The 64400-nt window shown below is 40.6% G+C and overlaps 6 protein-coding genes across 14 annotated transcripts in view; 1 reads left to right on the top strand and 5 right to left on the bottom strand.

The window, feature by feature from the left end:
* LOC108240276 (protein mono-ADP-ribosyltransferase PARP6) overlaps positions 1-1813 on the bottom strand; it is a 17356-nt gene extending 15543 nt beyond the window's left edge. For 3 of the 8 annotated variants that reach the window (XR_005234090.1, XR_005234092.1, XR_005234093.1), the window contains exon 1: positions 23-384. The gene's annotated coding sequence lies outside the window, so the exon portion shown is untranslated. Of the gene's footprint in view, positions 1-22; positions 385-1489 lie in introns of those variants that run through there. The other 5 variants (XR_003039439.2, XM_017423639.3, XM_017423641.3 and 2 more) reach the window with 3 other exon arrangements.
* Positions 1814-4225: 2412 nt separating this feature from the next.
* pkma (pyruvate kinase M1/2a) lies at positions 4226-20339 on the top strand. Of its 2 annotated transcripts, none has more exons than XM_017423624.2 (11): positions 4226-4372; positions 9774-9958; positions 10370-10461; positions 12557-12688; positions 12802-12988; positions 13073-13343; positions 13583-13733; positions 13908-14060; positions 16497-16663; positions 18767-18948; positions 19060-20339. In XM_017423624.2, exons 2-11 carry the CDS (start codon positions 9802-9804, stop codon positions 19164-19166), a joined length of 1599 nt encoding a protein of 532 aa, XP_017279113.1. In that variant the 5' UTR covers positions 4226-4372; positions 9774-9801; the 3' UTR covers positions 19167-20339. The 2 variants fall into 2 exon arrangements, with proteins under 2 accessions (XP_017279113.1, XP_017279112.1); XM_017423623.2 differs by lacking the exon at positions 16497-16663 and adding an exon at positions 15719-15885.
* Positions 20340-20556: 217 nt separating this feature from the next.
* Positions 20557-23565, bottom strand: LOC108240258 (trans-1,2-dihydrobenzene-1,2-diol dehydrogenase). Its single transcript, XM_017423605.3, has 7 exons — positions 23424-23565; positions 22339-22450; positions 21951-22114; positions 21603-21855; positions 21157-21281; positions 20927-21077; positions 20557-20755 (listed from the first exon to the last, which is right to left on the bottom strand). Exons 1-7 carry the CDS (start codon positions 23520-23522, stop codon positions 20646-20648), a joined length of 1014 nt encoding a protein of 337 aa, XP_017279094.2. The 5' UTR covers positions 23523-23565; the 3' UTR covers positions 20557-20645.
* Positions 23566-25719: 2154 nt separating this feature from the next.
* On the bottom strand, positions 25720-29428 carry LOC108240245 (trans-1,2-dihydrobenzene-1,2-diol dehydrogenase). Its single transcript, XM_017423585.3, has 7 exons — positions 29273-29428; positions 28509-28620; positions 28121-28284; positions 27773-28025; positions 26705-26829; positions 26441-26591; positions 25720-26229 (listed from the first exon to the last, which is right to left on the bottom strand). The coding sequence occupies exons 1-7, from the start codon at positions 29360-29362 to the stop codon at positions 26120-26122; spliced, it is 1005 nt and encodes a 334-aa protein (XP_017279074.1). The 5' UTR covers positions 29363-29428; the 3' UTR covers positions 25720-26119.
* A 1854-nt stretch (positions 29429-31282) lies between these two features.
* On the bottom strand, positions 31283-34956 carry LOC108240257 (trans-1,2-dihydrobenzene-1,2-diol dehydrogenase-like). Its single transcript, XM_017423603.3, has 7 exons — positions 34735-34956; positions 34528-34639; positions 34272-34435; positions 33330-33582; positions 32512-32636; positions 32211-32361; positions 31283-31795 (listed from the first exon to the last, which is right to left on the bottom strand). The coding sequence occupies exons 1-7, from the start codon at positions 34822-34824 to the stop codon at positions 31686-31688; spliced, it is 1005 nt and encodes a 334-aa protein (XP_017279092.1). The 5' UTR covers positions 34825-34956; the 3' UTR covers positions 31283-31685.
* Positions 34957-54272: 19316 nt separating this feature from the next.
* The window catches only part of hcn4 (hyperpolarization activated cyclic nucleotide-gated potassium channel 4), a 67707-nt gene continuing 57579 nt past the window's right edge, over positions 54273-64400 (bottom strand). Inside the window, exons 7-8 of the mRNA XM_017423595.3 lie at positions 61015-61179; positions 54273-59057 (exon numbers count right to left, since the gene is read on the bottom strand). Of these exons, the coding sequence (XP_017279084.1) occupies positions 56782-59057; positions 61015-61179 (2441 nt within the window). The 3' untranslated portion in view covers positions 54273-56781. The remainder of the gene's footprint in view (positions 59058-61014; positions 61180-64400) is intronic.

Here is a 64400-nt window from a genome sequence, read left to right as displayed (position 1 = left end):
CGCCACATCCATCCACACTTACCTCCAGAGAGGATGGAGACTGGGATGCTGTCCTTGCCTCAGCTGCTGCTCCCCCCTCTTAAAGGGCGCACCTGCCTCTCTCTCTCGCGCGCGCGCTCTCTCTCTCTCTTTCTGTCGCTCGCTTTCAGTGGTCGTTTTCCACTGAAATGATAGATGACAATAAGCTCATTAAAACACAAAACGTGAAGAAAACCAGAGCGCAGCCGTCCCAATTCTGGAGCGTCTTTCTATTGATGCTTGCGGTGAGCGTGTGCGTCTGTGTGTGTGTGTGGGTGCAAGCGTGCCAGCTGGTGTGTGTGAGTCTGAGTGTTTATCTATTGCAGATCTCAGCTCTTACTGCTCCCTTATATTTTGCCTGACAACACTGAGGGGTCTGGGCATGCTCAGTGAGACTAGGCAAGCCAGTCATGTGACTCGCAGCTGACTGCACTGCTGCTGAGAAATCAGAGGGAGAAATGTCTCTGATCTGTACGTGCTTTTGACTGTGTGTGTGTGTGTGTAATGTGTGTGTCTGTGAGAGAGAGAGTGTGGTTGCATAAGTCACTATTCATTAATGTGTCACAGTGCTCTGGAGGCAGATTCTATATTTAAGTACTTTCATGTTTTTTGTCTAAATTCATTTGATCAGAAGAAAAGAACTGCACTATAAACTACATATTAAACTAAAACAGTTTAGCTGCACTGCATGCTGCAGACTGAATGCTCACAGGTAATGGTGTAATGTTTGGATCACACTTAAAAAGAGTGAGATCGTTTCCTTTAAAACCAAATGCAATGTTTTAAAATGTATTTGTTTTATAATATTTATAAAACATTGTGTTTCTGTGTGAGCTGATGATCATTGGGCCTGGGAACTAATCAGTCTTTACCCTCATTGTCTCAAGGTGTGTATTTAAGAGCTCACAGATTATTAAGCAGCTATCAGGCCGACTGTCCCTTCAGTGTGTGGCTGTAGCCGAAACACAATTTATATATTTAAGGACTTTTGTTTGAATCATAATATTGTAAACTACAGGAACATACTCTTGACAGCACAAACTAAAAATGTGGGGAAAGGCGTTTAGCAGCTCTGCCATGTAAGAATGATTCCGCAAACACAAATTTTGACATACAGTCAATTTATTTTTCAGATGGCTGTTTTTCGACAAGGAAATCCCACAGTGTTCCAAGTTAAGCACATTTATTTATTAAAGTTGCAACATATGTATTTGTTTGTAGAGAAACAAAGAATTCGGAGCTTTTGCTTATAATCTGCTAATTTAATTCTTTTTGGCCCTGTTCTACTTTTATCATTTTATCATGTTTACAGGCATTAGGAGCCATAACTGCTCATCTGAGATTTATCTGAGCACACTCCCAGTGTCTTACTGCACCCTTGTGGCCCAGGGGTCAGCAGGAATTACTGGTGATTGACAGCCAGGAGCGTCGCCCACGGACACACAGACCGGGACGCTGATTTGTTCCTCACCTGGACAGGTGTGTTCATTGGCTGTGGAGGCCGGAGTGGTGTGGACACAGGCAGAGGCTCTCAGCAGCCATTCAGGTTGCAACATGGGCAGTGGGAGTAGCGGAGCTAACACAACAACTGGGAGCAGGTGAGAACTGAAACAAATAGATGGAAGGGAATGAACTTTGTCAGTCTAAAACAAAAATACTGTTTCATCTGCATAAGGCTAAAACAGATCTTTGATGGGTATCTAGAAGAGTTTCAATATTTAAATCTCATCATTATTATGACTGAGTTGAGGATTTACTCTCATGCCACCTCCTTGGCAGAGCTGATTATGATAACCAGATAATTATTGAACCTGGGAAATATTTGCAGCATAGTGTCATAATAGACACTTTTTAAAAATTGAAAAAAAAAACAGAACAGTACTAGTAGTAATGTTTACTAATGTGCTGAATCAACTGAATTTTTCACATGTGACAGGCCTTTTGAACCTACTTTAGTTTGGACAATGTAATTTGCTACCCAACCAAATCTAAAATTACTGAACCTGCCTAAACGCTATGAAATGTCACAACATTTATTTACATTAAGTGGCATTATTTTTCTTTTTATTGTTCTTTTATGGCTTATCAGGCATACCATATAGAGGAGATGGCTGCCTACATGTGCCAGAACAGATTTGCTCCACAATAAGGATATCTCCAGATGAGAATCCTGACTGTATGATTTACTTTACTGAATCAAGACTGAATCTGACCTACTCCGGTTTCCTCCCACAGACCAAAAACATGAATGTTAGGTTCATTGGTAACTCTTAAATTGTCCCTAGGTGTGAGTGAGAGCGTGAATGGTTGTTTGTCTCGTTTGTTTCTATGTGGCCCTGTGATTGACTTGCGACCTGTCCAGGGTGTCCCCCATCTCTCGCACAGTGACTGCTGGGGATAGGCACCAGCTCCCCGCAACCCAGAATGAAGAAGCGGGTAAAGAAAATGGATGGATGGATGGATGGATGGATGGATGGATGGATGGATGAAACATGAATTCAGCATTAGAGTAGGCAGGGCACATATTTTTCTTCGAGACTTTGTACTGATGATGAGAGCGTTTGACTGCTATGTAGTCGTTTCCTGATTTTCAGTCTTTTTAAAGCAGCTTATGCAGAATAAAATATGCTTCTGTTCTGAGCCTCTCTTTCACAAAATGAGTCTGACTAATTTAATCCCTGGCACTGACATCACGCATGAGATGAGTCCAGGAGATGAGTGTTTATGAACAGGCAGTGTAATTATCCATCACTGCATGATTCAAGGCCCTGTGATGGACTAGCGACCTGTATGGGGCGGGCCCCGCCTCTCGCGCGACGACCACTGGAGTAAGGCACCAGCTCACCTGCACAAAAATTGGGAAAAGAAAATGGATGGCTTAATGGATGCATGATACAAACATTCTTAAACGTTTTGAGTTAGTGGAAGGCCTGGATGTCGTCATATCAACACAGATGCTGTTTTATAACTGTGTGCTGATAACATGTTAAATGATACACTGTGATTTTGGAACAGAAGTCATTGGATCATTTTTGTGTAGCTTGTTTATGTACTTTAGGTTTTTATGCATTATTTGTATGATGCCATAAACAATTAATCATTCACTTAATTTATGTTTTTTAAGTGTTTTTGAGTGGTGATTTCTGCTACAGAATTAAGTTTTTTATTTATTTATTTGATGCAGAGCTGCCCTTAAATCTCAAACAGCATTTTTTTTCTTAATTTTCCCAAATCTAATATACCATAGATGATGAGCAATTGTATCATAATATAAATGCTAGTCTTCCTGTATAGTTGCCAACACTAGCTTAGAGTTGAACTCTTGGTCACCTTTACTTGGGAAAGACACTTTTAGAGTTTTTATACACACTTTGCTGCTTTTGTGATCAAAATAAGCACTTATACTCTTGGATTTTATTTCCATTAAATAACTTAGTGTAGTTTAATTTGTAGCAAGCTTTTTAAAAGTGATATTGCCATCTTAACTAAAGCAAAAGACAAGAGTTGCCCTCTAATGGGGATTCAGCAGCTTTTTTTCAGCTGTAGTTCAGCACAAAAGCACCTCAGTCCAGTCACTGTAATGCTGTTTCATTATACATCGGTAGATGGAAGTATTGTGTCGCATTCTGCACGCTTAGTAATTTACTCTTCTGCACATTGCTGACTGAATGTAAACCTCAATCAAGTTGGGGTTTATAACCAGCATTTATGTCAAAACGCTGTACCATAAATACAGACGCAAACAAGTTTTGTTGTTTGTTTTTACAGCAGCTTCTTGTTGCTGCTCCCTATTATCAATAGTTTGACAAACCCGTGATTTGCTTACCCGCAAGATGGCAAAACCAATACTGAACATTATTTATGGCGTTCTTCACTGGCCAAATAATGTTTAAGGCACTTACAGTAACCAAACGACAACACGTTTTTTTTTTCAGGAAACAAGTCTCCATCACGCAGTCACATGTCGCACTTCATGCGCTCCTGTTGCATTCGCGCAACCTGATTGGCTGCTTACTTAAACCTAGCACTTCTATCACGTAATAGCATATCCTTCCGCGTCGTTCTTCTTTTGTTCGTTTTTTTTTTTTTTTTTTACAAATTCCCGGCTTAAAAACAAAAGCAGTACCAAAATAAAAGAAGTGCTGGGTCGTTTTCGCGGTCACTGTGGTTGAGACTGTCGGGCAAAGTCAGCAAATACTCTTTTTACCTGCCTATATCCTGTCGGATGGATATGCATCAGCATCCCTAGAAAGTAGTTCCACAGAGTGAGGAAGAGGAACTGGAGAGATCACCTTGAGCCGTTCTCAGTCTGCCAGCAGTCGCATCGGCCTCAGCATTGCTAATTTGATCCGAGGTGGGTATCATGAACAGGGCCTTCAGTTTGCATATTTAACGATAGTTCAAAATGTCGTGTCTTTTTACAGATATCGTCTTGTATTTGTTCCTCAGTTAATTTGTTCACGAGTTCGTAAATGTAACAATTGTCCAGTGATTGATATCCGGTGGGGGTTATTTTTACATACGTTTTTACTACATCTAGTCTGTAAATGTGCTAATATATCTGGAGGATTGAAATAAATAAACTGGATATTAGTTTTTCGCTCAGTTAGGCTTGCTAAAACGATGAGTTGAAGATGGAGTAAATGAACGGGTGGGGTGAAAACGAGCCATTTTCTTATTTTCTGCTACTGAGCAGTGTTTTTTTTATTCGGGTACGAGAATCTACCTTTAACACAAATCGCCTATGTGCAGTGGTTTTGTATCAAATATGTCTAAAATGCGAATTTCACTGTGATGTGAACCGACGTAGAAACGCTTCCTGGTGTGGGTGTGGCTTTTCCGCTCTCTCGTCCTCCTATTGGTCAATCGCTTCGAAGGCTTTGGATCAGAAAAAATGTGACGCAGGATGTGAGAACGTGACCTTTACCGCATCGTCTGAAATTTGACTTAAGCTGTGTTAAAATGCACGATCTAGACGGATATTAGTTGGCGACACAAATGAGCTAAAGCTTAATCAGTCATTATTTAGTAAAAGTCGTGTGCTATGGTATGCAGTAGTCCCTTTTTTATCTTGTATTAATGTTACAAAATATAATCATCCCATTCTGCGGTGTGTTGTTCGTTAATTCAAGCATCTTGACTTGGAAAATGCCTGAACAAGCTCGAACCGTGAATCGTGTAGGAGAAACACGTGTGGTTTGAAACGTGTCCTTAGCCTGAGCCTCTCTGCAGCAGCATGCTGCAGTGAGTGAATATGGGACTTATTCACACTGAATACAAAAAGTGTGGGCAGGTCTCACCCAGCCTGTCTAGACCTGGACTGCAATGTTTGGTATGTGATTTCACTCCAATCTCCTGACATGTCTCCTTATTCCAAAAACGGCTCAAATCGATTGACAAAAATGGTTTGTTTAATTTTGACGTTGTAATTCGACGCCCCTAGAACAGCATCAACAGTCACGGTGACCGAGCCTGCAGCAGCAGAGCTTGTTTACGGTTTGTAATGTCACAAGAAACAATTTGTTTGGTGCAACAACACAATTTTGGAGGCTCTGTCATGGTTTTTCCTGTTTAGTCTGTTGACAAAATGTAGGTCTTTACCCTCAGGGGGTCAGGAAGGTGACAGTGATGAAGAACCTTTGAGTTATTCAACACTTGGATATCTCAAAGGCCTTTAAAATGTACTTTCAAAAAAAGCCTTGGATTCACACAAAAAACGGCGTGGTACTTTAGGAAACCAGGTTCCAGAGTGGAAACTTCTTCTTGAAACACCACCCTAGAAGTTTCATGTGGGGGGGGCAGTCACAGTCCCACCTCTGATCTAACCTACGACTCCAAGTGTGACAAACGTAATGGTAATCTTGACAGATTACATGCTTGCGTTTGTGTTGCAGGTGCCAGCTGATCATCGACAACAAAACCTTAATTTACTGTCGAACTTTACTAAGCAGACAACACTGGTGACAGCCTACAGAAAAAAGATTCGGTTTTGGTCTTGCATTTGCCATCCTCATGGTTTTTCTCCTTGTGTTTACAATTTGGAGCTGCTCCAATTCCGCTCCATATCTTCTTTCCTGCTTCTGGTGTATCTTTGTGGCAGCGTCACAGCCCCGCCTACAGGCCTGGTGTAGGTACTACAGCGTGTTGGGTCGTTTTCTGTGTTTCCATGTGGATGAAAACATTTCTAGGAACGTTAGTGTGTTTATGAGGATGTTTTTTTTTTTTTTTTTTCTTTAGAAACGACAAATAAAAAGGCTGTTTTGAAAAGAGGGCACTTCTGTTTCTACAAGGCTTGAGATCCTTGAAACTCAAACAACAAGGTTGACTGTCAGTGAGGGAGGCTTGGCCTGTCGAAGATGATACCGATCCCATGCAGTTTCACCCCATCTGTAGGGACATATCCGGTCTTCAGTGACATTTTAACCTGTCACTACAGTTTAGTTTTAGTACTACAATTTTTGGGTAATCCTTTGCCACTGCTGACTCACTTGGAGTCACGTCCTTACTGTATGCACCCATTTATGCAGATTATTTGCTTACAAACACCATAGCTTAAGTACCACTGTACATTCCAAGTATCAGATTTCTACAAACCAACCTTCCACTCTGTGTGTTATAATTAGTACAGCTTCTATATTTAGTCTTGAGCCCGTATGACTTTAGCTAGTGGTAACATTGGTGTGACACTGTTATGGTGGAAGTCTCATGCGTGTCCAGTGGATCAGGTCATGGCGACTGTCCGGTTACAGCAGACGCTCTTCGTGCCCTTTATCCTCACTGAATGGATTTACACTTGAGCTCTTGAAAGAGTCGCACGTATGCGTACGCTCTTCAGCGATCGCTTCTTCCGTTGCCAGGAGTATCTCATTCACTGGCACTAGAAGCTCCAGCACGCTGGGCTGGCTCTGGAGGTCTTTGTTAGTAAAGGACTTGGTCGTCCCCAGGAGGAAGCAAAGGATCTACTGTGGGTATGTAGGGAAATGTAGTTGTGACTCCATTGAGTGAGTACGAGTGATTGAAGGCCTCTGCTAACTTGGATTAGCCCAGTGTGACGTCACACCCTTAGCAGGTGATGGTGGATGTTGCTACTAAAAACTGCTCGGGTTATTTCCAAAACAAGTAACAATAGTTAAATTTAGTTATTTTTCTTTTTTTCTAACCAAACAGAAAAAGATGGTGATAGCATTTTACAAAGGTGGATTGGTTGAAGAGGGATTGGAGAGGATTATTAGGAAGCCAGCTCCATCTGTGTCAGTGTTAACATTGTTACTGCTGGCCTGTTGTACCTGCTCACAAGTGTCGTGAGGTCAGATATGACGTTAAACACTGCCTGCTTTTGTTTGTTTGTGTGTTTTTAATTGATTATTAAAGAAAGGTTATATGAGGAGAATGGGTCCTAAACCCTTGTTCTTTAAAAAAATACCATCTGATCCTGATATTTTACTGTAATTGAAGTTGTCACAGAATGTTTAAAGGGCTTTAATTTGATGCTTGGTTATTCCTTAGTTAGCGTTGTCTGAAATGGATGGGCGTATTAAGAGAATCAAGATTTTGCTAAATTAGTAAAATTTATAAAGGCAGCCTGTTTTGGATATTGTATCTGGTTTGTAGTATACCAAGTGAGTGGGATGGTTTAAAAATATGCAATTGATCGCTCATTTTATAACCTTGAGTACTTTGTCATCCCCTCCATCAACAATATAGTCCACGTTAAACTGATGCTTTTCTTCCTTAACCAAATATTTCACCCTCACTTTCCACCTACACCCACCCTGCAGTCTTTCCTCGGGGTTCAGCCCAGTGTGTGTCATAGCAGCGAGATGTCTGCACTCACGTACGATCTTGGTCTGGCCCATTTATGGAAATGTTACATCATCGGTGTGTAGCTGCAGTTGGTTTAGCGGCTCTGCCTGGAATCCCCTCCTCTGATGTGTTTGTATTAAGGATGTGGTGAGTAAGAGGTAGTTAGAGCACTAGTGTTGCTCATGGAGGCCAACATGTGCCTTCAGTAATTTTGCACCACTGTAAAACTTCGATTTATTTATTTTTGTTCATCAAGAAAATGAAAATTTCTGTATGTACTGCTCAGTTTCATTACAGTTACTTGCTCTGTCTTATACAGAACATTTGCCTTTGACTAAATAGTGCCAAATGATGAAGGTTTTTTTTCCCCTAAACGTGTCTTTTTGTTGCTCACCCAGTGTGAGTGCTCTGCCATGTATAATTGAAGCGGATGGAAACTCAATCTTTCCACTTTGTGGTTTAGACTGTGGGGTGAGTTGGCACCTGGCACCAGTGTCTTTATGCTACGCATTGTAACCAATGGCAGTGGTTATGATGATGATAAAAATAGTAATAAAAGTCTGCATATTGCTGAAATGTTATTTAAAAAAGGTCAAATTTCCAGCACCTTAATTGACCAAAAATTAACCTTTTTGGTTGTTTTGCTATTTTGATCTTTTCTTATTATTATTCTACTGAAGTTTATTTTTCTGACTTCAAGTATTTTTAATTAAAAATCACATTTTTCCTGTTCTGAAAGAGCTCCATTTAACATCGCTGTATCCATGCAAAGTGTTATTTTATATGCTACATCGTCACATGGCTACATTTGCACACAATTTTACTGAAGCCACGTTTTAACCAGAGAAGTGTTCATCAGTGTGAGTGAAATGTTTTTTGTCGTTGATTTGACTCAAGGTTTCGCTCATGTTGTAATCAAAGTGTGAAACTCAGCATTGAGTCTTTTACTTATATTTAAAAAAAAGGATTTTTACACATTTTTTCCCCCCTCTGTCCTGCCATGTGGCGTGTATGTCATAATGAAATCCAAGACATTCCACCGTTGTCACATTATGACTGTCTCGTTGCCATGGGTGACTCAACTAGGAGTGGGTGGGTGGGGGGGGGTCTGCAAAATGTAGAAAATGGTGTAGAAACCCATTTTACTCATTTCAGAACAGATTGTGGAATCATTTTGGTATACTAGTATTGGGTTTGCGGATAAAGATCTTTATCAATTAAATCAAATCACAAAGAGCCTAGAGCTGTCCTTAAAAGCCTGAATGTGATTTGCATTAGTTTACTCTTTAGTGATTGTGCAACCTGAAAATCAAGAGTAAAACAAACAAACGACAGACTTGCGGAAAGACTTGCTCACAGTAGACTATTGTTCACATGGCACTGGTTACATTTCATAATTCTAATCTTAAATTGACAGATTTTTTTTTCTTTAACTTTTCACAGCTGAGATTATGCAGAAATTGATAACTTAAATGTTCCCTTTCAGAGTTTATGACCTTGCTTAGTTCTATGGATCAGTTTCCTGAGGTCTTAAGCCTGATGACAGTTTAAAGTCACAACAATAAATTTAAATTGTTCTGACTTACTGGTCAAAGTAAAACCCACATTAACAAACGTAGTCGCTACCGCCTTTGTCCATGAAAGGTGAAGAATCGGTGCTTAAACACTGCCGATGTGCTGCAGACATGACCCAGTGAAGTTGGACCAGGCCCAGATTGAAGGTGTTGCATGAAAAGAGTCACTAAGTTTAAACATAAGTGGGTGTCAGCTTTACTTGGTACTTTCTCATATCTGTAAACTAGGAATTTGCTCAGTAGACACTTTCTGTTCACTTATTTTGTCAAAATTGCAAAATGAATTCCTTTTTGCAACTTGTAACAGTGACTTTGCACAGTGATGTAAGTTGTTCTTTTTTTCCTGTTCTTTCATCCTTTTTTTTTCACCCTGTGCAGAACATCTACTGTTGTACCGGTGAACACCATGCCTCATCCCAAATCTGTCGACATGGGCTCTGCCTTCATCCAGACGCAGCAGCTCAACGCTGCCATGGCTGGCACCTTCCTGGAACATATGTGCCTGCTGGACATCGACTCCGAACCCACCACTGCCCGCAACACTGGCATCATTTGCACCATTGGTTAGTCAGGGCTCTTTTTTTTCCCAAGCAGAGGGCGTGTCTTACGGGGTGTAGTGCTGTCGAAGTCTCCTTACTAAACAACAGATTGAAGTAAAATTAGGCTCCACTACCCTCTTTTTTTCTTTTAAAAATATAGAATTAAGTTATCATTATTGTCACTTTCAGTACTGTTAGTTTTTTAAGGTATTTAAGTTCCTGCTTAGTAATTGTGAAATCTGAACTAATAATAAATCAGCTAAAAGTGTTGCATGATAGTGGTTGTAACTCTGTCACAGTGTTCAGCTTCATACAGACAAGTGTTTATAAGCTTTTACGTTTGGAGCTCAGTTATTCCAACATAAATCTTGTCACTCAGCTAATGCAGACCCAGTAAGTGTTGCATTGTTTGCTGAATTCCTATCATCCGTACAGGGCCAGCCTCCCGTTCTGTGGATATGCTGAAGGAGATGATCAAGTCTGGAATGAACATCGCTCGCTTGAACTTCTCCCATGGCACTCATGAGGTAAGATTTAATTAATTTTTTTAGCTATAATGTTCTTTTGTACAAAAATGTTGTGCACAAACAGCTATCTGTTCGAGTAGTGACAACACAATTGAATTTTGCTGAACATTCTCAGCAAACATGCGTGCGTGCTTTATCGCAGCAGCAGTTGGTTTGTTGAGCTGTGTTACAATTTTTGCCGTCTCTCGTCCCTCAAGCTGCTGTGAAAGTAGATTGTCAACACAGCGAATAGCACGCAATGCATTATAAAGTGTAATCAGCTGGCTGCTTTAAGAAAGAATAACTGCTATAAATGGAAACAATAGTCGTGGTTACTTAAGGTACAGTTTTGGCTGAATAGCCACATTCAGTTAATAAATTATGACCTTTTTTTTAATGAAATGGCTGCAGACAGAGTGGTGTTCTTCCTATTCACACATCCAACTTTATTACTAAAAATATATATATATATATATATATATATATATATATATATATATATATATATATATATATATAATCATTTTATTCATTAAAAAAGGAACAAAGAAGTATCAAATCAACCTTGTGTTGCAAAAGGAAAAATTATAACCAACAACATAATTGATGCAAGCTGAGGCAGATTATATGGTGGGCTGTTATGTTAAGAAACAAACTGATAACATAAACCATCCTCATGAGGAAGCACTTTACTGAGCAACTGTCCAGTCCTTTTGAAATCACCTCTATTTTATTTCTTTACACACACCAAAATAATCACTTTATTTTATTTTGTTATAGCCTGTATACATACCTGTTAAAACAAGGTGATTGTGTAATTTCCTATTGCCTTCCTATTGTATCTCAAGTTAACCACTATAAATATTTTGAGCAATATTTTACGAAGTCCTAAAAGTCAGCTTTTAATAAATGATGCCTTTTCACATTTTTATGAAAGCCAGCCATATAAATTTGTGAATTTTAAAAGCATTATCCCAACAAGCAGCAGATACGGGTTCCAGCTGCTTAGTGTTCTCAGAGTTGTTAGAATCTGTGCAGAGAAAGCTAAAAATGGCTCTTGGAAAGTTCAGGGTGCCCTGAAGTAGCACTCTTTGGTGTTTTTTTTCTTTTCATATATATTTCAATAACAAAGAGTGGTAAAAGGAACGGGAAGCAGAGGTTTGGAGGACCTAAGAGAAAGCAGTAAATGAGATCACTTGCCAGTTAATTTGTCACTGGTTTTCCAGGTGGGGCGCAGACTGCTGCCTTCAAAGCCATAAACACTGCACCAACTGATAATTAGCTTCTATAAAGGGGCATGAAAACAGAAACTAAACTGATTGTTTTTTTTCCAGCGTTCTCACAGCAGGACTAAGAGGCACTCTAATAGTAATTGTAAAAGCCAAAAAAAAACTATGGATGGAGAGAACAAACTTTGACCATTTGTTCTATGAAACCTGATATGAACAAAACACTACATCAGTTTGGTTTTTATACACTATTTGCAGGCTTTTAAAAACTCTAATTTAGCTTTATTTCTGCTCTTTCTTTTTTCCCATAATCAGTACAAATTTCACGCCGACATGGCTTCTGGAGAAACTCTGCACTTCTTCTGACTGACTTTAAACAAACACCTGTTACCAGTGCTTCATCCTGAAACTGATAATTGTGTCATAATTTTCAAGTGTGCTTGAGGCCACCTGCTGATGACATCACTCTACGTGAGACTGATTAAGTTTATTACTGCCAACTGCTTTAAAAGCAAATGCATATGCTTTACAAATGCGATCTCCTTGACCTTGTATGCATTTAATGATGCTTTTTATCTTTATGGTTTAAAAGATTTTTGACACAAAGCCTTTCTCGTTATGACTCTCCTCCACACCTAAATGACATGGTGAAAAGCAACTGTGTGACTCGTGGTCGTTCTGACTTACTTTATGATTGTGCAAGTCGTCAGACACGCCTTGTCAAGTTGCACCTGTCCTCATTTTCATGTCTGAGTAAAATGATAACCAGTAAGAGTATGTGAGAAAAGCAGTACAGAATAAATGTAAGACTACAGGTCTTACTGGAAAACTACCTTTTTTGTAAATTCTCTGGAAAGTTTTAACATGAAAAATCTTCCTTTCTGTAGTACCACAAAGATACCATCAAGAATGTACGTGAGGCCTGTGAGAGCTTCGAGCCTGGCAGTATCCATTACAGGCCTATTGGTATTGCCCTGGACACCAAGGGTCCAGAGATCCGGACTGGCCTCATCAAGGGAGTGAGTTCAGCATTGATTTCATTTATTTCTGGCCTCTCACACCAAAACATTATTATGAAACAAACAAAAACAGCAGCTTGAAAGTAATATGATACATGTTAATGATGTAACAGAGTGGCACTGCTGAGGTGGAGCTGAAGAAAGGCAACACGATCAAGGTTACCTTAGATGACGCTTATCAGGACAACTGCAGCGACGAGATCCTCTGGCTCGACTACAAGAACATTACTAAAGTGGTGGAAATTGGCAGCAAGGTCTACATCGATGATGGACTCATGTCTCTGCAGGTCAAAGAAATTGGTGAGTGGAAAAGTGGCAAATGTGCAACTTTTAACCTGTGTAGTCTGTGATACTTAAACCTACAACCCCTTTATTTTCTTCTAGGCTCTGATTACCTTATGTGTGAGATTGAGAATGGTGGCACTCTGGGCAGCAAGAAGGGAGTGAATCTCCCTGGCGCTGCTGTAGACCTGCCTGCCGTTTCGGATAAGGACGTCCAGGACCTGCAGTTTGGTGTCGAGCAGGGAGTCGACATGGTCTTTGCCTCCTTCATTCGTAAAGCAGCAGATGTACACGCTGTCAGAAATGTGCTGGGAGAGCGCGGCAAAAACATCAAGATCATCAGCAAACTGGAGAACCATGAGGGTGTCCGCAGGTGTGTATGAGGATGACATGGTTTGTGTGGATGAGGCCAGGTCATTTACAACCTTTTATTATTTAATGTATTTATTTGTTTGATTTTGATATTGCTGAGGAACACAGCAGAATAATACCAGTTCATGTTTTTTAATTCATGCAAACATGAACCCAAAGTTTGGGCTGTGAAGAATCCCTAACATTGTATTTTATAATACATAAAATTCATAATTTGTTTATTTTTTTGCTGGTTTACAGATTTGATGAGATCATGGAGGCCAGTGACGGCATCATGGTTGCCCGTGGTGACCTGGGTATTGAGATCCCCACAGAAAAGGTCTTCCTTGCCCAGAAGATGATGATTGGTCGCTGCAACAGAGCTGGCAAACCAATCACATGTGCCACTCAGGTCAGATAACTATACAGAAAATCATCTTGGGTTTTTTTTTTGTTTGTTTGCTTGTTTTAAGCTAGATTTATCTTTTATGGATATGGTTTTAGCAGATGACTGAATAAATTTAGTGACTTCTCTCATCTGTAAATACGTGCAGCTGTACCAGTTTGATTTTCTCCAACTCTGCAGATGTTGGAGAGCATGATCAAGAAGCCTAGACCCACCCGTGCTGAGGGCAGCGACGTAGCCAACGCCGTCCTGGATGGAGCTGACTGCATCATGCTGAGTGGTGAGACCGCCAAGGGAGATTACCCTCTGGAGGCTGTTCGCACGCAGCACATGGTGAGTTCACGAACATCATACATTTAAAACTTCTTTCTGCTATTTAATCGAATAAACATCACTTAATGATGGTAGTTCAGGTTAACGGGATCTTTTCTAATTTGATCAACTAATCTATGAAATTTTTTTTTACAAGATTCAAAGTTTTTGATTCTTGTGCGATGATCTGGAAACATCTGTTGCTCGTTGATGCTGCCACTTTGACCTCACTTTGCTGAGCCGCAAAATGCTGAAAGCTAACGTCAGCCTTTTGATAAATGTATCTTTAATTCCAGTGATTATGCAGTTAGATTCCTTTTGATTTCACTTTAAAATTGTCAATCATCGCAGGACTTTCTGTGATTAGAAGATGATTGACAGAATAACTTCAGCTTTATCTTTGTGATGCAGATAATGCAGCACATTGACCTCTGCATGATGTCTACTCTGCATGTGGTTGTCACTTACTAAAATGGCACGTTGGCACTTTATTTTTTCCCCAAAACTACAAAAAACAGTCTGTTGCCTGCACTTGTTAATCTAACAAATTCACTGTCTGATTTTTCTGTACCACCTCTGTCTTTGCAGTGAAATCTGAAAACTGATTTGCAAAATTCTCCAACAAAGATTCAATCAGCCTGATAGATTTATTGAATTCTTTGTTGGTCACTAATTTATAAAGATGCTGGAAACTTGTTTCTAGTGCTGCACTCTCTCTCTCTTCTAAATTTGTTTATCTGTTCATTTGTGTTTTTCAGTCAGGGACAGATGCAGAAAAGCAACCTTTAGAGCACCTGGGTCAATCATTGGGACTAAATCAGTCGAAAACTAGTTTTTCGGCCCAAATCGTAATTGGCATCAATTATATTGGAGGGGCAATGCTTATAATGCTTCCATGTCCGTCCTTCACTAACCTCTGCTGTTTCTCAGCCACAATGCAGATGCCTGACTCGGCACTCCTAACGCTCCTATTGTAGAGCTTGTTGCACTTACACTGAAGCTGTATCAGATATCCCAGAATCCAGAGTAAGCACAGCTGTCCATCTGTCGCTGAGCACTGAGGAGAAAAATCTCATTTAGACTAACCTTAAGCCACTACTTCTAACAAGTAATTCAATGCTTCTCTGTTTCTCCTGGCTGATTAATTTGTTTATTTATTTGAACCATCATCATTGTGTGTGGCATCTAAACTCCTTTTTTTGGTTTTGCCTTCAAAAAAAGGGTCACATTTTCTCAGTAGAAGTTTATTTTACTGAAGCCTAAATGTGACAATTTATATTTTAGTTTAGTGTTTTTAATACGTTTGCTCTTTCTGAAATATCATCTTCAGTCATTTTTTTTTCTTAATCTTGAATTAGGTTAAGTTTTTTTCACTGTTTTTAAATTTAAAATCATGCTAATGGTTAGGTTTTGATGCCCATTTTAACATTAATGTCTCTCTGTACCCCTCCCATAAACTGCACACCTAAACTCTCCCTTTAATTGTCCATTTTAAACCTTTTTCTGTCGGTTCCTTTCCTTTAACTTCTGTTTTTGTCTCTTTAACTGATTCCATCTGTTTTTCCTCTTCTTTTTTTTTTCTTTCCTCCCCCTCTACATCTTTTTTTTTTTTCTTTCACATCTATGTGCGCGCCTGGTGTGGGAATGCCTTTGCCCGATGCGTCTTGCCCTTATGCCAGATTGCTCGTGAGGCCGAGGCAGCCATGTTCCACCGGCAGGTGTTTGAGGACTTGCGTCGCTCCACGCCGCACTGCAAAGACCCCGCTGAGGCTATTGCAATCGGCGCCGTCGAGGCCGCCTTTAAGAGTTTAGCCTCCGCGATCATTGTGCTCACAGGCTCTGGAAGGTAGGCAGGTGATCTGGCACTGGGCCCCCACCCCCATTGGAAGTCTGGATTATTGTAGCAACACAGAGAGGGAGAGTAGGGCCAGACAGGAATTGACAGATGAAGTAACTGGGAGAGCTGGCAAATCCCTTAACTAGACTGTTTGTTTTATCATCTGCCATTTATTTATTCTTTTGATTTATGTCCACTAAAGTGAAGTACAGGCATGAAAAGAAAATTCAAAAATTAAAACAAATATTTTATAACTTGATTGGTGCTGAACATCAGATTTACTTCCCAGGCTCCCCTTGTTTAACCAGGAGTCTAGTTGCAGGTTTGCCAGTTACTCCCAGTGGTGTGAATGCCTCGGTGTGTTGTTGTGTAGTGCAGTGATTCCCAACCCTGGTCCTCGAGGAACACCATCCTGCATGTTTCCCTAGTTTCCCTGCTCTTCAGCAGGTCCTCAGGTTCTGCAGAAGCCTGTTAATCACTCACTCATTCAAATCAGGTGCGTTAAAGCAGGGAAATGCCTGAAGCATGCGGGGTAGTGTTCCTCGAGGACCAGGGTTGGGAACCACTGGTGCAGCGTGACTGAAAGTAACCCCCGACCCACCCTTCCCTCCGGGGCTTAGATAGCACGAGAGGCAGAAGCAGCCACCTTCCACAGACAGCTGTTCGAGGAGCTGAGGAAGACCTCCCAACTGACCGGAGACCCTGCAGACGCTGTAGCAATCGGAGCTGTTGAAGCATCCTTCAAATGCTGCGCTGCCGGCATCATTGTCCTCACTAAGAATGGGAGGTAAGAAAGATAACAGCGTAGTGATCTACTCCTGAAGGTAAGCAGTTTCCAAACTCATGCCAGAGTTAATTCTACCACCAGCTCCCAGTGTGCTCTCTAAGATCTCTCCTTTAACTGTGTGTGTGTGTAAGTGTGCGTGGATATATAGGGTGGACAGACAATAACAGCTTAGAGTGAAAGTGGGGAAATGGGGAAAGCTCAATTAAAGTGTCTTCTTGTCTGACTGTTGATATAATTTTATGAACATTTAAACACATGAGAGTGCAGTGGCTGTAAAAAAAAAAAAAAAAAATTTAACAAGGATTAATTTCTCCTGTCTTAGAGGGGAACTGCACGGCACAATATTCAGAGAAAGGCTGGAATGTTTTACGTGAAATACCAATATTGTTGTAGAACATTGTTAAAAGTAGTCTTTCAGTTCTAATATTTTCTATGTTGGGACATAATAACAAACCATTTGGTCCTTACATGACTTAAAATCAAAATCAAATGAGCAACAACGCGTGACTTATTTTAGAATAATTTAGACTCCAGAATCTTACAAGGAGGACGATTACTCCCAAGCAGAAAATGTTCAGCTGCCAGTCTGGTTGTTCCAGCAAGCTCACCCTGAATCTGATCACACAGTGCTCAGAGAAACTGTTGAAATGTAAATTTTTCATCACAATACAATTGGACAAAGACTGATCAAGCGTGGCTTGTTTGGAAGGGTTGCAGTGGGAAACCATCTTTCTAAAAAAAAAAAAAAAAGACCAATGCAATGTGGGTAGTCTTTAAATCATGGTAATGGAGAGGCACTGATTTAAGCTCGTTCTGCAACCCATTGTCCTAAACATGCCATCAAACTGCTATGCACCAAATCATTTTAGAGTCAAGATTAAGTCTGACGCTGAAACTTGGCCCAAATTAAGTCATTGCAACAAAGCAATGATCCCAGGCACAACAGAAAATCTAAGTATTCCAAATTTTACAATTGTTCAGCCAAAGTTCAGACCTCAATGTGATTATGAACCTTAATGGAGCTGTTCATAAAGAAATGCCTGCCTGAAAGCCTTAATGAACTGAAGCAACATTATAAATTAATCTGGAATGAAATTAATTCCCCCTAATGTAGGATTGTTGGTACATAAAACAATTCATTCAACCTATTGCTATTAAAGGTTATCTTTTTAGGCTGTGTTCATTCATGCGGCAGACTTGATGCAATCTAAGACTCACATGTTGTTCATATGGAGTTATTTATCTAATTTTTAGCTCTGTTAAGGACCAGATGATTTTTATTACCTCCTGGCATGTAAACGTTTATACACCCTCTTTCAGTTAATTGAAAAGGGTGGCTAAATGTTTTGCCATGACTGTAGTTCAGCAAAAAAAATGTTGTTTTTTTTGCTATATTCCTCCATAATTTCCTTGTTAAAAAGGGGTGATGCTCGACTGCTTAAACAGCAAAGAGTTATGGTAGACTTCAATCTGACTGTGACCTAAAGCCACTGCACTCCAATAATGGTGGTTTTTGTTTGTTTGTTTTTTTACTTATTTTGGCTGTTTTGACCTGTCGAGGCTGTGCTGGCATCAAACCTGACAATAAAATTGGACAGCTTAAAATATTTTGTAGTTTTTTTGTTTGTTTGTTTACTAGGTTTACAGTTTTAATTTAATTAAAAGTATAAAGAAGCTTTGCCAAACATGACGGAGTCAAAACATGCCAGAATAAGTTTTATTTTAATTTGGTGCTGAGTGTCTAATCATTCTGTAGGACCTTTTTTAAGTGCACTGAATATATATTTCGTCTTTAGTCTTCAAATAACTCACTGTACAAAAAAAAATTACATTTTATACAGAGTTCTGAGAAACTATGTTATTTAGCTCATAAATATTTGCATATTGTTGAATTCAAAGATGTTATAATCCCCTTATTGTTACCCAGTATCACTCAGATGTATTGGTCCTTGTTCAGTAGTTATATTGGAAAAAGAAAACAAAAGCTCAGAATGCATTATTTTCTTCAGAATCGGCACTCATTGTATGATAATACACCAAATGTGGATTATGTTGAATGTTACTGTTGCTCAGATGTTTTCCTGTATTCGTCTCTGTGTGCAGGTCTGCCCACCTGCTCTCCAGGTACCGGCCCCGTGCCCCCATCATCGCCGTGACCCGTAATGCCCAGACTGCTCGGCAGGCCCACCTGTACCGCGGGATCTTCCCGGTCCTCTACACCAAGCCCACTCACGACGTTTGGGCCGAGGACGTCGATATGCGCGTCAACTTTGCCATAGAAATGGGTAAGCAGCTATGGCAGGAACAGCTTCTCAAATTTTGACCCAGATCTCTGTTCAGTTGTTTCTGCCAGCAGATGAGACAAGCTCGTAAACGTCTCGCTTTTCGTTTTCTAGGCAAGGCCAGGCGCTTCTTCAAAGAGGGCGACGTCGTGATCATTCTGACCGGCTGGCGCCCTGGCTCCGGTTACACCAACACCATGCGTGTGGTTCTCGTGGCCTGAACAGCCAACTCGAGCTGTCCTGCTTTCTCCCTTCATTTTCATCTGTCTTTCGTAGTTGTCCATCTAAACCCTCACTCCCGATCCCAAGCCCCTCTCGTGCGACATCGGGGCTCACAGACTCAACTATGTAACCTTTAGACAATGACGTAGAGATTAAAGCTTTAGAGTTGGGCCTCAGTGGCTAAAGAGCTATTTAAGTGGGAGTCGAGATATCTTCAGAACTATTCCAGTTGGTGTTTTCATTTCTTTAACATTGATTTTTTTTTTCCACATTCAGACCAGTCTTCAGGGCTTCAGATTAATACACCCTGACCAGAAACTGCTGTATTTATTCACTCCAACACTTGGATTATTAAAGTCTATGAGTGTATGCGATAGTGTGTGTTTGTGCGTGTGTGTGTATGTGTATGCATGCTCATCCTGGCTCCTGTTTGGGTTCAGTTGTCGGTGGAGTCGGCCGACCTGAACGAACGGGGGCACTGGAACAGTTTACTTATCACACTCCTGCCGGTGTAACGAACAAAGCTAAAACAAAGGGCATCCCCCCGCAGCGCTGCCTGGACTTCACCACTGCGCCCCAAACGGATGGTTCTGTGTCGGTGTCAGTATAAGCGTCCTCTCGTGTCCACCAGCTTTGAATGTGTTTCGGCGTATTTTAGTGTTGCACTCCCAGTCTGCTCCGCACATTGTTACATTCTATACTATACTTGACTTTTTCGTGAAGTGTGAACGTTTTTGTTTCGAGACATTCAAATCTGATTATATTTTGTCTGACTTTGAAGAAAATCTAGTTTCACAGGCGTTTGAGAGAGTTACTCCTTATTTGTGTTAGGTGTGTGATAAAGCCTTTTTAAATTTCCTTGAATTCTGATCTTTTTTTTTTTTTTGAGGTGGAACTTGTGAAGCGTGTGGTTAAAGTTTGAGCACCTTTAGAGCGTTTCTCAGGTGACTGATGATGAAAGTCTGCCCTCTACAAAATGACTGATCCCTCTCCTTGTCTTCTGTGTCGGTGACCCGCTGTAACCGTCTCAAGTCTAATATGCTTCTGATTGTAATAATAGAGTATAAGAACCTAAATATATTTAAAGGGATAATATGTTTAGCTGGTGTACTAACCTGTCCCACAAGACTGGAGTCCCATCAATAAAAGAGATGAGCACCTATCTAAACTCACCTGGCTTTTGGTTTTATTTGCAAGAAGTATTGAGTTGCAATGTATTGCTTTTCAAAGTACGAGCAAACAAAAATGCTTCAGGAACTTTACTTTAGAACTGATCAAAAATTTAATTTTTCAATATATAAATGAACATAAAATTTGTGTTAGTGATACAAATACAACTGAATGACAAGGGTTTTATTATTTTTGTAAGTGTTCACAATTTTTATTATGAACATTTTTCAGAACAAAACCTTCATTACAAAGTGCTTAATCAAGTACAGAGTTGTTCTCCTAAACCACTGTGTGTGTGCGTTAAAAGTTTACAGGCAGTCCTGGCTATACACCACCCCCAGCTGCCTGCGGATCTCATCCTCCAGCTCCGCCAGGAGTATCGAATCAGCGTGAGACATGACTGCGCTCTCCTTCAGCCCTGCCAGGAAACAAACTGATACTTTCAATGTTTCTGATGCCACCTAGTAAGCAATCTGCAGAACTACTCAGCGAGGGACTACCTGCAAACTCCAAAAGCCCTGATTTGCCAAAATGTTACCAATACACAGGTAAAATAATACAGACAAAAACCTGCAGGATGTCTCAATACCTTTGAGCAGACACTGCCGCACCTCTTCTGCTTCGTAACGCATCCCTGTAGTGTTGGGGAAGTTCAGAGGCAAACGGGGTTCTGGCACTGGGAACCGGGTCTCCCGCCCGTTCACAATTATTGACGTAGGGCACCACATCTGGGAAGGGACCTGGAGAAAAGAATGATTTTTTTTTTTCAACTAAATGTCACATCTTATTTGCGATCACAGCCTTCCTTCGATGACCTGCCTGGATGTTGCCCTTGGTTCCCACGATAACGGCGTCATTGAGAAACTGTAGGCTCGAAGAGTAATGGAACATGGCCATTCTGTCCCTGGAGAACTTCAGAGTGACGACCACGGTCTCATCCACTCCTACAAATACATATTAAAATAATAATAATAGGATTTAGGTGACAAAATTAAAAAATGAATAAATAAATATGAATAATGGTGCCAGGCCCAGCGTTTAAAAGTGAAACAGGAACTCTGACAAGTTCAGCTTACACATTGCAGAAGTTACAGAGCAATAAGAACCAAAATGTGTAACATTATTTTAAAACAGGAAATGGTGGTGAGAAAGAAACTGGCTGAATTACAACAGCTTCAAACATTTAAATTAGAAAACTATTCTCTGGTAAGGAGAGAAAAGAGAATTTGGCTGATTACTGGATATTATGTATATTAATTAATTACCTGTCTCCAGGCAGACTCCTGTAGCCTGGATGCTCTCTGGCTTCTCTCCGTTGTACACCATGCATACAAGCTGCAGGCAGTACATGCCCAGACTGAGTAACGCTCCTCCGCCCAACTCCTTCTCGATTAATCTGGGCCTGTGCATCAGCGGCATGCCAAACTCAGCTCGGACCATCTTCACCTCGCCCAGCTCCCCCTGAGCGAGCAGCCTTCTGATCTCCACAGAGACCGGGAAGAAGCGGGTCCAGACGGCCTGAAGAACACGGACAGGACAGGAAAGTCAACGTATTTACGCTGCAGGGGTTCTGGTTCTGTGTGATTCACCCCCCAACCATCTCCGCTCGTTACCTCCATGAAGAAGACGTTGTTCTTCTTGGCAGAGTCCAGGATCTCTGTCACCTCCCTGGTGTTCATGGCCAGAGGTTTCTCACACAGCACGTTCTTCTTGGCATTTGTAAAGAGCAGACAGGTCTTCAGATGGTACGGGTGGATGTTCCCAACGTACACAACATCTACACACGAGCACGACAAACCAAAGCAGGGAGAACAGTGAACAAGGCAGAACTATTCAGTCCAGCAAAACAGCTGTGATTAAAACAAGAAACACAAGATTGATTGTGCCTCAAAAAATAATGAAATTTGACTAGTAAGTAAAAGGTACACCTTACATCTGGTGCTTAAATCACAAACTAAAATGACAAAACAATCTGATCCACAACATCAGACAGACTCAGACCTATGTTTGGATCTCTGGCCAGCTCCTCATAGCTGCCATATGCTTGATGGATGCTGTGTTTGTTGGCAAACTCCTGAGCATCCTCCAACCTCCGAGCTGCAACGGCCACAACCTGAGAAAACAGATGAGTTACTGGAACCCTACTTGAATGAGAGCCTCATTTCTCTCACATGTTTGCAGCATTTATGATACAGTTTAAGACAGATTAGTATTCCAACTGTATGCATCATTTCTGTGTAAATAGCCTCTTCTGAGAATAAAAGCTATGACTGCCCATGTTAGGCCACTAGATGTCATCACTCACATACACAAACACTTTAATCTTCTATGTTCTGTGTGTCCTGCAGCTGGACACAAGTCAATTCTACTCTTAGTTGCTGCTTATTTGCCTCATTTTACCTGAAAAAAATAAAAATAATAATAAAAAGGCCTGTCATTAGTTCAATTCCAGCTCTTTTGTAGTCGTGATCTAAAAAGCAGTGTTTCCTCATAATATTGGGGTCTGGACCCCCGCTGTAGATGATAAAACTCCAAATTGGGGGTCTTGAAATGATCTCCAGAAATCAGACAAAATGTAAAAACAATCTCTTCATTTTCACTGCAATGGTTACAAAAGTTAAAAACAACAGTCATAAATGGAAAAAAAGCGCGAGAAAAAAAGAGTAGAATAGGAGTTTGGCCTGAAGTACAAGCAGAGCTGTTGCCTTTGTCATTTTAGGAATCAGAAGCTTTAAAAGTTTGATCACCACTGGTCTATAATGGTCACTGAGAATTGTTCGTTCCCGTTTAGTCTGTAACTTACGGTAAAAGTTTAGCGCACTGGTTGCACTGAAAGTTGCACTTTGCACAAAATCACTGATCCGTGTCTGTTGCATTTAGTTAGTAAAATAAATACGACTTGTATGTCCACAGAACAAACAGCATGGTGAAGGAAAAAAAAGAATTTAGATGAACAGCAGATGATTTCTGCAGGTCAGGACACCAGGTGACGCAGAAGAAGAAGCCTGAGTGAGTCAGTCCCGAGGCTGTCTTACATTTTAATAACACAGAGAATCTGTGTTCGGCCTGCTGCTGAATATAATTACCTGGTGGTCTTCAGCTGGAAGAGTTTTCAAAGCCACAGAGAAATCGTGACTGATTTTCCCTGCGCTGCAGATCCCCCATCTGGTGGCCATGTTGCTCATCAGTCAGCTGCAGAGGCTGTTCTCCGCCACCAGGGGGCGACAAAAGCACCGCTTTAGATTTTTAAAATTTATTTAATAAATGTTTTAGTCTCCTTTAACATCTTATAAAAGAAATAAATTATTATTATTATTAATGGAACATTGTCGAGACATTTACTCATACCAAACAACAGACGATCTCTGCTTTGTCCCTCCTCTTTCACATGAGATATGAATGGGTTCATAAATCTGTTAAAGTGACACAGCCCTTACTTGGTGTTCAAGCAACAAGAAAAATACCAGTGAGAAGCCTATATAAACTACAAAATAAAAAAGCAAAACGTAGTGATTTACAAATCAAGCTTATTTACAAGTTGATGATAGTAAATTGTGACAAACAGTAGGTGTTAATAAGGTGGTTTGTTCATCTGTTTCATATCTTTTAACCACATTGTGTGTTGAGATTAAGCAACCAATAGTTAAATTTTCCAAAGTGACAGTCTTCTTGCTTCATGTGGGATTCAAGCAGGCCAAAGGCCGTGTATGTTTCTTTTAAATTCACTAAATATTCCTGGCTCCATGCTTTGTGCAGTTAGAGGAAAATGTGGCTCGACTCTCTGATGGTGTTTCTTGTTGTGTTTTAGATGTACATATAGGTGACCCATGACCCATATTTAGGAATGTCTTTCAGGCTGGGCTGATCTTGAAGCTTTGCCTTCTAAAACTGGTGAAAAAAAAACTGTTTTTTCCAACTTTGTGTTTAGGGAAAGCTGCTAAAGATGACCTTGGTGAACTAATGGATGAGTCAGTAGATAATAGAAAACTGCCTGTAACATAATAATTATTTAATAAATGACCAAATATGAAAAATTAACTATGTCTCGGGCAATCTTCAGGGTTCAATACTCCACATGAGCTGAAATCTGTAAAATATGTTCTCTCCAAGAGAAATAAAGTAATTTTAAGACAGAAGTCTGACAAATAAGAAATAGTTATTTAAGTTTTTTTTTTTTTTTTTTTTTGGGGGGGGGGGTGTACCTCACAAAGGACTACCTGTGCTGTCATTCTTAAAATAGGACTAGTAAACATTCCCAGTATGAGCATTGTTAGGCCTGAAAATAAAAAAAAATATGGATTTTTTTTTAGGCTAAAAACTACTTAAACACTAAATAACTGCATGACTGGTAATAATACAGGCAAACTGGACAAACAAAATCAACAGAATCAATGCAAAAACATCAATATTTTTTTTCATATTTATCATTTATTGAATTACATTCATCACAGTACAGTTAGGTCACAGCATGGTTCTAAATATAAGCAAGCTTAGTGCAGACAAATCACAGACCTTGTTTATATTGCTGTAATTCTGTGTAGAGGTAAAAACTGCAGATATTTATGACAAACTGCAAACACATGAAACTGATACTTTCACACAGAGAACATTGTGAGTGTTTTGGGGTAAAAAAAAGGTAAACAGAGACATATGATTGCTATTATCTTGAGAATACAAAGTTTTTCACAAGGGATGAAGTTTTACATTACATTTTTGCTGATAAAGATTTGGAGGGAGAATATATTCACCTTACTGTGGTGATAATTTGCTGTCCGAGGCGGCGCAGAGTGACGTGTCCTGGTGCGCCGAGGGAGCAAATTTATCCGCCACCAGACGCAGCAGCCAAGCCAGGGTGCAGCCAGGAGATTCATCTTCAGCTACCCCAATCATTTCAGGAAACTATGCTTTCTAGTTATTTTGCTTATAGTTTCCTCAAATAAATGGGGAGTAGCAGTTAAGTCACACAACGTCGGTGCAACTTAAGTTACATAATGAGCCAATCTGATGTCAACCAGGACATTCTGATGAGAAATGGGCTACTGGAACAAGACATTCATGGACGAGGGCAGAGAACTCAACACTGTTGGAATGCTACTATATGAGCAAGCCCAGAGAGAGGGGCGGTATGGGAAGAATGTGGGATCTATAGAAACATAGGTACCCATCATCCAAACTGAGTAAGAAATAATTTTGAACCCATAGTTCTAACATTTGAGAGCAAAACCTGCTAAAACACCTAGAAATTGATGAGGGTTTTGACACGGCAACCCAATTTTGACTCACACCAAAATGGATACCTCACTTTCAAGATGAACCGGTTTATCCGGTTTCCGTCCCCTCGTCACATTGCAACAGGGGACAAAAAGAACAAGAAGACTACCGTTAGACTGTTGTTATTTTATTTTATTTTTTTAGAACAACAGTTCATTTCTCATACATAAACCATGAAGTGGCACAAACAAATTCTCTTAGGAATCATTTTTAAATTTATTGTTGTATCTGGAAATGATCTCAGTGATCCCAACCCTAGCTTTGGAAAACCAGTGCACTAATGCATGCCTATGTAAACTATCGAAATGCGCCGGCGTTATGAGGAAAAAGGCCACCAGTTGTAAACTGGTTGATGTTCTGTCATAAAAAAAATGTAAACTCTTGAATTTCTGCTTAAACTGTACGACTTCAGACTCGTTCCCAGGGACACCAGAATCAACAACAACAACAAATTCGTCCTGAAAATGAAGGAGTTCTCTTGCAGTCCAGTGGGTGTCTGCGTGCTGAACGTTTACTGGCAGTCCTGGCTGTACACCACCCCCACCTGCCTGCGGATCTCATCCTCCAGCTCCGCCAGGAGAAGAGAGTCGGCGTGGGACATGACTGCGCTCTCCTTCAGCCCTGCACAGAAACCCGTCCTGACAGGTCAGCTCACACAAACAGGTGAAAAGCATCAGGATTTCTGTGAATGGCGAGCGCTTTTATAGTGCACTTTAACACGCGTTAGGCTCTAGAAATGGCGGCGCAATGCGTTTGTTGTTCTTCATGTCACTTTAACACAGTGCTTTCATCCTGAACTTGTATCCCTAAAACATGCTAAATATGACATTACCTTTGAGCAGACACTCTCGCACCTCTTCTGCCTCATAACGCATCCCCGTGCTCTTAATGAAGTTCAGAGGCAAACAGGGTTCTGGCACTGGGAACTGGGTCTCCTTCCCGTTCACTACTAACGATGTGGGGCACCACATTGGGGAAGGGACCTAAAGAACGAGCAAATGAGGCACAATCACAACTAAAGCAGCACGCACTTTTGTGATTTCTTCTGCTTTTCAGGTCATCGGAGGTGATGTGATCATTGTTCTTTGTGACCTACATGGATTGTGCCTTTTGTTCCTGCTATGAGAGCGTCATTAGGCAGCTGCACGCCCGAGGAGCAAGTCAACACGGCCAGTCTGTTCTTCGAGAACTTCAGAGTGACCACCACAGTCTCATCCACTCCTGCAACAGCGTGCGGTTACATGATTAGGGTGTGATGAAGACATGGTAAAACTGAAACGTGCAAAACTGACACGACTGTTGAAGTTTAACCTTTATGCTTCCAGAGAAGAGGAACAAACCTACAAGGTGAACTGTTATCGCATTCGGTGGTTAAAAATTACCCAAATGTCACACCCTGCTGGTGTTGAAGAAGAAGGTAAAAGATTTTAATAAGTGACAAACTGCAGTCTACAGTGATAAAGTAAACAAAAAAAAGTGAAAAGAAATGATTTGTTGTTTGTTTTACAAAGCAATGCTAAACAGTATGAGCAGATTTGTTGGTAGTCTTTAGGGGACTGTTAATCCTTGCATTAAAGTCATGTTTCAAACTAAGTGTTTGACCTTAATAAACATCACAGGTGCCTTCAAGCTTATTGTTAAAAAACTAGGGTTTGTGGGATTATCGCCAACCTCCCAGGATGTGGACGCAGGAGGAAAAGCAAGACCTGAACTCCAAGGTCAAGGTATGTCACTTTCTGATCACTCCATCTGTTGCATTTTCAACGATAACAGGCCCCATGGAAGAAGACCTAGGAGGGCTCCACTACTGACAAAAAAACACCAAACAACAGACTGGAATTTATCAAAATGCATGCAGACAAGCACCAAAGTTTCTGGGACTGATGTCACACCAGCTGTTTTTTAATTATTGTAAAAGAGTACCAACAAATAAATATAAGTGTCTGTATGTGTCAGGAGCAGGCTGCAGGCAAAATGTATTTAGAAACAGTAACTATATTAAGAAAAAGTTTTTTTAGGCAAAAATTTCAATAATATACAAAAATAATCCAGCTTTGTCCACCGTCTCTTGTAGACTATGAAGTTGACAGAACAACACACACATAGCTGTAAATAAATAAAGCAACACATCTTCTGAAGCAGAAGTTTTCAGCCCATTTATTACCTGTCTCCCGGCAGACCCCTGTAGCCTGGATGCTCTCTGGCTTCTCTCCGTTGTACACCATGCACGTGAACTGCAGGCAGTAAATGCCTAAATCCAGGATCGCTCCTCCACCTAGCTCCTTCTGCATCGCTCTCGGCACGTGCATCAGCGGCACGCCAAACTCAGCTCGGACCATCTTCACCTCGCCCAGCTCCCCCTGAGCGAGCAGCCTTCTGATCTCCACAGAGACCGGGAAGAAGCGGGTCCAGACGGCCTGAAGAACACGGACAGGACAGGAAAGTCAACGTATTTACGCTGCAGGGGTTCTGGTTCTGTGTGATTCACCCCCCAACCATCTCCGCTCGTTACCTCCATGAAGAAGACGTTGTTCTTCTTGGCAGAGTCCAGGATCTCTGTCACCTCCCTGGTGTTCATGGCCAGAGGTTTCTCACACAGCACGTTCTTCTTGGCATTTGTAAAGAGCAGACAGGTCTTCAGATGGTACGGGTGGATGTTCCCAACGTACACAACATCTACACACGAGCACGACAAACCAAAGCAGGGAGAACAGTGAACAAGGCAGAACTATTCAGTCCAGCAAAACAGCTGTGATTAAAACAAGAAACACAAGATTGATTGTGCCTCAAAAAATAATGAAATTTGACTAGTAAGTAAAAGGTACACCTTACATCTGGTGCTTAAATCACAAACTAAAATGACAAAACAATCTGATCCACAACATCAGACAGACTCAGACCTATGTTTGGATCTCTGGCCAGCTCCTCATAGCTGCCATATGCTTGATGGATGCTGTGTTTGTTGGCAAACTCCTGAGCATCCTCCAACCTCCGAGCTGCAACGGCCACAACCTGAGAAAACAGATGAGTTACTGGAACCCTACTTGAATGAGAGGCTTTGTACTAACACATCATCACAGCTGCATATATAGACACATTTAGCATTACTTAGCACATAATGTTCTTTCTTTAAAGTTTCCTTAATGACACCACTATGCCACAGCCATTATGTGTCATCATCACTCACAAACCTGCACTAAAGCACTGAGCGTCAGTGAAGTTTGTGTATTTGTTTGTAAAGCAGTAAAGTGTATTCTAAAGTGTTGTTTTTATACAGTTTGTCTTAGTTTTTTTTACAGCAAGAAAGAAAAAAAATTGTTTTAAAGTGCATAAAAATATAAGTGCCCATATATTTGGTCAATTACGGTAAGAGTGTAAAGACTTTTAGGCATGAAAACATGCTGGGCCACGGCCCAGTCGCTCACTTTCGTTTGTTTTGTTTTGTTTTTGTTTTTTTGCATTCATCCAGTGAAAGCCACCGTCTGTAGGTGCTCAACATGTTCCTTCTGTAATTTAACCAGAAACTGATTTTAACTTGACTTAAACCATTGGAAAGAACCGAGTCCCGGTCAGTTCTCCGTAAGAAGCCTCTCCGGTGGAGACTCCTCTTCAGTTTGGATCGCGGGGTTTCGACGCGTCTTCCCGCGGCTGCTAACAGGATTACCTGGTGGTCTTCAGCTGGAAGAGTTTTCAGGGCCACGGAGAAGTCGTTGCTGATCTTCCCCGCGCTGCAGACCCCCCACCTGGTTGCCATGTTGGAGCGACAGGATGTCTCACTTCTTGGACCTTGGACAACCAGCTGACTGAAAGATAGAAACAGTACCTGATTTCGGCCACAAGATGGCGGCAGATTATTCCTTTTTGACTATGTGACGTGACGTCACCCCACATCGGACCTATTTTATTCTAGGTCAGCTGTTAGCCCTTAATTTGGGTCCCTCCTGGTGGGCTGCACACTTCAAGCCCTGAGAAGTGTGCTTACACAGATGATGTGAGCCTATGGACTCTCTTTATTTCATTTGTAATTTATTTTGTCTTCACCCATGGTTTATGGAGCAGTCCTCTGTGGTCCAGTTGCTCCCCACAAGGTAGGGGGCAACTACAACAGACAACACTTTGGACATTTTGAAAGCGTCCTGCAAGGCACAGATTAGGATGTGCATTCACTAGCTGGCAGGCATGGAACTTGGAAATAACATCTAAGACATAATAATATAATATATGTGTGAGTGCACCCACACCAGGACCCCATTATGATTATTACTCATGCAGGCCTTGTAGAGAGTGAGCAGAATATCCCGAAATGTCACGTGCAAATTACTCTCCCTTCACTCCCTCTTGGGGTTGTTAGGGTCTTTGTAAGTCTGGTCCACAAGAGAAATGGTCAAATGCACGAAGGTGGGAATTAGAGTGAAAATAACTGGGAATCAAACTTAATACTTTACTGTAGGTTTTGGAAAGCTGAAACCTCAAGCCTACTCCTCTGTTCAAAGTTTGTTTTTCTAACTTAAGATAAATCTGCCCCCCCCAAATCATCTATCTTCTCTGTCCAAAATATAAACTTTGTCCTCAAAAGATTGTACTTTACATCTCAAGGATAAGGGACAGAGAAGACAGATGGTTTGAGATATAATGTGAATTTTTTTTTTGTACTGATGGTAATTTAGTCTGCTGATTTTCAACTCAGTTATGTTTAATACAATCAACTTAAAAATGGTTTGAGCAAAATGAACTGAATTAAGAGTAATTAGATTTAAATTGGAATTGTTTGCTTTTTAGTATACTGTCCTGAGATTACAAATTAGTGCTATAAAACCTGTATTTACTTGTATTTCAGTTTAATTGACCTTAATTTAAATGAATTGGACAAAAAATATTCACACTTAAATTCAAGAATAACAAACTTTTTTCTCCCTCTCTCGTCTGTCCTCTTTGAACAAAGCTCTGTAGTTATAGGCAGTGGAAAACTTTTCATCTTTTTGTTTCATATCTAAAAGTTTATATAAAAAATACAATATTTTATTTTATCTGGTGAATTTTAAAATATACTCAGTATTTTTCTAGTTAAAAGTGTAATTTGTAAAATTCATATGAAGTTTTTTTACTATTTCATTCTTAAATAAAATTGTTATTTATTTTATTAGCTGGTAATGTAAGTTTTTAATCAGTAGTCAGAGGTCACCTCTAAAACAATTTGATCCCATTAAGTGGAATCTAAGATGAATATAAAAACTGATATTTTTCATTTTTTTATTACTCACAAATGTGCATATGATCAGGCAGTCTTGCCAATGCTGCAGGTTCAGCCCAGGATGTGTGGAAAAGAAATGAGTGCACTAGAAAGGGCAAAATAATATTAAAATGTTTCATTTCACATTCATGGGATGCATCAAGTGTATCCTTAATTTTTTTTTAAATGTCCTGTGAGCCCAAAAGGTTGAGAGCAAGCGCTTAATGAGCCATGCTCTCTGCTGACTCAAAGAAGCCTTTCACCATCCTAACCTTGAAAAGTAGACAGTGCGACCTATTTTTGAATCGATTTGCGCATTTCTGCAACAGTCAGACATGACAGAACACCTCCGTTTATCTGTGCCACTCAAGCAAATGAGAAATCCCCAAGATTTGATTATAAACTTGATGCCGTTTGAAATAAAACAGAAATAAAAACAATAAATCAGTCTTTTATTGAATTCATCAATCACACACCTTGTAGTGAGACCTGGCTCTGTCTTTATAGAAAAAGGAATTCATTACAGGATGTCTAATTGTTTACAATGTGGTTAATTTTGTTAGAGAGCTTATTTTAAATGATTTTTTTGGCAAAATTATACAGAGTTTACATTTATGTTACAGAAGACGATCAATGTTTGGTGCTGTCAAAAGTCTGGATGTGAATAAATAAATAAATTAGAAATCATCAAACACAATTTTCATTTTCTTACTGATTATTCCTTCAATAGCAAATCCCAGTTCTTCTTTCTGCAGCGACTCTGCCAGGCTGTGTCCCTCTGTGCCACGTCTGATGCAGCTCCCTCTCGTCCAGCCGAGCAGGAGGAACCTCTCTGTTTGGAGCGATGTCACTGTCTGTCCTGGCTGAAGACAACTCCCACCTGTTTCCTGATTTCATCCATGATCTCCGTCAGTAAGACTGACTCTGACAGAGGCATCCGCGGGCTCTCCTTTAGTCCTGCAGAGACAAAAAAAAAGGAGGGCAACAGTCACACAGAGGGACACAGGTATGTGCAAAAAAAAACAAAAAAACTGAAATATGTACATTCATAATGAAGCATACAGTGTGGTAAAGGCAGGAGTGAAAAGATTATGCAAATGAATGTAGGAAGCAGAAGCAACTAGCCTGTAAACGCAAACGTATCACAGAGGACATTTCAAGGACAGACAGCGGTGCAGATTCAGACACAATCTGACAAGTGCGTTTGTGTGGGACTATTCATTCGAACGTTCACCAGAAGCTGCAGTTTCACCAAATTGCAGCGTCTTCCCTTTTCAACTCACCCTTCCTTTGAAACGAGTGCTCCGAGCTGTTCAAACAATGTGATCTTTTTTGAAGACAAACACACGCCGTTCCTTTTATCCTGACCTACCTTTCAGCAGACACCGTCTCACTTCCTCAGCCTCGTAGCGAAGCCCCGTGCTGTTGGTGAAATTCAGAGGAAGGCACGGCTCGGGCAGAGGGTGCTCAGTCTCTTTGCCGTCCACCACCAGCTTGGTAGGGCAGTGCATGGGGCCAAGGACCTGAAGAGTCGTAAATAAACATACGCAGTCAGCCTGAATCTGTCTGTTTGATTTGACTAGAAGGAAAATCAGGTTTAGGTTAAATCTTTGTTTGTCCATCATCCTATAAATTAATTCAAATGCTCTTATGCAGCACTTAGTTTAGCATACTTTAATAGAGCCCTTGGTGCCGCTGATGACAGCATCGTTTGGAAGCCGAGTAGCAATTGAAAAGACACAGAGGGCCATCCTCTTCCCAGAAAATTTCATCACCACAACCACAGACTCATCCACTCCTGCCAAACATTTCAAACATTAAATTCTTATGAGAAGCAAATAAGAGAAGAAATTTTAAAATATATTTATATATATGTATATATATATATATATATATATATATATATATATATATATATATATATATATATATATATATATATATATATATATATATATATATATATATATATTATATTATGTGGTTCAAATAATTTTGTTATTATATTTGCAGTTCTATACAATCTTAATGGCATGATTCTTTTTTGATAAAGAATGTCAAAATATATGCATAAAAATCAATGAATGTTGTTTATGCATTCAATAAGTTGCTATGATGGCAAAAAAAGACAATTCATGAATGGTGGGATGGTCTTAAAGTGGATTTCTTTCTGTGAGACATGCAGTTGCGTATTTTCCTGCCAGTTTTACTGTATTACTATATTCTCTGAGAGGGATTTGGATTAGTGTGACATTTTATTAATAATAAGTCTTTGATTTTCCGAGAGAAGAACTGTGCCTTGAGGTGTTTACATTGAAGTTCATTTACATGTGATTTTCAGTCAAACGTTCTCCCGTGTCACTCAAAGGATTCTTCACCGCTTGTGTTTTTCTTTAACGGCTCAGTTTGTGATCGCTCATCCGCGCTGCGTGGTTAATCATCCTGATGTGCAGCTGACGCCTGCTGAACGACCCGCGTGCTGAGTCATTACCTGAGTCGAGCAGTACCCCCGTGGCCTGGACGGACTCCGGCCTCTCGCCGTTAAACACCATCAGCACAAACTGCAGGCAGTACACGCCTATGTCCAGCAGAGCTCCTCCGCCCAGCTCTTTCTCCACCGACCGGGGGACGTGGAGCTGAGGGGAGCCGAAGTAGGCCTTCACCAGCTTCACCTCCCCTACAGCCTCCTCCGCCAGCAGCCTGCGCACCTCGGCGTGCACGGGGAAACAACGGGACCAGATGGCCTGGAGAGCCACATCAGAAAACAATTCAAACTAAACTGTTTATTATCACATCTGTGGCAGATATGCAAAATGAACCATGAGAATCATTAGCTTGATAAAAAGAAAAGAAAAACACTTGCAGAAGCTTAATCATCAGACTGTTTAACAAGAAATTGAAAGCCACCAGAGATGAGTTAAAAAGTCAGTAATTTGAGGTAATAAACAGAAATAGTTGGTTTATCATTGCCATGACAACTTTAGTTGTTCTGCTTTGGTACACTACTGTATTAGTTCAGATCTGACTCGTCGAGTGATCAAAGCTGATGGTACAGTAGACCTGCAATTATTATGTGCATCAAAGGGATAAACCAATTACTACTTGACGAACTGCAGGGCTAATCTCTCAGTCCACACAGTTTCTACTTTTGGTTTAAACGCACTGGAACCCTTAAACATGTTGCTTTACACGCTCAACAAGTCTGCACATCAGAATCAAAGTAGTGTCATACAAGGGTTAGGGTTGAGGTAGTAGCCTCATTGGTAAAACTACTAAAACTAAAACATTGATCAGCTACATCAGAAACATAAAAAATGAACATGATCGTTACTTCACCTTCTACCCTTGAATGGCAAGCGCATCTTCAGAGCGCACCTTCGGTATTTTGCGTTCTGTCAGAATGTGGTGGGTTCTGACCAAAGATCTGCCTTACCTCCATGAGGAAGACATTGCTTTTCTTGGCCTCTTCTACCAGGTCTTTCACCTGCCTGGAGTTCATAGCGAAGGGTTTCTCACACAGCACGTTCTTCCCAGCCTTAAGGAACAGAAGACCAACGCGCCAGTGCTCTGTGTGCAGCACCCCCAGGTACACGATGTCTGCAACGACACAGGTGTTTCATTTTCAACATCTAACAAAAACAGCATCATCTCTGCCTGTGCAGCCAGGCTGTTCCCAGTTCCAAACTCACCAATGTCTGAGTCACTGGCCAGCTCCTCATAACTGCCGTAAGTCTTAGGAATACCGTGTTTCTTGGCAAAATCTTTAGCACGCTCAATGCTTCTCGATGCAATCACTGCTATCTGTACAGTTAGAGCAAACGATCAGCTGTGTTAGAATTAAAGCAGACACCTTAAGCCCATAATGGCAAAGTACTGAGCTTATTTTTTTGGAGTACCTGATGATCCTCGGGAGGCAGAGTCTTCACGGCCACACTGAAGTCATGGCTGATCTTCCCTGCTCCGCAGAGTCCCCATCGGGTCGTCATGTTGAACTGGATGGTAAGTGACAAATCAGTTGAATGCTGCTTTGTTAAAGATCTGAGCTGCAGGCGAGCTGTGACCTTGGGATGAGTTGCACGTTCAGGGGAAACAAACTTACTAAACTGTCATGCTGTAGCGCCAGCGGGCAGAAGGCTCCATTTATATGCTGGAGAGGCACAATGTGTCACCTTCCTTCTGCTCCCACCCTGAGGTAGAGGATGTAACACACACACACACACACCTAAAGACACACACAAATCTCCCTGTGTTGTTGTGTTGTTGCTGAGACAGGGCCTTTCAGTCCAGGCTGAGGTAGTTTGCACCAGTTGTCTCTAACAATCTGTAACAGGACAATCATTACCCATCATTAGCATGCCATAAAGGGAAAAAGTGCACAGTTAAACATATGAGGCTTCACCCTCCCTGCAAATTAGCTGAGGGTAAGCATTAGAACTATGATCTGGTTTATTTCTCTCTGGGAGACAAACTGAGCAGCCCACAATGGTTTGGCAGCCATACTGAGGCCAATGATTAAACTGACATCTAGTGGGGGTTGTTGAAATAAATAAACATGCTGGGTTGACAGAATGAGCAGGGTAATTTACCTGACCAGTAAGCTGAGCCAGGATGACTATGGAAAAGCATCAGTTCACTTGCCCTTGAGATAAACTTTATCTGTTTAGCCAGACAGGCGGCGGCGTAAACTCCCTGCCACACTCTACTGGCAGAGGACACTGCGCTGTCAGTAGACTCAACTTCCTCCTCTTTTCTTTGGCTTTCAGGATTTGACATGACTCATGGCAGGGAATTACATGCAGTTTTGCAAAACCAAGTGAACCCAGAAGAAGGAAGATGCCCCATAAAACGTGTCTCAATATAAACTGCTTCTTTGCCATAAGAATAAAAAAAAACTATAATATCTTGGCTGAGATGGAGCCAAACAATTATTTAGCAGTCATTTCGGAATGTGTCCACGGTGGGTTTGAAATCAGTGGGTTTACAGCTGATGAGAGCTTGGTTTTAATTTCCCCTTGTATATGACCTGTAGGTGTCTTGCAGGTACTGCGTGGTGAATGGATTCATTTGTGTGTGGAGTGTCAGCTACATTGTCATTTTAAAAGCAGAGGGAATTTCATCAATGACACTGCTTCTCAGTGCCTGTTCCCCTTTTATATTTCACTTCCAAATGAATTCTGAGAGCTGTGTGCCGTTGTCATAACAACAAGGTACCAGCTGGGCAATTTGTATGCAAATGGCATTGGGTTTGGGCTTGATATTGCTGTCTATACTACAGGACCTGGTTGCTATAGGAATGCCCAACTACTCCATGAGTAGTGTATACATTTTGTAAACAAAACATGGCACAATGTCATATTTTATTTATTTATCTTTTTGTTCTTTTGGCAGGATTTGTTTTGCTGACATGACACCAATGTTGAGGGAGGAGACAAAAAAAAAGAGCTATAGGTGTGAGGAGCAGAGTTGTAACCTGACAGGGTAAGTGTGTAACTGTATCTTAAATTGGTGTGAAGCAACACATTTGTTCGGTGCTGCCTGAGTTAGCTGCCAGCAGATGGACAAACACAGCAGAGGCTCAGGTGGTCAGAGTGGGCAGTTTGGGACAGAATTTGGATGGGGTTCGACCTCACTGCGCCGGGATGCCGCAATTTCACCCTCATCCTCACCTGAGCTGCGACAGGCTGCACAAAATAAGGAGCTGTAACTTGATCAGGCATTCATTCGTATCAAAGGGTAGCTTTTAATACGTGCCCAGCATTGGACAGCGAATGGGCTTTTCAGCTTTTTTTTTTTTCAGCTCTGCCTAGCCTAAGAATGGAAGTGGATGGCAAAAAACAACCGATGAACCTTAGCATTCAGAAACCTAGCACGTGGGAAGAAGAAATAAATAAATAAAATGCCTCATTAATTCAGCAAGGCCAGTACGATAGCCTCCCACTCCCATAACTCAGTGTTTTTATTTGATTAAGAATTCATCGGTTGCCTGCTTCTCTATTCCATCGAAAAACAGATGAACCATGTTCGATGGGTCACGACTGGTCCCAAGTTTTGGGATTTGTTTTTTTTTTCCTGGAAGATGGGATGGTGGGGGGGATCATTTTGCTGGTGGAGGTGTTTGATCACAGCAGACAGTTCTGTGTCACACATTGTCATGTCATTTATTCTGAGCTTCTTGCTGCCAGGAACACTCCTTGTCACTGGCAATGCTTGTGCACAACTGTTGCAGAAAGGCTTTCTTTATGAGACAAATTATAATTGATGAATTATTTTCTTTATGGGATAGCTGCGGTGTGTGACCCAAATACTACTTGCACTAAAAAAAACAGCTTTTGTTGTTTTCTTGGACTTGCTTGTTTCTTATTGTGAGCTCTGTTGCTACGGACCAGCTCTCTGTTTTATTACCAACAAGAAATAAAATGGAGTAGAGAGTCACACTAATCCTGCTTTGATTGATGTGGATATGTAGAGGGTGTCCCCCATCCCTCATACCCCAGCCCCCCACCCCCCAGGTGTCAGTGTGAGTGAGAGCCGTTTTGGCTGTGTCTGTCTGTCGCGCCGAGAGAGAGAAACTGTATTGCAGGCAGCAGTTATGGGAACAACATCCTGACTTCATCTCCGTCTCAAGGTCACTGCAGTGGAAGGGTGACATGCAGGCTAAACCAGCGCGAGGAGGTGCCAGCCATTTTGAAGGGAGGCTTTGATGAATTCGTGCAGAGAGAGGGAAGTGTGAGGCAAGGAGTAATAAGTAATTTTGTCAATGCTGCGGCAAGTTGTCACGTGTAGGCTAGTTTATTTTTTTTCCATCAGAAAGTGTGTGATTGAGGGGAGCAGAAAGGAGCAGACAGAAATGGGAGCCTTTGAGCTGCATTGTGCTGGCCCTTTGAGAGTCATATCTTTGTCTGCAGAACACACAGTCTGGGACGATGAGCTGTGGAGGAAGTGCAGGCAGGACCAGAACTCACTTTGCGGCTCCTTCTCTAGATGTTAGCACCAATGAGCTAGGAAGCAGCAACTATTCACATTTTTTTTGACCCATTCACTGTGTTTTTTATTGTCCACACCTAAAGACACATTTGTCATGAAGTCTCTTATATGAAGTAGCATCTTACAGAGTTCAAAAGGAATATTTTGAAATACATGCAGAAGGCCAGAAGGAGAGATATTTTAAAAAATAATAATAATAATTACAAGAAGGTCTGGCTGCTTAGAAGCAACATTTAAAAAAAAAATTGGGGTTGGTTTAAAACTATAATCCTAATTCTCCTTTTCCATTCTTAACCAGAATAATCTAGAAGTATTTTAAATCAGTCTGACTTTCCACTCACATTGTCTTATATTGTAGGGATCAATGAGCTACTTTCATTTTTTGAATGGATTTACCAAGATGAAATGTTGTTTTGTTGCCCTTTCTTGTCATTTTATATCTTAACTAGCTAAAATAGATAGGTAATTTCCTCCAAATCGAGGTTCTGCCTCTATGTTCAATGAATTTGTCTATCTGGGTCATCGGTGCTGTTGCTGTAATGGAGAGGCAACTATCTGGTTCCATTAAATGCAGCCTGAACCGAGAGAACATGGAACACACAAGCTCACACTTTTTTCCTTTCTTTATCTGTATCGTTCATTCTTTTTCTCTGTCTTGTTCTCTCTCTCTCACACACGCACACATCTACACACATAAAACCAACACAAGCCCACGTCTCTGCCGAAGTCCAAGATGGTGGCGCCTTGTATCACTGAGATCGTGTGAGGTGATACAGAGTTCATCAAAGAGCCCCCCGCTGAGGTGAAAGCGGTGGTCATGGCAGAGCCTGAAACATGGAGCTGATACCAGCCTCTATCAGCAGCCTGATAATGCCCATTTGGACTCCAGGAATGTCCATTATGGAGCATAGATCAATCACCTCCATGATGCTCTACACATCAGCCAGCAGGCTCACTTTCAGGGTCAGGATATGTCCACGTACAAGGAATGCTGCCGGGGTGATAGTCTCTGAGAACTCAGATTAGAACATTGTTTATCAATGCGAACCCAAGTTTGGTAGTGATCAAAATACAAAGTGGAACTGTCTGCTGACTGACTACTGGACATGGAGCAGCTGCACCAATGATGCTGATATCCAAAGAAAAGAGACAACACCGACTATAAGCACTTTAACAGAAATGAACTAATATCAGAGTGCTTTCAATGTATTTAGGTCATGGATTAGTGGTCAGTAAGTTTATGGCTCAAGCTCTTTCCCCAAAACAAACTTAAATGTCACAAGTCATGACTGAACATAAATGGGGAAATTTTAAAATGATGTTTTAAAAAATAATAACTAAATAAGACTAAAGCAAACCATATTGCAGTATGAAATTTACAACATAATACAGCGCATTTTTAAGTAAAAGAACAAACAAACCTTTTTTATATTTATAATCATGCATGACATTTACAAATTTTCTAAATATATATATTTATCGTCAGCCCGTTTGAAAGGTGGGTGATAATGTAATTGCCTGCATCTGTGTGTGCATGTGTTGGTTGTCTCTGTTTGCAAAATATTCCCTGAAACAGTGGTTGGATTTGAATAAGACTCTCAGAAAGTACTTTATTGGATGTCCATCTACAACTGTAATAATTTCTGGAGTCAACCTTATTCAAAAAGACCACAACTTACTGAACTTAGCAAACATAAAAACAAGCTATAACTCTGTCAGTTTCACTAATAATAGGCTAAATTTTAACATGATAGTAGCTGAGAGTCACTGCAAACATACTCCAAGCACTAACAGATCAAACAAGACCTTTGCTTAAAACCTTGACTTGAACTATTAAGTCATCCTTGTAAGTCTGTTAGCAAAATATCTCATGAACCTGTAGCAGGATGTTAATCAAACTCTCAGAAAGGAATAATTAGATGGTCCTCTACAACAAGATAACTTTAGAAATTAAACCCATTCAAATGAGCAAACACAAAAATAGCTATAACTCAGTCAGTTATTTGAGTATTGGCATCATGTTTAGTGTGGTAGTAGCTGAGCATCATCCCCATCACATACTCCAAGCACTACCAGCTCACATTGAATCTTTGTTTAAAACTTTGGAGTGCAACACAGCAGATAATTGCTTTCCCTCAAGAAATTTCATTTTTAGCAGTAGTAATGCTGCCATTATATTTGCTTGTGTGTCTTGTCATGAGCTGCCATGCTTATGATTCAACAAAAATTTAATAAAAGAGAACAAAACACTTTTGTGGAAGAGTTTGTTATGTATCATAAACTTGACTTATACAAAGTGTTCGAAACAGCTAATCTGATTAAATTAGTCACTAAGCTCTTGCTGCTTGATATCTGCAATTTTTCTTTTTTCAAAGAAACATTTCCCTCAGTTTAAGATAAAATACTTCAGAAGATGACAGAAAAACAGCTCACTGTGACCACTGTAGCTGCCTCTCCCTCATTCTGACCCCCCACCNCAGTGGTCTGTATCCCCCCTGTTGGCCAGTCACACAGACTTCTCTGCAGGGAGGCCGAAGCCATTAAGGAGCCAACACACTCTGCTGTGTCTCCTTGTTTAATTGCCTGATAGGGCCTGTGATATTTTTATCAGCCGTTCTGCGGTGGATGGCTGCCTAGAGAGAAGATATGTGAGTGTGAGTGTGTGTGTGTGTGTGTGTGTGTGTGTGTGTGTATGTGTGTGCTTTTACATGTCATGCCTCGGTAGATCTCTGACATGAGAGCTGCCTGCATGCTGCAGGAAACCCTCTGCTTCTGTGCACCTGCATATGAATTTATGTGGCCCAGCCTGTCAGCCGTGACATGGCACAGAACATCCATACCTAAATACTGCCTCCGCTCTGACGCATCATCATCATTTTATCATGTCATAATGAACGATGTCTCTGGCGTCTTGGAACTTAGGTTTCATTTAGGCTCTTTTTCAACACGCTATAGACATCTTACCACTATATGTTATGCAACCTCTCATCATGTGTTCGTGCTCAGAGTATATCATGTGGATGACTGTCAGCTACTACCACACAAAATTTAGCTCAATTTCTGTTAAATTGACTGATGTAGAGCCATGTTTGTGGTGGCTAATCTCACCTGGCTGTGGCAGCCATCTTGAATTGGGCTGACTCTAAATTAGCGTTTCTCAACGGGGGCGGTACCGCCCCCTGGGGGGCGTTGAGAGGATGACGGGGGGCGCTGGCAGCAGTAAGAGGCCTTGATAATGGATAGGGGGGCGCTGGCCCAAAAAAGGTTGAGAAACACTGCTCTAAATGTTAATGGCTTGTAACATTGTCACTCTGCCTTTGGCAGCAGGGGATAAAGATGCTTTCATGTGGTTGCAAGGTTTGAATTTATATTATATGCAGTAACTGTAATGTTGATTTCTCCTGGTCAACGTTTTAACAAACTGATACACACGTATGGCTCTTTTTTTTTACAAGACACACAGGTAGCACTTCCCTGCTGGCTGTTGGATTTATTAACTGCATGTTTGTCCACAGTCACAGTGATTTAGGACTGGAGGGAGGTGAAGGGAAGAAGTGTCAGCGGGGGAGGCAGAGAAAAAAGACAGCAAAGAGAAGAAACTGCACAGCATCCTTACTGGAGTTTCAATTTCTCACTACCCACCAACATGAGACCAAGGGAAGAAGAAAAAAAAACAGCTCTCTTATCTTCCCAGTGGAGTTTTTGGCAGGGGATTAGGAGGAGGATTTCACCTTGCTGAGATCTCTTTGAATGCAAGCTCTGTCTTATGTGGGAATGATTAAATTCACTTTGCAGCTCCCTTCATGCGGTTGAAGAAGTTTCACTGCGGTCACTCCACACAATGATGGGATGCAGCCGTTTAGTCACACTGTCTCAAAAGGCAGGTACACATCTACTGAAACGGTGCCGCTTCGAAACTCTGAACCCTGAGAAACAAGTTATTTTCACATGAACAGAAACTCTTTTGATATTTTACGACCAGCTTGGATTGCATTTTTATCCAGCTCGTGAACTCGGTCAGCTTTGGTGATAAGAAAAGCAAAACATTGTTCGAGGTAATAAATGTCTGTCTCATTAGTTTATTGTCCAAATGCAAGTCATTATCGTCCGTCTTTAATTACTGGAGTCAATGCAGTTTGTTAGCAAAATATCTTATGAACCACTGAGCAAATTTCATTGAAAGTCATCCTTAACAGCTACAATGAGCGTGACCACTCTGCACTCTGTCATTCCTCAACACGAGAGGATGTGAGTCTAAAGCTCTGGCATGAAAGGCAGAGGGCGATATGCATGGGTTCCGAGAATGCTAGGCTTTTAATTATTACCATATTTGGACAGTGACTCAAGTTTTCTTATTAGGCATAATAAAAATCACAGAAATGTAGCTGAAGATACCACTTTTGACAAGCTGCAGCTTTTTCTGTGAATGAAATACTGATCCAGAAATGGTCTGACGAGCCAATCCTGCTCCTGCCGTGTCAGTAAAACTGACCTGGATCAGCCATTACAGTGATCCGGTCACAGCTCAGCTATAGTTTCTCATTACGGGCATAATCCTTGGAGTTTGGGCAGTTATTGGGTTTGCAGGACCTCTTCATGCTGACTGAGTTTATGCGTATCGTATTACCAGTGTCATAAAGAGACTCAGGCATGTCTGTTAATTATTATTTTTCCTGTAGGAAATTTGAAACAGAACCTATTTTTCACCCCCAGTCATCTGTCTGCTCTATTATTAAATGGAACTGATTTACATTGACTCCAATATATTTTTAGTGTAAAGCTATCTTCAACCTGAACTAAATAAAGAGCTTTGGCCAGATTAGTGGCACTAATTGCCAATTATGCCCTTTCAGCCAACAAGCAGGGATAATAGACATTTATAGGAATTATCTTTGAAGTATCCTCGGTTAAAGGCATCAAACTGAGGCAGAAGACACTGTGGTTACAGTGCTGGTCATTAAGAATTTGGGGGTTTAATGAGACCATAAGAAAAAAATTATCAAGAGAACAACAAACAATATTCACTTTCATATTTATCACCCAAAGGCGAGAGGCAATAATCTATTTGCCCGTGTCTCTGTGTGTGTGTGTGTGTGTGTGTGTTCATTTGTCTGTTGTGTTAACAAATTATCTCATGAACCAGTGAACAGATTTTAATGAAACTTTCGAAAAGTAATCACTGGATGCACATCTACAACTGATTAAATTTTGGACTCAGCTCAGTTAAATGACCTTAGGAAACTAAAATGGCTATAAATCAATCAATATTAAAGATATTGAGCTAAAATTTGGTGTGGTAGTGGCAGAGCATGAGCTCCAACACATGCGTCAAGCACTACACATTATATATTTTTTTAGCAACAACTGATTCAATTTTGGAGTCACTCTAATTCAAGATGACCGCTACAACTAAGAAACCTTAGCATATATAAAATTGGCCATATCTCTACATTTTGCAATATCCCATGTTATGATATGCACTCTTTTAAGGAATGATAGCCCTTTAATCCTCACAGCAGTCTATCAAATAGTAAGAAATATTCAGAGTTGAATCGTCTCTGTTAGTCTGTGTCGATAGGACGAGGTACTAACAAACGCTGTCTGTTTTTTTTTTTGTCTCTCTGCCTGTTAAACAAACAGGCACAGTAGGCTAACCCTGGTCACAGACACACTTCATCAATCATCCTTCACCTCGGCACGTCTTTCCTTTCACATCCTCCTCCTCCTCCCTCAGACACTGCTCAGGGTTCTCTCCTTCACCCCTCATCCATCCTTCACAGAAACCACAACAGCATCACTAATAACACACACACACACAACAGAAATACAGTTGCAAATATGTTGACTCTGTAGGATAAATGTTAAATCTTTTCCTGTGAGCTGTGTGCTCATGCAGACAGATGCAATATTAATTTAGCAAAGTTTGCAAATAAACACAATTTCCTTTGAAACACCTAAGGTAAAAAAACATCAAAGGTGCTTTAATCATGAATGATCCATTTACAAAACTAGACTTAGTTGCCTTTATGTAATGCTGAGGCTTTTATTTTTTCCTTTCTCAGCTTTTGTAAATTCTGCTGTTCCCACTTAGATTATGTTACTTTTTTTGTCTTTTTTAGTTTGTCTCAAGTCTAGTTCATGTCTTTGTTTAAGGTGTTTTATGAACAAAACAGAAAAAAAACAAAGCTTATCATAACTTAGAATCTAAATATTGTGTCTGTGAATTAACAACTTGTTTCTACTGCCCCCAAGTGACAGAATAAAATAGTAATGATAATCATCTTCATCATAACCGATCTCATTCCACCCTCAACCTTTTTCACGAGAAAACGCTCCAACTTTTTTAACGCCGACTTGCAGCAGTTTTTGTGAAAGAGACAAGGGGCTGACTAAAATGGTGCAACTTTTCCGAGATGACAGGCAGAAGGAGAGAATCACCAAATGCCTGAGCGATTTGCACGTCTCCCCCTCCCAGCAGCAAGTGATCTGATTCCTTGTGAAGTCACATCAGCAAAAAAACAAACAAAAAACACACAGAAATCATTTCAAAGTGCTCGTCAAACCTGGCAGTCAAATGAAGATCAAAACTGAATGTCAATCACTACAGAGGTACTTTTCAATTTATGTTGCAAAACTATTGGGTTAAACTTAATTAACTTTTCTCAAGGTCTCCCTCTTGGCTCAACAGTCATTATTCTGTTTCTTGCTCTTTCGTTTCTGGGCACTTTCTTCCTCCCTGACTGCCTTATTTTTTGTCAATGTGCTGCTGATTGTTCAACAGTCCCTTAAGCCTTGCTGTAAAATCTATTTCTGACTCCAAACTCACCAGAGGTGGTCAGCAAAAAGAAACTTTTATGTACCATAATAAGAGGAAAAATAGTGCAGCAAGAGAGCATTCAGGATTTCACAAGGGTCTAACAATCATGACAATTCCTTTTTTTTTTTTCTTAAATCTGGTACGTGAGAACCCTCCTGGGTCAAATGACATAACATTATAGGCCACTTGACATAAGGAGGGATAGTTCTGACTTTCATTTCCATCATTTGTTTTCCGTTTTCTCACTGGTTGAGAAACATTTTATTTATGAATGTAAAATATCCTGTGAGACTTGACTTCAGGAATAAGCTTTTATACATTCTCTGGAATGTGTTGAAATAGTTAAATGCAATTAGATGTTTCAAGTTAAAAACATCGTTCTGAACCTTTAGTTCAGATTTTTTGAAGTGGGGGCCTGTACAAAAGCTATGAGGGAAAATTAAAGCAAATTTAAAACAAAGTATGTTTGTTTCGTTACTTGGAAATTAAAAGCAAGTGTCCCCTGAGTAAGGACAGCAGGTCTAAGCTGACCAGAATGCAATATTATGTGCAGGAACGCCAGTGTCCTCCACATGAAAACACAGGGTGTTGGGAGGTTAATATAACTCCAGTTTGAAAAAATTCAAAGCAGTTCATGTCAAATCTATTTTCTAAACCTGTACACTGCCATAAACTGGTTATTCTGGCAGAAATATTACGATACTTCTGCAGCTAAAGCTAGATGATACAATTTCCCTGCAGAAAATAACCATAGAATCATATGTAAATAACCGTGTTATGTGATGTAAAGGTTTATAAAATAGTGCTCGAAGGAACAGCTATACATTTTTTAGACTGAAGTTATTCTAAGATGGCAGCGATCCATTTTGGTCTAGCCATTAGCTGGTCTGTCTGGTCAAAATTTAACTCCAAACTGAAGTTGCTGAAAGATCTGAACTGGCTCTTTAAGTCTGCTCCAGTCACATTTGGCGGGGATTAAATTTACTAGATGGATTGCCCCTCCCTCCCGCTGGAAGCAAAGACATTCATTTGCTGGTGAGATGAAGCATGGAGGTCACTTGGGCCTGCGTGACATTCAGAGCACTGGCCAGCTTCTGCGCTCCCTTACCAGGAGTAATTCGGCTCAACAGACTTGTTCTGTCGGAAAATAATAATTATGAGTCAGTAAAGAAACCTCAAATTGCCCTATTTGTTCTGAACAGCGGTTAGGCTTGGAGTAATTCACCCTTTGTACATGCGTATTTGACTGTTGCATCAATATTTACTTTTTTTATGTTTCAATGCTATTATTTAGTGGGGTTTTATTGGCACGGAGAGGTTTGTGTTGTCTTGATCTGGAAAAGAAGCCACGGCAGGAACATAAGCCCACTAAGACAGCCCATCAAGACGATTCACTCTGACGCCTGCTGATGGTTTTTTTGTGCCAGGCTATTTGCCATTCGAATTTAAATCCATACGATTCATAATATGGCCGCAATGCTCCGTTTTCCAGCCTCGGTTCAAAGGCCGTGTCTGGCTGCAAAATGCTCACGGCCATGGGGTAATACGATAAAGAGAGAACAATGGCTGCAGGCCGAGAGTGGAGGAGGTTCTTCTCTCTACAGCTTATTCTCGGCCTGTGAAACGCAAGCATCATTAAACTGAGAGGTACACTGTCAAAACAACCAAAAGAAGAAAAGGAAAAAAAAAGTTTACTGCCCATCCGCTCTCAGGCAGGAAAAAAAAAATGATGGAGAAATTGGAGGACGATGGCTTAGATTTGCTAAGGATTTAAAAGAGTATGTTTCAATCTTTTAAATGAGTTCCACTGGGTTTCTTTTCCTTCTATTATTTTTTAATGGAAAAAAGGGTTTTTATAAAACTTGCAATTATCATCAGCTCAGTGACTTCATGTTAGTTGTTTTTGGGTTCTGTGCAAAATTTATTGTGCATAAAATAAAAAAAATACCTGCTTTTGAGGTTGATCATTTCATGAGCATGCTCTATTTTAAATTAAAATCCACAAATATCCACAGGAATTTCCTTTATACGGACATGCCAACACTCAGTTGAGCAGAAAAGGGGTCATGTTTTGGACAGAGCGGATATCACATTTTGGAATTAATCTGTGCAATTCAATCTCAATTCAATAAACAGTGTTTAAACATTTTATGAGCAGTGCAGGATGAGTTTAAGCCTTCTGCACCAGAAACAGGAAGCTGACGGAATCAGGCGCCTGAGCTTTTGTCTTCGTGGGCGGCTAGGGGAGCTGCTTGTGCTTCGAAATGGACATTTAGGACAGACTATTAGCAGATGGCGGGGTGACAACTTGAGCCACTGATTCTTTGTGTTGACATATCACAAGAGGGGGTCACAGCTCAAGGCAATCACTTTGTGGCACCAAAGTCTGTCTCTCTCGGTTTTGATTAACACTCACCAGATGACCTGGAAAAAGCCAGAGTATAGCCTAATCTGACATACTGTATATCTATTTATGTTTTAGGATGAAAACGATATAAATAAAGCTGTGCGATAAGTATGCAGCAAATGAAAAATATAAACCAAAGTGAAAAAAAAAATCACACCAAAGTCCTTATAAAATTCCATTTAAATAAAAGTTCAGAAATTTACTTGTTATTACTCATCATAGTGTTTGCCACATTTCATGTCGTCATAGATGACTTATGTGACTGGGTAGAAACAAACAAAATGAACACTTTTATGATTAAAACATTTCAATAGCATGCAATCAAGTGTGAAAATTAAACATATTTATATATATTTTTTGACTGCAAACAGTGAGAGGATGTTATGCCCTATGGAAGTGGTGTCCAATCCTGGTCCTCGAGGGCCACTATCTTGCATGTTTCTGTTTCCCTGCTCTAACACGCCTGATTCAGTGTTTGACTTACCCCTTCAGCAGGTCTTAAAGTTCAGCAGAAGCATGCTAATTACCCATTTATTTAAATCAGGTGTGTTGAAGTAGAGAAACAACAAAAACATGCAGGGTAGTGGCTGTCAAGGACCAGGATTAGACACCCCCGCCCTATGGAGATTATGTGCACAGAGTTATAGTTATCTGCAAGTGTACAGTGGGTTCAACTTGATGGAGCTTGTATCTTTACATTTACACAACATAACTACCATTTTGAAGATATCCAGACATTCCACCCACTCCCCAAGTCAATGCTTGGTAGAACCACCTTTTGGAACCAACTACAGCAGCAGGTACATCTTGGCACAGCTTACGTACCACAATTTTTAAAAATAAAAACCAGAAATCCTCGATGAATATCCTCAAAGGTCTGGCCTTTGATTGAGCCATTCCAGGATATTTAACTCTCCATCTCAAAATCTATTTTGTGCTTCAGGTCATGTTGATCCTCTGGATTACTTCTGGCAACCAAGTATTTTTTATTTTTTTTGCAGCACTTAGGTAAGAAATAAATGCTTACTTCTTGGCCTCCTGTGTCTGCATGGTCCCAAACCTTTTTTCGAAATACACAACCCTGCCAAAAATACCACATCAGATGTTAGGAGCAAAGCTATTAGACTGGGTGACTCTAACCCAAAAAGGTTATAGGGACCACAAATTCACCATCTAATATTACTTTTACCTAATATCTGAAAAAAACATTGACCTAAATTTTGAATAATAAAAGTGTTATATAAGGTGTGCATCTGAAATATATTAGAGCACAAAGAGCAGAATGAAATAGAAATACTGGTAAAGCAAAATAAAAGTTTTGAAGTTCCTCCGAATTGTGCTAAGAAGATGAATAAATCTTTGTCCGTATTGGTGGTGTTAATGATGGGCAAGAAAATCCATCTTGACAAACACCCACTCAGCACAGAGCTAATCCCATTTCACACATCTTCATCTGATGATGGACACCATTAGACTGGTTGCAGACTCCACATTATCACCTTAACAGCCTTTTGTTTCCAATACTCCTGTGCTGGTCGTCCTGCACCTTCCTGTACCGCAAAGAAGCGCGTTCATGACCTGTTTCTGACCATCATATATTTTCAGCAAAACAGCAAGCAAAGTGAACTTTTCAGGTTCTAGCAAAACAAGAACAGTGGGGAGAGGTGGAGGTTGAGGGGTGGTTTGACATCCAGTCGTCAAATTGCGGCCATCAGTTGTGCGTATGCTTTCACAAACTTAATCCTATGAGACACACACATCATCATGCCGAGTCACTCGTGTGCATGAGCAAACACATTCACTCTGACGCAAGACGAAAACATTGCAAAGCTGGCATTTGGACAATATTTGCGAACAAACTGGCAGATGTCAAAAGGCTTTGATGCTGGGATTTTAGAGGAGTAAAAAAAAAAAAAAAACACTAATACGGATATGCTGTAGTTACTGAGTGTTTCTGAGTGCTTTGGGTCCTCGACTGCCAAAAAATATTGTGCTAGGCCTTTATGCAAGGAGCATCAGGAAATGATGGAAGACAAAATTATTTTATGAAATAAAAATAAAATATACTTCAGAAAAAAAATCAGATTTGAAATCCTAATGAGCCATTATTTTATTGCCTTTTTAAAATGGATGTAAAAGTCAAGCCACGCTTTCACCCTGTCCTCCAGGAGAAGATGAAAAACCTTGAGTCACAGACATATGCCGAGCTTTAACCCTGACGCCTGCAGGGTAATGGTGGGATTAATTACTGTTGAGTGTGACCCAAGAAGAACTAGAACAGATTATCCCAGATGCTGCAGAAAAGGGCTTTAGTGGCGCTCGTCCCTCCATTGCCGCCACCTTATAGCCACTTTAGGACGCCACCATAGCCTCACTGTGTAAAAACACACAGAGGTGGAGGATAGGAGACTCACGTGGCGGTTGTATCTATGCATTGTTTATATCACGCTCTGCTGCGTGAATTTTTGTTGCCGTAAAAGATGACAAGCAGCCGGCTGAAAGCCAGCTCCTCTCCTCTCAGCAGGCAGGCATCAGAGGAAGAACATAATGTGTAATTACAATAGACAATCTAAAACAAAGCCCTTCACTTACAATGAGTTCCTCTTGAAGAAGGGAAGGTTACCTCAAGGGGGAATTCTAATGAAGCAGATGGCTGAGTGCGCACAAGGGCAGACACAGACTGTCCTCCTTTTTACAGTCTGCCAACATTTTCAGCATTCTGAGGAGCTTCACCTGTCTCTTGACTGCTCTTTGTGTGCCTCTGAGAGGATATGTGTGTGTGTGTGTGAGAGAGAGAGAGAGTGTGTGTGTGTGCAGAAGGCTTTGTTTACTGAAAAGAAAACATGACCAAGAAGAAAAAAAAAAAAAAGTGTAACCTAACAAATTTGGCATTTCTTGCAACGTGCAAACAAAAGAGTTTGTGGCATACAGCTGAAAACATCTTGTACTTGAACAAGAGACAAAAAATACTCCACACAAGAGTTCCTTATATTTTATTCTATATCATTTTATTTCATCCAGTATGTGTGCTTATTGAAAGTTCACCCCTTTTCGGCGCCACACAAACGACCAGCCACTGCTACTGTGCATCTGTGGTTGCCGTGTGGGTCAGCGCAATGTCTCATAGGCAGATATCAAGTCGCACCATAACTGCACAGTTCCCTTATTGCTTTTTTCCCATGGGTTCCATGTTAAACGCAGAAAAAAAAACAAAGGTATCCATTGATCAATAGCAAAGCGATCAAAATATAGTTCTCCTCAAAAGGGTGTGAGTCCTCATAAGAAGTGTTGAATCAATCACTGCCTTCAGAAAAGAAAAAAAACATCATTTGGGTAGAAAGTCTTCGTCTGTGTCGTCATATTGAAAACATCCCACTCCCGCGCTGTTACAAAGCAAAGAGATCGTCCAGTAAAAATAAGATGTGTCCTTAAAAACCACAAACATGTTACGACCTCTGTACATACACGCAATTTGGTGTTCATTGCTTATCTGTTATGGTGCTGATACGAGAGTCTGAAACAAATAGAGAAACATAAATATAAGTGAGTACCTTGTTGTCATTATGCTTTCAACATCAGATTAAGTGGAATTATAGTACGTACTTCAGCAAATGAAAGACAGCTCAGTGAGGCAGGATTTTTTTTTTTTTTTTTATGTAAACCCTCATCTTTTTGAATAGAGTAGAAATGTGCCCTTTCTGTTTCCCGCCACACTAATCCACTGAAGAGCAGCCCCACCTTTGGCTTCAATACGGTTATCTAAAAAGCTACAACCAAAAGAGAGACATGCAACATGAATTTGGCAAATCAAAATTTCTGTTTTCTCCCCCATCGTTGGATTAATGGACCAAGACATTTCATTACATAAACAAACTATAAAGTAACATGAATAGATGACTTCATATTGACAGCTACAACGGGAAGCTGCTGCCAGGAAGCTGTCCAGTGCTGTTACCCTGAGGGATCACAGCACTGCTGCATCATAGTCATAAACTGGATCATATTCAGGGTACAGTTCTGCCCAACAGCCCACCTTTTACATCTCACTGAAACAGTGGAGCTAGACGTCTGTTGTTTTGCATGCTACAAAACATTTTTTTATATCGGCAGATGTAGCACATATTTACATCATATCCAATCAACATGTGCTTCTTGTGCCTGTGTGAAAAAAGAAAAGAAAAAATAAGTGTCCAGATTGATTTACGGAGAATGGGTTTGTGGTTATGAATGGATAATAAGCAGCTCCAGATAAAAAATAAATAAATAAATAAATACAACTGAACTGATTTTATTTTGCTCCAAAGAAATTGCCGGTTTGATTCAGCTGCTGCTACATCTAATCCCCAATCACAGCAAATGATCTCATCGGTGTGCATCACTGATTCACCAACTTATATTTATGGGCAACTAGAGCAGCACAAAAGGGAGAGAGAGGCCAAGATTAGGCTGCAAAATTGAAAGTGCACCAAGCAGAATCGGAGGATGCTGCCTTACGGAGTTTGAAAGGTTACAGAGGTGCCATGAAATGAAGGACTCCAGCAAAGTTTGAACCTGCCTGGCAACATAGCGGGCCAGTTTGAGCCACAAGCAAGGCCTGTGCTCAGAAAGAAAAGAAAAAGAAGATTCATTATTTTCAGACAAGTTGGTTATTTATGTTTTTCTAAAAAGTAAGTAGCCCCAACCTAGATTTGATGCACCTAAACTGGAACGACAAAGTAATACTCATGAACTGAATTAAAATAAAAATATACAGGCTCAGAACAAGCATTTTAGGCACACTTTCCCATCTTTTTTTTTAAGTACTTTATTGAAAACCTGAGTCTGGAGCATTTGGACAGAGCGCTGACAGTTGGGATCTTTCATCTACCTTTCACTGCCACGTTGAAATGGGTGTCACAGGGAGACATAATGAAAACGGCTCTCTGCATGAGAAAGTGAGTCATCGTTGTTTTTCTTTATTTGCCGCCCTCAAAAGACACAAAGTTTCAAAGCTTATCTAATTCCCAACTGATTCCTCTGGAAAGCTCTGCCTCCATGCTACATTATGCTACAGATGCAGCTGTGGCAAATAGTGCGAGAGGAAGGAAATGGAAAATCTGCTTGAAGAATAAACACTGCTGTCAGGTGAAAATCTTGTTACTCCAATTTTGACTATTTTCAGGCCTTTACTCGGAACCAAGGATTACATGGTCTTCTGTGAGCTGAAAATCTTTCATGACCCTGAGGATTATGAACTCCCTTCTCATTTCCAGTATATAATTTCAAGGCTGTATGGTCATCAATCAAAACTTACTTCCCTAATTTGACATTTAAAACGTGGTTTTCTTACGCAGGAAGAAAGAATCTTCTGCAAAGGGGGCCAGACAGCACAGCATGCGGGACAATCCCTTTACGGTCTGACTTTTGCCTAACCTGTTCAGTCCTCCTCTAACAGTGCCCAGCTTCAACCCTGGCAGAAGGAGTGGAAAAACACAATCAAACATCCCAAACACCTACTGCTTGCTGAGAAACAATGCTCAAATATTTACCTTCTATCCTTCCAATCAATGGCCTGCTGAAAACCACCCCTAGAAGCACTCACAATCACAAGGAAGGGGGAAACATGCCAAAAGAAGCCCATCAGAATGAGCACCCCATGGAGCGTCCGCCTGCGTACCCGTCCTTCTCTGTGTCTGAATGTCCAGCTGCATCAGTGTTTCTACACATCTGCACCTCTGACTCGCTTCAAGCTCTTCTCCAACACAGTTTCTTAATGAGCTCATATTCATAAGAAAAATACCTTTCAGGTACAATGTTTGTTTTTGTGTTGCATGTTACATAAAGACGGAGGCTTTCAAGTCTTCTATGCGAGCGGACAATCAATAATACAAATGTCGGAGTTCTGGTTGTTTACTTGCTCTCAGTTCTGTTGCAGAGCTCTGTCCCTGTTGCCACTTTAGAGGATGATGTGGAAAATTTCAAACCTCCCAAATAGCTCTTCATTGCAAATGTATATAAAATGCTATATGCATACAAGATGTGAATGAAACTGTTCAAGTTGTCACTGACGCTGTCTGTCTGTCTGGGGTAAAACAACCATGAAATATATTGAAAAAAAAATGCACAACCAACATCTGTTTTCAGTGAATTTCTGTAGATGTTTGTGCCAAATTCTTGCTATGTTTCCATCTCCTATAACATACCAAGTGGAACACGTTGCTAATCAATACATAGCTGCACGTTTGGAAAGTTAACTAAGTGGAAAATACAACTGCATGTCTCCAAAACAGACATTCTATTTAAAACAAAAATGGAAGAGATGTTTTTATTCAATGACAGGATATTCCAAAGATGTTACAAGGGTACTGATCATTCTCACAGTGAGAAATATATTAACATTTCAACAGAAATCCTATTATGTGTTTCTACATGTGTAGTAGAAGCAAAAAACAGGCCTGTCCGAGTTCATCTAGAAAAAAAGGAAACTCAAAAAGATTTGCTTGAGACACATTTAGTTGAAAATACTCCAACGACACAAAATGTTGTGGAATAAAGTTCCGGGCAGGGGACGATCTTGTGGTTGTGTTCCTGTCTGTCACTGTGTTTGTGTGAAGCTAACTCATTTCATGTACTGGTGCACGTTGTTATAAGGACTTCACGCAACTGTAATGAGGGGCCTGCATGGTCACCTCTGTGTCTAAGTCCCTGATAGCTTGTGAGGGTCAAGAGATTACAAATATGTCTTGTCAAATTAGGCTGCTGAGGCTGAGTGCTGTGACTGAGGCTGGGACTCAGCTGTCTAAGTGGAACCGGGGTCTGTCTTGGTGATGAGCTACAGACAAAAACGGAGAAGATCATATCTCTGCACCTCTCCTTTGGGAGTTTAGTGATATCCTCCTCTAATGTGTATACAGTTTTCCTGGTCGCTGCAAGGCTTTCTGAAAGACTGGGATTTTACATACAGATTTAAAGGGCCCTATCCTTTTGTATTTATGAGGAAAAACAACTACATGACCTGAATAATATTGACCATATACAGCAAGGGGGGAAGGAATAGTTGCAGCCTATCAGAATTGTTGACTTTGATGACACACTGACAAGCAATTTGTCGTTCCTTTTTGAAACAATATCTGTAGATCTGGTTGAAATATGAACAAAGAACAGATAAAATGTGCTGAGATGGAAAAACAAAAACATATATATATATATATATATATATATATATATATGTACATTCATCCCTCCCTCAAATGCAGAAAAAAAGAATCAGGGATTCTAATTTAGATGCAAGAAATTCCAGCATCCCTTTTAAGTGATAGGCAAAACAAGACATAACTAAAGATCATAACATCTAAGACCTGAACTCTGCTAATGAAGTGTCTGCTGTCCCCCACAATTCTGGATGTATTCAGTATGCATTTTAAATAATCAAGCTTAAAATTAAAATATTGCAATTGTGGGGAGCACTTTTAACTATTAGTGTTCACACATTTTACCTTAAATATTAGGAAATAGACAGCTAAATAAAATTAGTGGTGACTTTTCTGGACACAGTAACATTGATCACATCTGACCAAATATATATCTATAGAAAAAGGATGTCAAACTTGGCAGAGTGTTTCTAGTTTGGGAAAGGTTTGCTGCTTAACTGGGCATTTTGCATCTGCACCGTATTAATGGTTGCTTGAAGATCATGTGAGGAAAGTTAAAGTTAAACTTGAGGTGGACCACATAACAAGGACAACAGAAAGATTGTCAGGTGATGAGCTAATCTGTAAAGAGATTATGTAAAATGATAAATGGAGGGAATGACATAAAAAAACGCTCATCTAAATCTGGTTAAAATATTGTGGACCCATTCTGGACTTTTTCCACTGATGTGTGATATCCTCCTCGATAGCATCCAATAATGCTTTAGCTGACTCAGTAAATACAAAGGTTAATTATAAGGAACTCACTTTATCAATCAGAACTGCTTCAAAGATAGATGAATATTTGCTTGAACTAAAATGTCAGAAAAAGACAACAATTTAACAACAATGCTACTTATTTTTAAGCGACACATTAAAAGTAATGTGCATTTTCTCTCAGGGTAAGAGCAGCAGTAAAGTTGTCAAGCTTCACTTTACCGGAACAGTAAAAAGTGGGCTGTTGCAGGCAGCTTATTGGGCAAATATTCAGATTGGCTCATGAAAAATTTAGCCAGTGCTTCTGTGTCTTAGTAAAGGACACTTTGGCAATAGTAATGGCTGCTGATGACAATGTTTGTCAAAGATATGGAATCAATGACCTTTTCAGCTACAAAACAGTCTCTTAACCCCAATGAGGGGCAGTTTGCCTTCAGTGCATCTACCACACCTACAGTACTTACTTTATGCATTGATACATGTACATACATTCAACATCTCAAACTCAAAGTCAACCTTCAGTAAGGAGACGTGCCTATGTGGATCATACATCGGGTACAGCAGAAAAAGTAATGCACAGATGAAAAACCATGTGGCATGTTTTAGATTTCAGCACTTCTCAATTCATATGTAGTAAAATAAATAAACTGCATTTGCTAAAAGAAAGTCTTGTTCTGGGGCTACGTGGGGAAGCCTGAATGAAAGAATAAAATCTCAAGTTTACTTTATAAATTCAATTATTTTCCCCCTTTGGATTTTATTACTAATATATATCTAAGTATGTTTTATGATCTGAATGCTACGAAATGCATCAGGCGGTGGTTTTTGGAAGTTCTAGGTTTCTGTAAAAAAGGCAAACTTACTTTTGATTAGTTTAGGGAAAACTCTTTCCTTGCATCCAACTTTCCTTGCTCACACTTGTTACACTCACACTCTAACAGCTGCACACAGTCAGGAAGTAAAACAACACAAACTTAAAACACACAAAGGCGGCATGAGCTTGGAAGACAAAGTGAGCTCGTTAGGATATGGTTGAGGACTCCGCAGAAAGCTAGTCCATCACATACTCTCTTGTCTAAATACTGAGATGGAGGGCAGCTCCCTAAAACTTGTTCCTCCTGCTTCAAAACACAGTGCTAATATAATAAAGTGGTATGAATGAGAATCATTGAGCCACAAAGAAGTGAACTGTTACTCCAAAGCAAAGCTCTTTTTTTTGGTTTCCTTAAATCTCATCTCCATCTTTCAACTTTTTGAAAGTTTATACAGAGAATAAATAAGTACAATCTAAGAAATACATTTAAGGATCAACAATATGTGATCCCAAATGAGTTGACCAGTGTCTCAAAGCATTTTGTTTCAGCTAAAAATGTAGATAAATATTTTGAAACACACAGAAAAACAAATCTTTATACAACACACGCAGGTATTAGTGCATAGGTTCCTGCGAAAATAAACAAAACAAACACAAATTATATGATGGAGTCTGTTGATTAACTTCCCAAAAACCACCAGATGAATTTGGCATAGTCTCAGAAATAAAAAGTGTCCTTGAGAAGATCACTTTCACACCCTCCTAGTCCAGTGATTAATATATATTTTAAATAGATCTCTATCTATTTACAGTATATATGTATAAATCAAACAAAGCATAAAAGAAATAACAAACAGGGAGTATTCTACAGCTTTGAGTTTCCTGGCAAAAAAACAGCTTTTCAAATCACAGTAAATTTAAAAATCTTGGTAAAATGAGAGGCGGACCACAGTGAAGTATTAGGGCATAAAATAATGTCAAAAAGATACTTGGTGTGTTTTATTTCAGGGCAGCACAGGAGGGTGTGATCAATCCTCACAAATTTGAAGGAAGTTTAGAACGAGCAGTTTGAGGTTCTAAATCTGACAAGTAGGCACCAGAGCCCCTCTGTGGAGGCAGCGCCGGTGAAGCTTTAGGGGACTGAGTCTGATGAGAGTGTCCGGGAGATTCTGGTATCGGTGGAGTCATGTGTCCGGGTATTGAGCTACAGGGTTTGGGCACAAGAGTAGGTGAGGAAAATGGTGAGGGGTAATATTCCACAGAGGAGCAATGAGTTTGGTGGCCTAAGGCCTGGGCCACCTCCAGGGGTAGAGATGGGTGTGAGCTGGATAAAACATTTAAGTCCTCAGAAAAGGGCCCCAGGGGAGATTCTCTCCCTGTTTGTGGCTGGTTGGGAAGCTGTGAAAGGAGAGGCAACTGAGACATGAACAGAGAACTGTGGGAGCCCGTGACACTTGAAGGTTCACTGTAGTGAAAAGTCCTGCTTGCTACTGGACTTTGAACAGTGGGACTGCGTGCCACCGGGGTAAGGCAGGGAGAGGCGTTTGCTGAACCATATTGGGCCAGTGAAGCCAATGCAGACTTCTCTAATGACATCTGGTGCGGCAAGCAGCCAGACTGCAAGCCTGCCAGGCTAAAATGGCTGATGGAAGAAGGGGAACCCCCTGAAGGTTGTTGACTATGTGTTCCTTTAATACAGGATGGGGAGCCTAGTGGGGGGGACTGGAAGAGGTTTATGCCACTGGTAGTCCTGCCTCCTCCAGCAAACTGCTGCAAAGGTACCATTGGAGGAGGCTTGGGATGAGGCTGATTATGAAGAATTTGACCAGCCAGAAGGCCGGATGAACTGGTAGATAAAGGACTTTGACAAAACGAGGAATTAATAAGTCCAGCTGTAATTCCACCTGAAGCTCCACTAGGTAAATGTGTAGATCCTGCTACCTGGGTTCCTATTGTACTCCCCACTACTCTGCTAGTTTGTCCTACATTTACAGCTTCTCTTGGTTCACTTGAAGTTCCTCCTGTAGGTACTGACCCACCAGAAGACCTTCCCAGTGACCCTCCAGAATTTCCTAGTATTGCTTCACTCAAAACTCCTCCAAATGTTCCACCAGAGGCCATATCAGAGACAGATATCAATGATCCATCATTGATCCTTCCTAATGTTCCCCCAATGGTCGCCAAAACAAGTGATTCTCCTGTTGTTCCACCACCCAGCGATCCTCTAGAAGCTCTTTCAGTTGATTCGTTAGAAGTCCCTCCTATTGATCTTTTGGCTTGATCTTGTAATAAACCACAGGTAACACCCGCCACAGATCCACCACATGCCCCACCTGTGAACCTGCCACAAGCAGGCATTGATCCTTCAGATAGTCCACCCACTGTTTCCCCTGAGATTCCATGTGTTGATTCATCTGTGGATCCTTTCAATCCAAAATGCCCTCGAGGTGTCATGTCTGTCACCCCTGTTGTAAAGTCCTCCCCAGCCCAAGCGGTGTCCCCTCCAATGGCTCCTTCAACAGAACCTCCAACTGCTCCACCTGAAGACCATCCTGTCGCACCACCACAGGCTCCAACTGTCCCTCCACTTAGTCCTGACCCTGTACTTCCACTTCCTTGGTGGAAGAGATTTGAAAGGGGTGGGGTGCTGGATCTAAAGGGTTGCTGATGTTGTGGTTGTGGGTGAAGCTGGGCTGTGCTAGAGGAAGGAGAACCAGAGGATGAGTATGGTCCAAAGGGGAAGACACATGTTCCTCCTTCACTAGATCCAGACCCATTCCCATTAGGTCCAGACTGTCCTGCATTACCTGAGGCATGCTGAGAAGAGCCAGTTGTCCCAGAAACTGATGTCATGTGCTGAGCTCGAAAAGCAGCCAGCAATGGCATGTCTATACCAGAGTGCAGCTTTGAGGGCGTGCTAGAGGGAGAGTCCCCGGAAGAGCCAGGTGCTGTGGACGAAGGAACAAATGATTGGAATTTCCTAAGCCGGGTGGATGGATCCTTTAGGGAACCCAAAACAGAAACCGGAGGTCTGAAGAGCGTTGGTGGAAGATGGGGATGGTGTGTTAGCGCAATGGCAACTGAGGTGGTCGCAGCAGCAGCCTGGAGAGGTGCCTGGATGAGGGGGGCCCAGATGACGGGGGTAGGTGAGGGAGGCGTCTGTGGTGGGGCGTTCTGCATGAGGTGAGCACAGTGGGCCATGTCCCTGTCGTGTTGCACAATTTGCTGGATGATCTCGTTCTCCTGGTAGTTGAGTACACCAGAGCTGAGATCATGCTGTACCTTGTGCTGCAGGATGGAATTCTTCTTGCCTTTAAAGCCACATGCCCAGACACACAAACACACACACACACACAAAGAAAAAAAAAAGAAAAGAAAAGAAAACAGTTATATTAGAAGTAGATTAGACAGACAGAGAGGAGAAGGGAGGGAAATTACTTTGTCATAACAGCATACAGCAAAGAAACAGAACAAACAACATCATTTAAAACTGACACTTTAAACACATAATACAAAAGATAATAACAACAAATAATAGATATGTTGAGATTCTGAGTAAATATAATTTATTTTAAGCATTTTTTGAGAATGTCTTTATTTTCCAGCAAGCCTTTGAAAATGTTATGCTTGCACATAAAAAGCTATGAAGTCATGAAGAGAATTAAAAAAAACAACAACATATACCTGAAAATCAGAAGTAGAAAAGGAGAGTAAAAGAGATTTGACAAATAGACGTGATGGAGAAGAAGGGGGAAACTCAAAGCACAAAAGAGCACAGACTAAAAGGAACAACAGAAGCCAGATGAGAGAGGCAGAAGCTCAAGATGAATGGCAACCTGACTTGAATTCTCTGGGTAAAAGGGACAAAGTGTAAAGAAAACATCACAGTATTGGGATGAGACAGATTTGAGCTACTTTTAACTACTTTCTTGGTGTTATATTTTCAACAATAGTATCAGCTCTTATAAGAGGAATTCAAATTTGAGGGAGTTAATATCAGTAGTCAGTATCTTACCTGAAGTAGACAGTAGTCACAGCATTATCAGTATGGAATATCGAGCAGACGTTTTAGTTCCAAAGCAAATTTCTGCTAATGGAAAAGTGATGGTGGTGTAAAGGTTTATAAAATCTGCATTTGAAGCCGTTCCTGCTCTGACTAGCTGTTAACTTGACTTCTCCTGAGAAAACTTCTTCCTGATATTTCACACTAATAATGCTCTGAACGCTGCCTACTGCAGCTAAGCTGTACTGATCACTGATAATGACTCCATTTAAAAAAAAAAACTCTTCCTTTTTATGTCAAATAAATGAAATCAGTATGAGGTTCATTTCAAACCACATTTCTAAAATGCCCCTTATTTGTAATAAACATAACTAAAGTCAAAATAACTCTTTTTTTTATCCTTTTCATCTTTAGATCTTTACTCCAAACTGTGATCTCCGTCACTCTGCACAAGGGGTATGTGTGTGTCACTACGTGTGGCATTCTAACTGCAAAATAGTCAGACACAGGGTATATCTATGTGTGTGCTATTTTTCAATGCCTTGTTAAAACACAATGTAGTTCAACCCACATTAGGCTGTCCAATGTCTCCAATGAATACTGGCACATTTGTAGGTGTTTGTGTGAGGTTTTGTAACTACATCCAGCCTGTCCTGGCACTACCTGACCCTTTCTCATTTTCACACATCAAATTTGACTGTGCAAAGTCTACAGAGTAATTAATTTTTTGATCAGCGCTAAAAAAGGTGCACATGAGCATCAAACAGAAGAAAGAACTACGGAAGAGACTATTCCACAATTATATTAGTATCAGCTGACCATTTCAAAGCAGCCTTTTTCTACAAAGAAAAGCCCTAAAGCAGTTTCTCTATCTTCCATTCTAAACATAGCATTGGATAAAACAGAGCATGCAGAGATGGCAAAGTGATAATAGAGGCGTGCCTTTTATTGTGAATTTTTCATCTGCCCAGACTGAGCATGGGAACAATGATGGATACAGGGAGAATATCAATTGCATGTGTAAGAGAAGTCATGCAGGGATTTTAAAACCAGAGCTCCGCCTGCAAGTTTGCATGTAGATGACTTTGAAGGAAATTTCAGTCACAAAGTTTTTGTAAGAATACTTTTTGGTTCTCCTGATGCCAAGTACACCACTCAATCTCAGTAATTTGACATGTTTAGCTTGGATTTGCATATTTGCTTGAACGGATGTGATTCCAGTCTTGTAATGCTTTTTTATTTATTCATTCATTCTTTTTTCTTACCGATTCGGTCCAGCCTGTCCAGAGCAACAGTTTCAAAAGCCCGCCTCATCATAGGATACTCCTCCAGGACTTCGTTGAAGTTGTCCACAGAGAGCGAGTACAAACGGCAGTACGTGTCGGCTCGAACGCTGGCTGTCCTCCTGCCCCGTGTCAGCAAACAAATCTCTGCAACAAAACAGGAAAGACAAGACACCGTTACAAAGTGAGCACAAACCCCCAGAGCTCACCTGCCTTTTACATGGATTTAGAGAAAAAATGGAGCTACCGATTTTTATAACTGTAGCAGGCATCAATTCAAACGTGGAAAAATCCCTTTCTTCATAGTCACAGAATAAAAAAAAACGTAATATTTTCTGTTATTGGCTTTTGCAGCTTTGTAGGAATACTGCTAGATAGCATCGATCACCCACAACTGGTTTGTGTTCCTAAAATTTTAAAACGTGGATTTGTTTTAACTACCTTCTACAGCAAATTAACACGCAAAATTAGGTCTGTTTAATAACTGAAACAGGTCATAAATAATATATATATATATATATATATATATATATATATATATATAACAGATACACAGGGTTCTGTACATCATCCAAAAAGCAGTTATCTCACAACCACAAAACACAAAACCACATGTCTAAAGATTCTGCTTATTCTCATCTGCTTTGGTCAATTTCTGAAACCCTGTGAGAATTCATTAGAAAAAAAATGAACTGAATCATTTATAGGTCTGCACACTCCAGTGATCTTTGACTAAATGAAATCAATATTTAAAATCTTCAAAGAGCAAGTAAAAAGCACAGAGTTAGTTTGCTAGCAAGATATTTTGATGTAAATTTGAGGACGGTTAACTTTGTGTCCATGTTTCCTAATAAAGGTCATCACAGATGTCCAGGAAAAGAAACATAAACGCAAAAATATTTTTTTAAGGTTAACAGTATTAAGCTCAGAGGCAAAGCTCCTTTTACCAAATTCTCACGAGTGAGTACAGAAATTTTATTTTTGACATATAAATATTATGTCCTCTTTGTTCTTAAGTGAACATATGGATGTAATTTGCCTTTATCTAAGTATTATTTAAAGCATATTATTTCCTGATTTTTTGTTGGCATGTGAAGCCCACTAAATGCATTTCTAAAGAACAGCGTAAACCTTTTGCTTTGTTTCATCTTTCAGAATTAAAAATGTAACTTTTTGTAATCCATCAGAGCAGCACTAAGTGCCATTTTCAAAGCTTATGGGTCTGCCAGCCCTCATTTGATCTTCCCGCTTAGGAAAAAAAATAAAAAAATAAAAATAATGCTCCATTTAACAAGCTGCACGGCTGCAGAACTGAGGCACACAAGCAAGTGTGTCTGCACAGATGCTGCATGTGTTTTTCAAGCAGAGCCAGTGTGCATGTGTGTATGCAAATACACAAAGCAGGATAATCACAACAGTGATTTATTCATTAAAAAATAAGTTATGCTGTATATTCTTGATGGACTTTCTCACACACATGCTTCAGTGGCCATGGTTAATCAGTGGAAACTCAGACTTACAGTATGTTATTCCTCTCAATCATTGACTGTATCACCCATATTTCTGGAAGGGCATTATGTGGTGTTTTTTTTTTTCTTTTACTTCATATTTTTCTACATTGAGCCCTGCATCAAAGTGAGGGCTAAAAAAACCTAAAAGTTACTTTTTCTCTGTTTTCTAACTGTGTGCTTGTCTCTGCTAAGCACATATTTAGGTTCACTCAGCAAATTGTGTAATTTCACATCAAACCTGCCAATGCAGCACCTTCCTGCTGGGTTGTGTGCGCTCTCCATGCAAGATTCAATCAGTACTGATTTATTTGCTAAATTTGCATCTGTGAATTAATAGCTTCGGTAATTTCAGACAGAGCACCTCCCATTTGAGATAGTTTTGTGGTTGCATAGTTATGTAGCTTGCATGTTAAATAGCAGCCACCGGTGAGCCTGACTACGGCCTTACTGAAATAAAACAACTTACTGCGATGTCGTTTATTGTGTGCAGCTGAAACACTGCATGAGGAAAAACAGAGGGATGTGTAAATTGGTGATCAGGTGTGGTGAGGAAACAGATGGCTCAAAACGCTGTGAAGCTGAGGCCAACATTGCACAGGGGCGAACAGTCACTCCTGGTGCCACTCGTTACCTCTTCCACATGCAAACCACCAGAATGGGTGACTCCTCAAAGAAGACAAAAATGAAGGTGCAATAAAAATGGTAAGACTGTAAATCTTAGACATTTGAGCTAAATGAGAGATGTTTAGGTTTGTAAAATCTATCCTTTGTAATGTGTTGTGACTCATTTGCTTTTTTGTGTAAAGCAGAAACTTGACATGATGTCACAGCACCAACCCAAGAAGACAGAAATCATTTTCCCCACAAGCACTGCATCACTGACATTTTCTAATTATTTTTATTAATGTAAGAGGGGCTGCATGTGAAAAAACACAAATCCTGAATCAGTCAACCCAACTGTCAGCTTTGTCACTAAGACAGCCTCGTCCACCTACAGAGATTTGCCATAGATCATTTCTGAGGCTTACTTTGTGCATCACGAGCTGATCCCTGTTCACTCAACTCGGCCGACAGAATTCCCAGATTTGAGGAAGCACGCCGAGCATGTTTCACTGTCCAGCGCATGCACAAAGGGTCGGCTCCGGAACTCACCTAATTATCTGAACATTTTCTGTTCATTGTGCTCCAGTATGAAAACGTGCCACATAGATCACTTACAGCTCCAAAGAAGGGCTGTAAACACATTTCTCGAATGTCGATAAAAACACGGAAATGTAAGAAAAAACTGAAAGATTTTCATGTAGTATTTACGCCCCACTAACTGCCCTGTGTTAGACTTGTGTGCAGTGGTTCAAAAACTGTGATGTGGTGCTGATAATGGGGAAATGTGTAATTTGATGGGACACAGAGCGAGAATGTGTGCTTTACATGAACCATAGGAACACAGCCTCATGCACAATGTGTGTGTGAGAGAGAGCACTGACAGCTGGACCATGGTTTGCTAACAGGAGAGCAGTGCAAATGTAAAAAAACCCCCAAAAAAACAAAAACAAAACACCACTGTGAAATTACTATGAGCTTCTCTGTGCGCTTGAGTGTACACACTCGTGTGCATATTTTGTGAGAGTGTATTGTAAGCATGTCCTGGTGGGGCAGCGTTGGCTGGAGCTGTGCAGCGGGGAAATGGACCCGCAGCACAGCTCCAGTAATCCCCTCTGGAGAGGAGCATCGCAGCTCTGTATTAAATCCTCTTGTCCCGTGGCTTTCTGGATGAAGCCAACACCGACTGGATGAGGTATTGAGCTGCAGTGAGCCCTCTGGCCTTATCCAGCAGTCTTTACAGAAAGCAAGTGAAAC

This window comes from Kryptolebias marmoratus, linkage group LG15 (genome assembly GCF_001649575.2).
Source record: "Kryptolebias marmoratus isolate JLee-2015 linkage group LG15, ASM164957v2, whole genome shotgun sequence".
NCBI classification, from domain to species: Eukaryota; Metazoa; Chordata; class Actinopteri; order Cyprinodontiformes; family Rivulidae; genus Kryptolebias; species Kryptolebias marmoratus.
This window is presented reverse-complemented; position numbering and strand designations above follow the sequence as displayed.

What these genes read in the sequence shown, in the direction of transcription:
- pkma (XM_017423624.2), top strand. Translation starts at nt 9,802, where the DNA reads ATGCCTCATCCCAAATCTGTCGACATGGGCTCTGCCTTCATCCAGACG. An exon ending in TGGCATCATTTGCACCATTG is followed by an intron (nt 9,959 to 10,369) that starts GTTAGTCAGGGC and finishes TCATCCGTACAG; the next exon opens with GGCCAGCCTCCCGTTCTGTG. An exon ending in CAACTTTGCCATAGAAATGG is followed by an intron (nt 18,949 to 19,059) that starts GTAAGCAGCTAT and finishes TTCGTTTTCTAG; the next exon opens with GCAAGGCCAGGCGCTTCTTC.
- LOC108240258 (XM_017423605.3), bottom strand. Translation starts at nt 23,522, where the DNA reads ATGAGCAACATGGCCACCAGATGGGGGATCTGCAGCGCAGGGAAAATC. An exon ending in ACAACGTCTTCTTCATGGAG is followed by an intron (nt 21,856 to 21,950) that starts GTAACGAGCGGA and finishes CGTGTTCTTCAG; the next exon opens with GCCGTCTGGACCCGCTTCTT. An exon ending in GCGGCAGTGTCTGCTCAAAG is followed by an intron (nt 20,756 to 20,926) that starts GTATTGAGACAT and finishes GTTTCCTGGCAG; the next exon opens with GGCTGAAGGAGAGCGCAGTC.
- LOC108240245 (XM_017423585.3), bottom strand. Translation starts at nt 29,362, where the DNA reads ATGGCAACCAGGTGGGGGGTCTGCAGCGCGGGGAAGATCAGCAACGAC. An exon ending in TTCCAGCTGAAGACCACCAG is followed by an intron (nt 28,621 to 29,272) that starts GTAATCCTGTTA and finishes CTGTTTTCTCAG; the next exon opens with GTTGTGGCCGTTGCAGCTCG. An exon ending in GAACAAAAGGCACAATCCAT is followed by an intron (nt 26,592 to 26,704) that starts GTAGGTCACAAA and finishes CTCGTTCTTTAG; the next exon opens with GTCCCTTCCCCAATGTGGTG.
- LOC108240257 (XM_017423603.3), bottom strand. Translation starts at nt 34,824, where the DNA reads ATGACGACCCGATGGGGACTCTGCGGAGCAGGGAAGATCAGCCATGAC. An exon ending in TGCCTCCCGAGGATCATCAG is followed by an intron (nt 34,640 to 34,734) that starts GTACTCCAAAAA and finishes CTAACTGTACAG; the next exon opens with ATAGCAGTGATTGCATCGAG. An exon ending in GCAATGTCTTCCTCATGGAG is followed by an intron (nt 33,583 to 34,271) that starts GTAAGGCAGATC and finishes GTGGCTCTCCAG; the next exon opens with GCCATCTGGTCCCGTTGTTT.